The sequence below is a fragment of the Typha latifolia genome, chromosome 15 (assembly GCF_019914945.1).
Source record: "Typha latifolia isolate L0001 chromosome 15, TyphaL0001v2, whole genome shotgun sequence".
Classification (NCBI taxonomy): Eukaryota; Viridiplantae; Streptophyta; class Magnoliopsida; order Poales; family Typhaceae; genus Typha; species Typha latifolia.
In genome coordinates this window covers 6,220,483-6,291,247 of record NC_133100.1, presented here as the reverse complement: position 1 = coordinate 6,291,247, position 70,765 = coordinate 6,220,483, and the positions used below count along the sequence as shown (strand labels likewise).

The window sequence follows — 70,765 nt, the reverse complement described above, 5'->3', positions numbered from 1 at the left end:
TGGGCAATCTCCTAAGTTTCAGTAGATCTTCTAGCCGGAGTGTCTGGCAACGAGGGATCAGCTCCTTCAAGGATGGGAGTTCCTCCATGCCACAGTCGGAGAGCGTAAGACATTTGATGCATCGGAAGTGTGAGCCCCCCTTCATCCAAGTCGGGCATGTGGAACCCTGATAGCTGACCACAGTCAATTCTGCAATGTCTGCAGGTGGTTCAAAGCCCTCAAGAGCATCTTCCTTCTCATTAGAAGGGCACTCTAAGCCTAAGTAATCAAGATGCTTCATCTCCTTCAACTTGGCCTCCATGGCCATCTCTTGAGCTTTGATGTTCTCTAGCCACTTAATGGAAAGAACGCGAAGCTCCTTCATCCTACGTAGCTGTCCTATCTTATGGCTGACCTGCTTTTTCACTGATGTCCCTTCTTTGACAGTGATATCCAGCACCCGCAGATTAATCAGGTTACCCAAATCGTTGCATATGCTCGACAAGTGTTGGCCTTGTTGGGTGAAAGTGAAAGACAACACCTGGAGATGATAAAGAGTGGAAAAAGAGTTGGTCTTCTGTACTGGAGTTTCACCTAAGTTCAGAAACCGAAGATGCTTCAGACCACCTAACACTCCAAGAAACTTTGCTTCCTCCCGGAAAGACAGGGACAGGACACGCAGTTTTTTCAACTCCTTGAGAAGCTCTTCAAGAAGACCATTTGCACTTTTGCCCTCAAGATCCTCCATGAAGATGAGGGTGCGCAGGTTCTTTAATCTGCAGATGCTCTCTTTGTGCTCAGCTACCTCGTTTACCCGGATGGATAGATGATGGACCGTCGGTGGGATTTCTTTACAATCTTTCTCTACTCGGAAGCATTCGCCCTTGGAAACCCTTTCGGCGAAATCATGTAATGACTCATGCATGACATAATACATCCCATCTTTATCAACCTTAGACAGCCGGAAGTAAGACATCGATACCAGATCGTCCAGGTACGCCTTGCCTATATCCACCATGTCCACCGTTTGCTCACTTGAATTTAGAGGTTTTATAATGAAACCCTCTGCAATCCAAAGAGAAATAAGATAGGATTGTTTAAACTCAAAACCTTTAGGATATATGCTACAAAAAGAGAAGCAGCGCTGCAAATGCGCTGGTAACCGCTGGAAACTCTGCACCGGAGCTATTAATGTCTCATCCAACCAGTCATTCTCGGAAACTTCCCTCCAGTACTCCACTCCCTTTTGATGCAATTGCATACCCACTCTCTTGGCTGCTGCTGGATCTCTCTTCAGCTTCTGAGCAATTTTCTTGCCAATCTCTTCAAACTCCTTCCGGTCCCATGGACTACTATTTGATGATAAAGCAGGCAATGCATACCGCATGAAATGCTTTATGAACTCACCTTCTTCTAGTTCCTGCAATTTGTACAAGTTGCCTCCTATCGCACCAAAGGCTTGCGCTGCTTTAGTTTCTTGAGTTGTTATGAGAATCTTGCTTCCGCTCTTCCCCACCTCCAAACATCTGAACAGTAGCTCCCATTCATCAATGCGATCCTTGTCCCACCAGACGCCGTCCAAAACCAGCAGAAAGTTTCCGGCCTCCAACTTCTTCTGAAGCTTTGCTTGAAGCGAATTTAAATCACTGGGAGTGCCCATAGTGGCCATTGTAGTACAAGTAGTAGCATGTCTATGGCCATAGTGATCGAAACATTCAGTTGATGAAACGAATTCCAAGATCTTTTTCATAGCAGGGAAGGCGCGGAAAGGGTGCGATACATTGACCCACATTATCCGGCTGAAATGATCTCCAGCTTTCTCATGTTCACATACATACTGCGCAAGTGTGGTCTTCCCAATCCCAGCTCGACCAAATATGGCGACTACTGGAAGACTTGTAAGTGCAGTGCATCCTCCGTCGCTCACTGGCTTCCTCAACTTCTCTATTATGTTTCTTCGATCTGTGTCTCGACCTAGAACTGTGTTAAGGGGTACCATGCTGATGATGTTCTTATCTTTTGTAATGTGTACATCCAATAGCTCACGGATATTACCCTTCGCTTTGGTGGAAGCATCTTCTAATTTCGCCAAAATAGACTTTAGTTTTATCTTTTTTATCAAACTGAGTGATCCATTCTTTGGCGTTTCATCTTTTTCTGATACCTGAGGAAGGGTAGGAGGAAGCAAACCTAGTAATCAATAAAAATTAGATAAAAAAAACCCCTTAATTGAGCTGAAAATAATAGAGCATAAAAATAGGAATTGACAGATAATAAATAAAAAAAGAAACTTTGAGCAGAACCAGCGGTTTGTGAGATCCTCTCTCAAGTTGGCCTAGAGCCTCTATAGTATCAGTGGCATAGCATGGAGAGTGTGCATTTTTAGTCTCTTTTGCTTCTCGTTTGGTTGGTGCATAAGTCTTTCTTATATACAAATTATCTCACTTTTATTTATAAATAGCACCCAAACTCCATTTTCTTTCTAGAAACGTGCATAAGAGTGTATAATTTTAAGTTATATATGTTTTTCTATCTTTGAGTGAAGAAGTGAGAAAACTTTATCAATCAAACAGGGCTTTAATCCTTGTAAATCATGATTAATGCAATCTTTAACTCAATTCGAAAGTCTATATAGAAGCTTTCACTTTTCCCTCTCTTAATTCCCAACATGTAACTATTACTTCTCAAAGAAAGACTGTGGCAGGTATATACTAACTACTTATTTATTATCTATTCATCTCGTATTTATTTAGAAAAAAAGAAGAAAAGTATTGGGGAGTTCGTTTAGTGAAACAAAAAACCAGCGATTCTATAAAGTCGAAAACCATTTTGTTTTTTCTTGCAAATGATCAACTAATGGAGTCAACCTTACACTAAGCATTCCCTAAGTAAAGATTGAGTGCCATATATTAGAAAAAGGTAACATCCTAGTTTCTGGAAAAAAAAAACAAAACTGGAGAGCCTACGCTTCCCCTTTCTACTGTCTTATTTGTCTGTTGCACCTTTTTCTCACACCTTTATTTATGTGTTCCCACATATTAGTTAGATGTGTGAGTGTTTTTTTTTTGTTAGATGGCAAATTCATAGACATAAAACATATTAAATTCATGTGTATAATTTTAGAATTATTATACATGATCAAGGCACACATTACTTAGGTGTTTGGAATAAAGAATTCCAAGTTTTGGTTCAGAAATTCAATATTTCATCAAAAAGTATTCAAACGATTTGGAACAGAATGTCAAAAGCTATGTTACGAACAAGATCTAAACTGATTTAGATGTAAAAAAATTATGAAAATTTAGGTAGTGATAGCATCGGAGTTAGAGTTCTAATGGCTCTAGTTAAGAAAACAGTAGAGATAGGTCAGAATTAGGCAGAACGGTAAATATCCAATGTTGCGGTGGTCGTCGGAGGGTGACAGACGGCCAAGGGTGGTGGTGGACGGCCGTAGGGTAAGATGACTGCTGGAGGAAGGTAGTGGCTAGGGTTTGGAAGCTTTGGAGATTCTACGACTATGATGTACTCTTAGAAAAGTAAAGATAATCTAACGGCTACGATAAAATAGTAAATACGGTAATAAAAAAATAACCAAAATTAATTAATTATCAATGCTTGGATGCTTAACAAGGAGCTCAACCCTCTATATATAGAGGTATGTTACAACGAGTTCCATTAGGACTAGCTCTAAAGGCTAACACTTCTCGAATTACAATTTGCCTTAAAGACTTACATGACTTAATTGGACTTGCTTTAAAGACTTACTTGACTTAACTAGACTTATTTTAAGGGCTGTCATGACTTATTTTGACTTGCCTTAACAGCTTATATGACTAAACTAGAGTTGCCTAAAGACTTAAATCATGAAATAATTAAAAGATAAATAAATTTGATCAATCGAGCCCAATGTCTCTGACCCGGATCACATCAGACCATCAAGGAGTTGGAGCATCTTAATGAGAATATCAAGTAGCTAGAGCATCTAAAGAAGAAAAAAAAAATTCAAACTCCAAAAGCAATTGGAGATTTCTCACTCTTCTGTTAAATATTCAAAATATCTTGTTATGTGATAAAATTAGATTTTCAGATATAGATGTGTATGAACAGATGAATTTGAGATATGGTTTACATAGAAAGTCAAGTGTCTCAAGTTTGTTCTTCAAAATGCTAAAAGTGTATTTGATAAATTTAAGGGATAATTTTACTTAGATCCTATAAATTATGACTGTTTTTTATATACACTCATTAATTTTTTTTTATTATCCACATACACCCACTTGAATTAAGAAGAATATCCATATACATTCATTTGAAATATTAAAAAAAAGAACTATATGAATCTAAGCCAAAAAACCTTTTGGTTCAAGGGATGTACACTATAATTTTTTTTTCTTAAAGATGTATATAAAAAAGAGTAATAATTCAAGAGGCCTTAGTGAAATTATTCCTAAATATAATGTGAGTTTAAAAAATCTAAACCAACTACTTAGATCTCAAAAGAGAGGAAGGGAGAAAGAAAAGACTAGGATGTTATGGTAAAAGTTCAAATCTCTCTTTTCCAAAAGTGTAATATAATGTATATTTATCTTTTTTTTTGTCAAATCTTTTTGTGATGCAAGTACTTCTCATGTTCAACTTAAGAGGAAAATGTTAAAGAACATGTAGAGAAATAAAATATGAATATTGTGACATCTAATAATTCATCTTCCTATCTGCCATGAGATCAAGGGTCACGTGAAACCAAAGAATTTCACTAACAATGACATGCCCTTAAACCACTATTGGCATAATGCACCTAGACACAATTATTTTTATTAAAATTTTAGTGTTGGTAAATGTGTACAAAATATCATAAATATTTTTACACATATATATGAGCATATTTGCAAGTTTTGATAAGATTTAGTTTGAAGAGTTTTAAGATTTGAAGTATTTAAGTCAGCGCGTTCACTATGCATTCACAGGCTTTCAAATACACTCCCCGCAAGCGTTCACAAGTACAGAGGTAGTGATTTGGCTATTTGAATGCATCGTGTAGTTGTTCATAGACGTTCACACATATAGAGTTTCAGATTTGGCTGTTCGAACATGCTCGGGAAAATTAGTCACCATGTTCAAATGCACTCGGGCCATGTTCAAATGCCCCCAGGTAACTTGTAATTTTTAGAGTTACATGAGATCTGATTTGACTTAGATTTGACCTTAAATCTAAGATGTATTTAATTTATATATAAAAGGTATATAAAAGGGTTCAATCTAACAATAAAAAAAGTGGCATATAATCATATCGAGATAATCTTTTGTAGTCTATTAGAAATCACTTCTCTAGTTTAGATAGAATGTGCTGAATCGTTTTCATCTCAACACATCTATATCAGATATAGAAGAACTATGTCTCGAGAGTCGCTGAGACGGAATGATCAATCTCGAGGGTTAGTGATATTAGAAAACCTATCACGAGAATCAGTGTGTCATAGGGTCTAACCAATAAAGTTGATACAAATTGAGTTGTGAGAATCGACGGTTGATGTGTAAGCTTCTTGTTAATTGCTACAAGTTTTATTAATTCGTTTTGATCCAAGTTTGCATCTGTGATTTTTTAGTTGGTTTGGAGTTTTTCCATAGAAAAAGTTTTGTGTTTGTGATTGTTCTTTTTATATTTTATTTTTCGTATATTATTATATATAGCGTGTGATAGATCCTATCTTCTAAGTGTTCACATAAATTCAGTTTTTCAATTTTCATATTTTTCATAGCTACATCAAAAATGGTGGATTTGATTACCACTACTCTATTTTTCATACTATAAACTTGGTAATTATATAAAATAAACTAACAACCAACTTATTTCTTCGTATCATTGAGTAAATCCGAATTAAAGAACCCCTATTTTATATCGTATATTCAAATAAGAGGAGATAGAATTATTTTATGTACTCTTTATAAAAGTACTGACCAAGGCTTACTATTTATGGAGCAATTCAAAATTTCTTTCACTTCGACTCTTTTTGCCCTCTTAATTAATATATCATCTCATCAAGTGTTTAATATTATTAATTATACCCCCATGCTCTTGAAAAGAAATTTAAAACTCATGCTAATATGTTTTCATGCTCGATCGTTTGCAAATGCTTTACTCTTCTCAACCTCTGATCTGGTGTAGAGAAGGTAGCATGTCATAATCCAGGCTGATAGAATGATCTCAGAATTCAATTAGGCAAGTTTGACCTCTATTGCTAATGGAGCATAGCCAACTTTTAAAGAAATTGATTTAGTTTCAGGTAATATTGGAATACTTTGCTATGGAAATATCAATTCCCACAAATTATGGATACAAATATATATAATTTTACCACTATCCAGTGCGTTCTCACTTCTAGCTTGAGGCATATTTTTCTTTCGTGTTCTCTCACTTCTTTCTCTATTTTTTCCTAAAATTTTTTATCTAAATAGGAGAAAATATTTTCAGTAAGTTATAATTTACTCATCTATGGTTTTGTTCGACTTAAATATAAATTCTTATACTTTAACTTCAAGTTCTTAACTATGTTGTTGTGATCTAGGTAAAATTGCTACTATAAAATTTTTTTTAAACAAACTATCCGTACTATCATTATATCATATTATATTTCTATAGGAGTGACTAAGTTTTTTACATCACCGTTAACAATTAATTAACAGTTGCTTAAGTTTAAAGTATACAAAAGTAGGTTGATATTTACTCAAATATTTCTCTCATGTTACTTTCGCTCCTCTTCTCTCTTGTCTTCTGCTTCCATTCAGTTGGGGTATTACTTCATAGATGTTGAATTCTTCTGGACTGAATAAGGAAGCAAATGAAATCTGATGCTGGGACGAAATTACTTACTCTTATTTTCAGATAAACTAAGATAGGAAATAGACTATTACAACAGATAATATATATATATATATATATAAAGAGAGAGAGAGATAATTAACTTTACTGTAATTATGTTAAGAATACCAAACGTAGGTACGTACCTTCTTCTCCACCTGTTTCTGAATGCGTTTGTAGTCGACTTCGTCGAGTACGTCCTCTGCCTCGTAGATCGCTCTTTTGAGTTCTGAAAGCCACATCACAACCTTATCCTTTTGCTGGCTCTTCTCGGCTTTCTCTAACATCAACTCGAACAGTGGAAGGATGGTGGTTTCCAGATCTTTCAGCTTGTCCGCCACGTTGGTTCCAAAGTAGGAGAAGCCTTCGTTGATCACCTTAGCAAAAATGGGCGACAACACCCACCCTAAGCCTGCCAGTATTGCTACTTCGGCCATGGAGGAGGAGGACAAAGGATGAAGGAAGCAATTAACTGTGAGTTTGAGAAGAGAAGCAGCAAGGAATACTGTATATATAGTCCACTGTCCTTTGGGCTTCCATTGTAAGTTTTTCAAGTCGCCTGGATCGGTCTTTTTAAATTTGGAGAATTTTTTTTTTATATATACATCTTTCATGACTCCTCTAACTCTCTAAGGTCAAGATCAATGTAACAAATGATATTTTATGACTTGCTAAGGTTAGCGTGATTATCTCCAAAGATTCTCGGTTATCAGATTTCCAATCACGTTGTTCTTAATCTGTCCATTATTAGTTGTACAAGATAGACTAGGATTTTGTAATTATCATTGTGTATCTAGGTAGCTATTTATTTCCTAGATTAGTTGTTGGCTTGTTGCTTTCCTAGATTAATTATTATTAATCCTAAACTTTAGGATCTGAGCTTTTGTATATTGGTTTGTTTATGGCAGACTTTTGGAAGTAAAGAAAGACATTGAAGACTTTGCTCTCAAACCCATTGTTTTTCTACTAATTCCATTGATTTTCTACTACTTGCATTATCTAAGGTAAAGGGTGTTTGATTGCTACAAAATAGAGAAAAAAAGCATCCACTTCTAAAACCTTCTCTACCTTAATCACTCCTTACTTTTCTTTATTAAATTATTAAAGTTCTCTTTCTAACAATTGAACACACCCTAAATGTGAGAAGTACGATCTCTTCACCGAATTACAGTAACAAACTACTTATACACGACAAGATTTTAGAATTTTTTTTTTTTGGCATACCCTTTTAAAATATCTTATTTGTATATATACTCTAGTAAAGTTGATATTTATTTGTATACTTTTTAAACTAATAAAAGTTAAAACCCTTAATTTTTGCACAGAGACCCATGAGAGTTAACCAACAATTGAGTTTGATCCATGTAATAGTGGAAGGCAAAAATATCTTTTTCATACATTGCTCTCAAATAAGACCATCTTTTTTATTTCATCTACTAAATACTTTAGATTTTATCCATGCAAAACCAATAGGTTTGGAAGGCTATTCACACAAATACCAAAATTTTTTTTATGAGTATACAAGTAAATAAAGATCTTCCAGGAGACCCACAAAAAAGAAAAAGAAAAGAAGAAGAAGAAGAAGAAAACAACCCTAAATCCATTTAATTTTTGGGACAATTCTTACTGTATTATTAAAAAACATCAAATAATTATCTTACCCTTAACTTTTATCTTTTTTCTTTCTTTCAAAACAAGGGTAAATGGTTTATAAATTGCCTAAAATTACGTTATAGGCGCATGATATTTTGTAATAAAAAAATCAAATGGATAACTAATGAAAGATAATTTACATAATTAATGGGGTTTATAAGCCTGAAAAATAAATGAACTTGTCATTGTGAAAATAGTTCAGATCATTAGGTGTAATTATTTCTAATTTATTTACATGATTCCATCCTCAACTACTCCTAGAAGATTAGTCATATAAAATCTCTATCATATGGAGCTGGCTCTTGGATTATTCGTAGCTAATAATGAAAAAGACATATATATATTACCAAACTAAAAAAGATGGATCCAGGAGGCTTGAAAACAAGTGCTGAGATAGAAGTAGACTACCTGCACCCTAGTAGTTGAAAACGGGATGGATAATATTTTATCCAGATTCGATTTGAAATATTAAAGGGGGATAGAATAGTGATGCAAAGTCATTGTTGACGATGTATGCTGATGATGTAAAGATTGCTCGCAATTTTCACAAATTTTGAATGCCTAAATGATGTAAAGATTGCTCCTCCCCATCAACACTTCCCAAGTAAACCAGAGCTTTTGTTGAAGTTAATTATCAAACCAAAGATACTCTCAAAATTAAGCTATTATTATGAAGTAGGAGACCCAAATATCTAACATAAACTTCTCAATCTTCAAACCTTTGCTCCTCCCCATCAACACTTCCCAAGTGAACCAGAGCTTTTGTTGAAGTTAATTATCAAACCAAAGATACTCACAAAATTAAGCTATTATTATGAAGTAGGAGACCCAAATATCTAACATAAACTTCTCAATCTTCAAACCTTTGCTCCTCCCCATCAACACTTCCCAAGTGAACCAGAGCTTTTGTTGAAGTTAATTATCAAACCAAAGATACTCACAAAATTAACAATAAAATAGAAATTTAAGGGCAGGAGTTTTTTTTATCAAACCAATCTTATTTCCTTAAGATTTTTTTCAATCTTCCCAAGTACTATCTCCATACTGAAGGTTCACAAATCACAACACCCCTATTAATGAACTTCTCACTCAAGTCGGTAAAAAGACCATTATGTCTAGCTTTATCTAAGATAACATCCCACACTCTCCTCCTCTCTTATCTCTAATAATACTCTTGAGCACATTCCTCTCCTCTTTCCTCTCTCCTCTCTCCATCCTGAGCAAGTTCCTCTCCTCAGCAAACTGCGATGTCAATTCTGCACTCTTGGCGCACTCCACCATGGAGTGTAACCTAGAAGTATCATCATCTCGTTCTCATCAATCACACACTTGGGCTTTGTCATTCCTGATCAAGAACAAAATTTTGGGCTTTGCTCACCACCTCAGGCCTCAGATGGCTTGCCTTAGGCGAGCCCACGTTCCTCCTCCTCTTCAATCCTTAGCAGCTCTTCTGAGCCCTCCAAATCACCATTCTTGTCATCGATAATTGTAACACCCACACCTTTAAAATAATAAATTTAGCGCATGCACCATGCAAGTGCACTCTAACCGCAGCGCACACGCTTAGTGTGTGCGCTGACCCAATGCGAGAGGTGGGAGAGAAAGGTGTCGGAGTGGAGCCGGACTCCACTCCGCCCCCACTCTCCCCCTCGTCTCTATATAAATCCCAACACCCCCTCTTGCTCTCTTCTTTTTGCAGTCTCTCTTGCTGTTCTACCTTTTCCTCTCTTTTCTCTATTCCATGCCGCCAATGAACTCGACGAGGATCGCGTATCACTGGAGCGCTGGCGGCCAATTGGAAACCTCAATCTAATCCCCAAACTTATTATCGTGCGAGGAGGATTTCTAGATTCATGAAGAGCCGACTATTTAGGAGAGTGTGTCCGATTCCAGAGATATTTCAGGCGAGTTAGATCCTATGTTAGTCTATGAATAATATTATTGTTGTGCTGATAATTACATTATGTCATTACTGATTACTTTACATGCATTATTTGTTTACTTTATGCTTAGTTATGATATATGTTGTCCTGATGATAATAATATATATAAGTAATAGAAGATAAGGGCACCACATGCACGTATCATTGTTAATCTAGTCCCAACTAGGCAGTGCCCCTCTCACCCACTCAACCTGGGGTTGAAGGTAGAGTGTATTGTATAGTATTATTATATTAGCGATCTACACTTGGGGTCGTTAGCTGATGGAGCATTTAGGTGATTACACTGCCTTATTTGGAGACTAGCCTAGGATGATATTAGAAAGATGTTTGAGAGGTAGGGTTATATCTCTAGCGATACCCGAGAATGTGAGTCAGGAAGTCTATTGAGCTGTGAGCTCTTTTTCATTGTATGTGATGATTCTGCTTTGTGCGATGATTCGGCTACAAGTAATGATTCTGCTCTATTTACTATAGTGGTGATGATGTTGATGATGGGCCTATAACTGGGGGTCGTAGTCTGATGGCCACTAATAATCGATCATATGCAGCATCGCCAGACATATATAGGCGATAATACAACTAGATGATTAGTCCCCTCGTTATTATGTTTGCTTTGTGGAATATGACTTTATGGACTCGGTTGCTATGTGTATTTTTATACATTGAGTTATGATGATATTATACACTCATGTGTGTTATGAGTAAATGAAAGTTTATTAAAAATTACATTGTACACTTTTACCTTAATATGTTGATAATTATGGGTATGCATTTCTATTTATCGTGCAATATATTATTCATAGATTACTATTGGATTATACTTATTGGGCCGTATACTCACCGTCATTTTGGTGGAAATATTTTAGAGTTAATTATGAAGGATGCAGATATTGAGGAATAGCGGATTTATTTTTCTTATTAGGATTGCTTATTCTGTTATTTTTAGTTGGACTTTAGCCCTACGAGGGTTATTATGTTTTAAATTTGTGTATAGACTTGTATCCATGGAGGCTTGTTGATACTATGATAATTATAAATTTGGATTATTTGCTTGAATTAGTATGGTATTTTTAGACTTATCTTAGATACTTTATGAGATTATTATACTGAAAGGTCATGTGAAAGTCATGTGGATCTTTCCACGTGAGGAGCACGTAATTTTTAGAGATGTGTGTTTCAATAATGGCGGGGAGAGATAGATGACAAAAAGAGATATAGAAATAGCAGGAGAGTAAGATAGAAGAGGATTATTGATGCGGGTATTATGAAGATGGATTTGAAAAAAAAAGGACCAACTTTTGGAAACTGAGTTGTGTCTACAACTTTCAAAGTAAAAGAACCGAAGAATTGTGAAATTTGGAGGTTTTTATGTGTATGCAAAATTCTAATATTCGGTAGAAAAAAAAATGACTCTTGAACTATAGTTGTTTTTTCATGTATGTTTTCTATATTTTTGTTGACACTACTTCAATTAAGAAAAAGAAACTATATAGACCTCATAAATGAGAATACATGTAGAAAACCATAATAACTTAGAGTCTAACTGAAATTTAAAAAAAAAATTGATCTTAGTGTGAAAGAACACAGACAAAGAGGAGAAGCGAGATTGGTTCCCCAAACCAAATCATGTATCTATATTTTATAGGGATTTTTTTTATAAATCATACCTTATATTTTATCTATTTTATGATTCATACCTTATCTTTAAAAATTTTGTAACAGACCTATCATTTTCCCTATAATTCTCATTTAATACTATTTTGACTAACTAACATTGACCAAGTTACTAAAATATCGTCACAATTTTATCTCATTTTTTATATCCTTTCACAATCTTCCTTATCTACATCCTCCTCTGCTGTTGCCGCCGCCACCATCTTTCTAAGAGAAAAAATGATAAAGAAGACATGAATAATTTAGGTATTTATAAATTATTTTGTATCTGATAATGAAATATTTTTTTAATAGTATCATTAATTACTTCTAAGACCCCTTTCTATTGCTTATTTTCATATATATATATATATATATATATATATTTGATACATTAGTCCCTACAATTCTATAAAACCTTTTAATTGTCTTTCCGTCTATGCTATTTTAGGCGAGAAATTATATTACTCTTAATTTAAATAAAAGAAAGAGAAAGAAATTGAGGGTTAAAATTATTCTATGATGATTTTTACCTATGTTATCAGGTGTGAGAGATATCAAAATAGTCAAGGGGTTAAAGTGTCAAAAAAAGGGGGATCTATGTAAAAATGGCATAGCTTACGGTTCTAGTAGTAATTAACGCATTTTTATTTGACCTAATTCAAAAAAAAGAAAAAGAAAAAGAAAAAGAAATTTCGAACTTGAATCCAAAATTTTAGCTCGATCTCCCTTTGCCCTACGCCGCCTTTGCAAGCCTCCTGTATTAAGCGAAATTATATAAATCACATCCGATGTTTTACAATTTTATAATTTGATCTTTTTTTTTCTATAATTTTATATACTATCTTAACATTAATTTAACTAACTGACATTATCTACTAATCAAATTACCCTTAAAAGTTCTAATTTATCCTACTAAACCCTACCCTACTAAATCTAATTATATTCCCCAAATTAAATTCTACTCTAGCATCCTGCACTCCAATGCACCGGGCTCCATATATATTAAAATAATAATATAATATATATTATTATATTAGCTATTTTAAATTACTTAATAGGTCATTTTAGTGTTATTATTTTTTAATAAAAAATATATGGTTAGAAAACTCTCATTGAGATCTTTAAAATAAGACTAATATTTAATAGTTTCAGAAGTAATTTTAAATTACTAATTTTTTAATTAAACGCATCGAAATTACATTACATAAAATAAACATCGAAATAAGCATTACATGTCATTAACTAAAAATATCAAAATTGCATTAGCAAAAATTAACCAAACATAATAAAAATAATAGATGTTTAATATTCTCGTAAGTCATCTTCGTAAAAATAATAGATGTTTAATATTCTCGTAAGTCATCTTCGTAGCCACTGGTTCTGGTTCCGTAGCAACCGGTTCCGGTCTCGGTTTTATTTTTAATGTATTTTATGTTTGATGTATTTTATATCTAATATATTTTAATATTTAATATTTATATTGAGAATAATTTTAAATAATTATATTTTAGGACACATAATTTATTAGACTCATTTTTTATAAATATTAAAAAATTTAAAATTTAAATTACCTCAAAAATAATTTAATATTAGACTCATTTTAAAGGTCTCGATGCGACATTTCCAATGGTATTATTTTTTGTTAAAATCCGATTAGTAAAACTAATTATATATTTAGTTTAACTAACTAAATTATTTAATAAAAAATATAAATTAAATTAAAATTATTGAATGTAATAATTATTGAGCAATTTTGGTATTTCAAAAGGTTGAAATAACAAATAGAGCCGGGCTCCATTTTTATAGTGGGGCTTCAAATTTGGAGCCAGTTTTAGAGTCCCATTGAAGCTCAACTGGGCTCCCGATTGGAGTTGCTCTAAATCTAAGTCTTCTTCACCAAAATTAAAACCCCACTAAATCTAAATTCTATTCCCAAACTAAACCTCATTCCATTAAATCTAAATACTCCTTAAAACTAAACCTTACCCCTGGTAACATTAAAATATCATTCCCTAAACTAGATCCTCTCTTGTAAGGGAAAATTTAAGTATTTTATAAATTACTCAGTGTATTTTAACAATATTACTTTACTGAAAATTTAAATATTTTACAAATTACTCAGTGTATTTTAACAGTATTAATTACTTCACTGATACTCTTCTGTTTTGTTTTGATTAGGTTAAGTCAGGATATTATATGAAAATTAAAGAGGAAGAGTTAAAAAGAAAATAGGGAAAATATAGGGCCTGATTTGTAAACTTCTTTTAAAGAAATCCACACCGCCTCTGGAATATATCTATTAGAGAGAAGTCTAAGAGAAGAAGAGAAACGGAGAGATGGAGAATGGAAGCAACGAAATTCCGGAGGATGCGAACGAGCGTACGTATAGTTCTTATTATTATTTTTTTGTTTTTGTTTTGGTGAAACAAATCTTTTTTACCTTTTATTAGCATCTATGCGAGTAGAAATTTCGATTTTTTGGGAGAAATTTTCTTCCCTTATCTGATGATTCTTAGGGTTTGTTTGATCTCTTGGTGATCTACAGATTGTCCGGGGCCTCAGTCGGAGTCAGCGGGGAAGTCCGATTCTTGCGCCGGATGCCCTAATCAGCAGATATGCGCTACTGCTCCCAAAGGCCCGGACCCTGGTATGATATTTCTGAGTTCTGAAATTTTGTAGATTAGATGCTCAGTTCTATCTGAATCCTGTTAAAGGTGCGATTTTGATGGATTTTCTGTTTATATTGATACTGTTAACTGGGTGTTTTAACTTGTTTATTGGTTCAGTAAATGTGAGATTTCCTAAATTATTGAGAGATATTGGTGCTGTTTAGATATTGTCTTTTTGGCATATGAAGATCGTCCATAGGGTGGATTGGAAAAGAACTATATGGCTTTTATTGACTGGCAGTAACAAGTGTGTCCAGAACTTTATTTGTTTAATTTTGTAGGATTTAGGTCTTTTCCCACCATTATATTAGACTTGCATGGAGAAAATCAACCTCTAACTAGCTTGCAGTTAAGGTGTTTGTATCTGAATACCTTTTAAGAAAAAGATTCGAAGAGTCATGCTTCTCATATAGATAGCAGAAGTTGGTTGATTTAAGAGATTGTCATATAGATAACCTGGATAATATACTCAAGTTATCTTGTAGACCACAATAGTAAGGTGAATGAATCCCAAAATAAAATGCACAGATAGTGTCTTTTGTGCCAAGGATTGCCGTGCCACGACACTTGTCGATTATGCCACGAGAAAAAAAAAGGCTTTGTCATTGGCTAAAGGGAGAGAAAAGAAGAGAGTGAGAGGGAGACTACATACCATGCCACCCTCGTCGTTGCTGTCATTGTTGCCTTCGACACTTCTCTTGCCGCCCCTCTCATCTTTGCTTGACTAGAGGAGAGCATGCCCTAGATGTCAGGAGGGAGAAGACGACCCAAAATGGGTCGAATAAAAGATCGGGTTTGTGGATGTCTTCTTCCTCCCAACATCTAGCACACACGCTCACCTCATGCCACATGTCTATTGTGCTGGCACAACAATCCTTACTGTTATCATATACTAACCTACATACTTAGTTAAACAAGTGAGATACATTAAATAACATTTTATCAATGTAGTAAAGGGCGTCCATGGGTGGCAGGCGGTCACTCCACCACCCAACGTCTAGGCGGAAGGCGGGTGCCAAAACGGTCTAGTATTTTTATATAAAAAATAAAAAATAATTATATATGATATATATTTTATATAGTAATTTACAACCATAACAATAAAAGATCACAAATTAACTATATGTATATATAAATGTATGTGTGTATATATATTTTTTATCAAAGTATACATATATATATATATATATAACCACTTCTCTTTTCAAAGCATTGTGGGTTATTATTGGAATGATATGTTTTAGAAAGTCAGATTTTTCTTTCTCCCCAAGTACCTGAATATCCTTGGATTTCCTCCCTTCTATAAGCTAATTGTCTCTTTTGCATCACCATATCTTTTTTGTTTCTTTTCCTGTTTTGTGAAAATGGTTTTATTTTCTGTTCCTTCTAACTCTTCATGTTCTATTATTATTATTTCTGAATCATTATCTATGATCATATATTTTAGCAAAAGTATGAAAATAATAAAAAGTTATGATCAAAGCTTTAGATTAGATGATTAGTGTTGGATCAGTATATATAGAAGATGATAGTCATATAGTCATTTAGAGAAGATCAGTAAGTAGGTTTTGTCATGTCCATGTGCCATCTACAGTATTTTCTATGTTATACTTCCAACGATAGGCTTAGTCATGCTTGAAGCCATGAACAGTTCATACATGAAATTATGAACTCTTGTGTTCAAGGTTGCTTAGGTTCAGGGAAAGGAGGGAAAAGGAACAGTTGTTCTTCTGACTGAAGTGTTCTATTTTTGATAAATTCATAACTGGATCATGGTCAAATTTTGGAACTCCTAGATTCAAGTCCCATTAAGGACTAGGGAATAATTTTTTCTTATTCCCTTGGATCCTCACTTGGGATTATGAGCATTTGGATCCTTATCCTAGTGACTCAAATCCCTTTAACAAAGAGGAACTTATCTGTTACACATTTTATGGAACCTATTTTATTTGGCTCTTCTAATCATTTGTATGGCCTATTGGGCTGATTAATTTTATATGGCTCTTTTGGTCATTTGTGGCTTTGTGCTATGACGAACAAAGTTTCTTTTATTGAACTTTTTGTTCCTTCAAGTACTGGCAGTTCCTTTTCACAATTTTCTCATACCATGTTTTAGGGTACTGAATATAAGTAACCTATGGGTTTGGTGGATTCACTATTGGAAGAGTTTGAATGGAGTTTATGATAGGACAGTATGATAATCTTGAGCGATTTGATTGTACTTGTAGTCAAATTTTGGCTACACAAAAAATTACAGAACATTGCAAAATTTGAGATTCATACAAATAAACAAGTCTTCCTCCTAAGTTGCGAAACTATAAGTATGAGAGTTCTCAAATATATTAACAAATTAATGAACTTGGCAGGCACAGAGAAAGTATACCTTACTATGATCATAGTTATGTACTGTTCTCAGTTATTCATGTATTGATGCATAGATACACTAGATGTCTTACCTATTATGTCTACTAAGATAAACCTGTTACTCTTTTTCATCTATGTTCCAATAAATAAGACCTTGTTGCTTTAAATGGCACAGTATACAACGCTATGATCAAGCTATTGATGGAATTTTAAATTTTTGCTATCAGACTTGGTTGCTATAATGGAGCGAATGGCTACTGTTAAGCACAAGATACTGGTATTATCTGGGAAGGGTGGAGTTGGCAAGAGCACATTCTCTGCCCAGCTGTCCTTTTCTCTGGCTGAGATGGAACACCAGGTTGGCCTTCTTGACATTGATATATGTGGCCCGAGCATTCCCAAAATGCTGGGCCTTGAAGGACAGGATATCCATCAAAGCAATCTTGGTTGGTCTCCAATCTATGTTGAATCAAATTTAGGGGTCATGTCCATTGGTTTCATGCTACCCAACCCCGATGAGGCTGTGATATGGAGGGGACCCCGCAAGAATGGACTTATCAAACAGTTCTTAAAGGATGTGGATTGGGGAGAGCTTGACTATCTTGTGGTGGATGCCCCCCCTGGAACATCTGATGAACACATTTCAATTGTACAGTTCCTGCAAGCCACAGGAATTGACGGTGCAATTATCGTAACCACTCCACAGCAGGTGTCACTGATTGATGTACGTAAGGAGATAAGCTTTTGTAAGAAAGTTGGCATCCAGGTTTTGGGTGTTGTGGAGAACATGAGTGGCTTGAAGCAGTCACTTTCGGATCTCAGGTTTCTGAAATTTAGTGAGAATGGTGATGAGAGTGATGCTACAGAATGGGCACTGAATTATATTAGAGAAAAAGCTCCAGAGCTATTGTCCATTGTTACTTGTAGTGAGGTGTTTGATAGCAGTCAAGGTGGAGCTGAGAAGATGTGCAGAGAAATGGGTGTCCCTTTTCTCGGAAAGGTGCCGATGGATCCACAGCTTTGCAAAGCTGCAGAAGAAGGGAGATCGTGCTTCACTGACCAGAAATGCACTGTAAGTGCACTGGCATTAAAGAGCATCATACAGAAGCTGCTTGCCTCACATCTGTAGTTTGCCTTAGACTTTCTCATACACACTTGAAGGTTTGTGTCCGTATAACATGTTTCTCCAAGGTATCTTTGTTTTTGCCAGGCTTTCTTGTTTCTGTAGAAATCTTCGTCATGTAGTTTTGTAGCTTTTTGTTTGTTGTTATATGAAATTGTGATTGTTGAAATAATTGAGAGGCATGAAATTTTAATACACATTACAATTGAGATTATCTCCTTTGTTGGAGATATGGGATTTTAAATCTATGTTATATACATTTGATCTAGGTGCTCCTATGTCCGATGAACGCTGTGGTTGTTATACTTCTTATCTTCTATTTTTTATTAAAAAAGAGTCGTGTTATTGAACATGACATGCAATCTTTTTCATGATTAGGCTCAGATTATTAGTGTGGAACAGCAGGGTAAACGCATCAAATGCAGCTGCAGAACCGCTTATACTGCTTACAATTCATGCATCTGAAAACATTGTGCATATTTTTCCCCCCATAGATCTCCAATATCCTAAAAACGTAGAAGTATGGCAGTTAAAATAGACGAGCAGCTTGAGCTTGTCTCACAAAATTCATGCTAAGCCTGATCCAAAGTCGGCTCTCACCGGCTCGACTTGACTAGGTTTGCCTTATATATATATATATTTGTTATACTGTGTATAATATACAATTATTAGATTTTAATCTAAGGGCTTGTTTGTACCTCACCCACTCATCACCATAAATGCAGATTCCTAGAGAATCCACCACATTAAATTATATGCAATTGCAACTCAAGTACCACGTCGTCTCTATAGGCACTTGGCATCCCATACCAAATGGGATCCACCAAATTAAATCTCTCTCCTTTTTGGACCGGATGTCCCTATATTTGACCTTCCCTCTAATTAGCCCTCCTATGGGTTTATTTTAATTCCCAAATCCATTTCACAGTGTTATAATATTTCATCTTGGCTTGGGCCTTAGATAATTCAGCTCTCAGTAATGTGATCATCTGATTCCTATCCCTCTAATATGATTTCACAGAATCAAAGGAAGGAATGGGAGGAATGGAGTCGATGGAGGTCGCCAACTGCGGTGGTGTCTAGTCCTACAAAGCTTGGAATAGTGTGAGGTTAAGACTGTTATGAAAATTGGTATTAAATTACTACTTGGCCAGTGAAAGGCAATGTGCCTATTTCTTTTGTTTGAAGCTAGACATGTAATATAAATATGACTCGAGACGGTCATTAACTATCTCTCCCTCTTTCCGTCCCTCTTTTCGTCTGACTGTGGATGATAAGCTGTGTTGAAATGAATAATTCCTTTCAGAAGATGTGGAGGAAAACTAAGCCTCGATCACTCACAATAGTAGAGGGTAGACCATGCAGCTTGTAGATATAATTGAGGAAAAGTTCGGATACTTGAGGGGGTAGTGTAAGGGTGAGTGAGAGCCATAAAATGTGAGTACTTGCTCATTCTGTCCACTACAACAAAAATTACCTCTGTATCTTCTAATTTTGATAGTCATTCTATAAAATCTATAGAGATGAGATGAAGGAAATTACCTAATATATACTGTTGTGATGTTTAATGATTCCATGTGAAAGAATGTAACGATCCTGAGGATTATGGACAACCAATTTGGGTAATAATTTCATAGCAAGTAGCAAGAGTATCTCCTTAGTAGGAATTAGAGACATCCATTAACCAAGCAAGTGTGACACTCAGAAATGGCTGACGGTAAACTGCCCATATCTGGTAGTCTTGAAAGTGCATCAGTAGCTTTATTTAATCTTCCTTGCTTATAATGTAGGTCATGATCAAATCTCAACAGTTTTGATAACCATGTTTTTTTTTTGCAAAGCTATATATAATTTCTGTTCCAAAAATTATTTAATGCTATGATAGTTGTTATATATGATAAAATGGGTACCTTCCAAATATGATTTCTACCAAGTAATCACTGTTACTATAACTAATAGCTCCTTTTAATATGTAGAGTAAAAAAGAAATTGGGTACTTAAATCCTTAGGCAATCTTTTTTTGACTGCAAAAGAGCTGAGGTCAGCTTCGATTATTTTGCTGTCGCCACGTGTCCGCGTCGACAGCTAACAGGTTACATAATTCCGGTGGAGCGTTATTTAGACGCTCCACGTGGCAGTACGCCGAGGCCAAACTGGCCTTCGCTGCTGCCCAGTCTGCGACCGCATTGGCCTCTCTCCCAACATGGGTTAACCTGACCTCACCACACTCACTAGCTAAACGCGCGCATTCACTCGCGAGGTTTCGGACGCGCCATGGACTGCGCTCTGGTTGCTGCACGCAGCTGATGGCCTCGGTGCAGTCAGTCTCTACCTGTAGTCTGGATCCTCCCCCCGCCATCCTCAACGCCAGCCGGATAGCCCAGAGTTCGGATTGAAGCGCCGAGGCGCCCGGGCACGGCTCCCACCCTGCCTGAAGAAACTCTCCCTCCGCGGTACGGAAGATGGCCGCTGCTCCGCCTTGGTACGCACCAACTCGCAGGGCGCCGTCGGTGTTTGCTTTGATCCATCCCGGCTATATCAACTCCCACTCCTCTCGGCTATGTGGGATGACATGTATTATAGGGTAGTGAAAACCTTACTTGGTTTTCTTAGTTAGGTGCCTGCAAACATTCATAACTGGCCTATAAAGTACAGTCACTAAGTACAAGATATTTAAAACTCCATATGTATCTCATGATATAGGCCATTGTAATTAAGTTATTGTAGTCATATTTTGTGCCATAATATGTCTTTATATTGGGGGCAACTTTTTGGTGATGGCAATTAGAAAGAGCCTGATATTTATTATTCTTTCTAGCTCTACTTGTGGGGAAGCCCCATTGCCTACCTTTTTTGTAGCTTTGAGGATGTAAAAGGTTGTTCTTGTTCATTTTCTATTTTTCTATGAGAGGGAAGGTTGTAGGTGTGGGTGTAAAAGTACTCTTGTTCAGCAAGACCAACATAGGGGTTGATACCATGACTTCTTTGAGAGCTGAAAGACTGATTCAACTTATTTTTTTGACCAACTATTGAATGAGTTGTTTTTCAATATATTTGTAAATGGCTTTGCTAGCAATCTATAGTTCAAGATAATTTTTTTGGTAATAACCTGTACGGCCTAAAGATACTTTTAATTACTTCAAAGTGGTAGGAGTAAGCTAATCTAGCATGCACTGAATCTTTCAAGGGTCAGCAACAACTCCATTGTGAGAGATGATATACTCAACATATTCTATTTTGTCGACGACTATGATATATTTGGATATTTTGCACCAAAAAATGTCTCAGATGAGCATGTAGGTTAGAACATTATATTAAAATGTCATCGAAGAATAATAACACAAACCTTTTGAAAAAGAGTTGAAATAATGTGATCATGAGTGACTAGAAGTTAATTGGAGCGTTGCAAAGACTAAAACACATCATTTTGAACTCATAGTGGTTGAAATATTTAGAATGCTATTTTCTCGATGCCAGTTGGCTCTATTCTAAACCTACTTTTAAGTCCAAGTTTAAAAATACTTTGGCTCAACGCAGTTCATCGAGTAATTCTTCAACGACAGCAATGGATACTTGTCTTCAATGGTAATGTCATTTAACTTTAGTCTTTAGCTCCCATCCTTCTTTCTAACCAAAAGTATTGGTGAGGAATAAAGGCTATGGCTTGATTGGATGACACTGGTTTGCAACATTTCTTGAATTATACTCTCAACTATAGATTTTTAAATAATAGCCTCGAGCTAAAGGTGGATGTGATGATCATGGGACTTGAGGGAGGTAAGTGCTGTGATATTGAAAAACTATCAGAATACTATTATGTCAGCTCTCTAAATACTGGAGGTAAGATCAAAGGAGCTCAAATTATATAAACATTAACTATCCAATATGGGCACAAAGCCTCTTCTTAAATAACTTCTGAGAGGAAGAACCAAAGATGAGTTGACAGCATGGATTAGAAGCATTACTAGTAAAGATGATGGTTTTTCCATCCTTTTGGAAGGTGGAGAATAAGTTAGTCAAAGTCAAACAACAAATGATTATATTTTTTCCATCCAGTCCATCTCCATTACCATGTCAAAACCCCCAACGAGAGAACTCTTATATCTGCTAAAAAGTCATACCTTTGCATCTTCCAGTCAAATTAGAACACTAGAAGAACTTACCAACTTCTAACTATTTGCCATACTAACATCAATGAAATTATGAGTGCTTCCGCAGCCACCAAAATACAGTTTATTAGGTATCCATGAATTTTGATGGTGTTTGGTGAAGTATGACCAGCTAGAGCATGGAGAAAGATCTCCATAGTAGTTTCAGTGCAGAATTTTTATAACTATCATCATTTTCCTCTAAGTTGATCATGAATAATTATTGTTTGATACATTGGTAGCCTTCCTATATACTTCATCACAATCGTAGCACAACCCTTATTCCATTGGGCTTTCATGCCAATGTGAGTTGTGAATAGAAGAAAAAGAATAACATGCCTTGGCTGAGAGGTAGTGTTGTTTATGGCCACTCGAGATCTCTGTAGAGGAAAATGAGTAGTAGCTCCTTTAGTAGCCAGCTTAGGGCATATATCATCTTCCCATTTGAGTTTTATTGCCCAAATTTTTTAAAAATTTTCCGCTAATTCTAATAAAGCTTGCTCCATTTGTCCACTTGCCAAACAAAGTCATTTACCTTTCAATGTTAGTAATACTTTCTTTATCAAACCATTTGATGTTATTCATTGTGATATTTGAAGTGGTTATCTACATCCTTCCCTTTTTAGTTCTTATTATTTTCTCACCATTGTCAGATGGTTTTTTACGTTTTACTTAGATATTTTTTGATGCGATATAAAGATAAAACACAACTGCTTTTAAAGCATTTTTATAGTTATGTTTCTACTCAATTTAAAACTCACATTGAAACTATTCGAAGTGATAATGGCAGCGAATTTATCTCTCTTCGCTCTTTTTTTAAGATAACGATGTCATTTTTTAATATTCTTACATCTACACGTCACAACAAAATGAGGTTGTGGAACACAAACACCGTCACATTCTCCAAGTAGCAAGAGCATTAAAAATTCAAGCTAATCTACCTTTCCAAATTTGGGAAAAATGTGTTCTTACTGTTGTACACATCATTAATCGGCTACTTTCTCCAATTCTAGCCGACAAGACACCATTTGAGCCTCTTTACTCAAAACCTCATACTTTTTCCCATCTATAGGTTTTTGGTTGCTTGGCTTATGCCGCAAACGTCCGTACTTCTCATAAATTTGACTATCAAGCTACACCTTCCATTTTCATTGAATATCTGATAGGTCAAAAAGGTTACAAACTTTTTAATTTATTAACCAATTAAATTCTCGCAAGGAGAGAAGTCCATTTTAAAGAAAATAATTTTCCCTTATTTTCCAAATAATACCTATTCTCATTCTTTCCCTTAACCCAAATAGCAAACCCATTAGGGGAGATGATACAGGCCTAATAAACCCTATGACCATTCCTTTGAACCCAACATCAATTCTGAACGCAACTCACCCACCTCACTATCATTTGATCCTAACTCTCCTCTATTCTACTTTCTCCCTGCCATACTACCACCATTCGCTCTACCGAAACACCTGACCCACTACCATCAGCCAATATCCCTATCCGCCGCTCCACTCGCCCATCTCTTCAACCCTTGCGATTCAACAATTACATTTGCTCCACTGTCACACATCCTTACTCCGATCAAGTCACCTCCTGTCCAATTTCACATAAAAGGACAAGGTACCCACTGATTAGTTACATCTCTTATCATTGTTATACAACAGCACACAAATCGTTTCTTGCATCTATTAGTCATGACCGAGAGCGGGCCTCTTACAATGAAGCCATCACGAACCTTGCATGGCATGCTGCAATGATGCTTGAGTTAGATGCCCTTGCTGCCAAACGGCACATGGAGTCTTACCTCTCTTCTGGTCGGCAAGAAAACCATAGGCTATCAGTGGGTTTACAAGCTCAAACATCGCTCTGATGGCACAATAGAACGATATAAGGCGTGCCTGGTTGCCAAAGGTTTCACCCAAATGGACGGTATCGACAACTACGAGACTTTCTCTCCCATAGCAAAAGATTATTTCTATTCGATGTCTTCTTGCCTTAGCTATTGCTAGAGGCTGGCCACTTCATTAGCTTGATGTCCACAACGCCTTCCTCCACGGTGATCTGACTGAGGAAATTTATATCTCCACCACCGGGGCTTCGGAGATAATGGAGGAACATCTCTTCTGTTGCCTACAGAAATCACTCTACAGATTGAAGCAAGCCTCCCGCAGGTGGTTTTCAAAATTTTCTTCTATCATCACTTCCACTAGCTTTATACAATCACAAACCGACTACTCTCTCTTCACTAAAAAGAAAGACAAGTCCTTTACCATTCTCCTAATTTATATTGATAGCATTATGATCATTGAAAACAATCCAAACAGTATTGTTGCCATCAAAAAGGATTTGCATAACAATTTTAATCTTAAATATCTTGGTGAGTTGAAATATTTTTTAGAAATAGAAATCTCTAACTCTAGGAATGGAATTTTTATGTCACGAAGAAAATATGCATTAGAAATAATTAAAGATGCAGGGTACTATGTGTTCCTTGGATCCTCACTAATATCATGGAAATCAAAATGGTAGAAAATTGTATCATTGTATTTAGTCAAAGCAAAATACCATGTAATGATTGGAGCCTGCTGCAAGCTAAAATGGCTTCAGTGTCTATTAGGAGACTTAAGCCTTATTCACTATAGACATACTTCCTTATATTGTGACAACAAGGCCACTTTGCATATAACAGCCAACCTGGTCTTTTACGAATGCACAAGGCATATAAAAATGGATTGTCACTACATTCGAAACAAAATTCAAGATGGTTCAATAATTAGTAAGTATATTGGCTCAACACATCAATTGACAGATCTATCAACTAAACCTTTGGGAAAGGAAACATTTGTGCCTATGGTTTGCAAGTTGGGAGTGCAAGATATCTACTCTCCAACTTGAGGGAGAGTGTTAGAAAGAAATATCATGATTAGATTTTATTACTTTGTTACTGTTGTAATTGATTTGGTTAATCTGTTATTATCCTATTGTTATTTACCTTCCTTGTAGATAGCAACTCTATTCTAATGTGTTGGGTAGATGAGCTTAATTATAGGGGAGATTGTTATAATCTTCTCTTATGTACTCGATTCATCTTAATAAATATACCGCAATCTTCTCATTCTATTTAATTTCTCCCTTTTTACAGTCTCATGGTCTCGTGGGTGAGACGGTCTCTAATTCCACCAGAAAGAAGAAAACAAAAAGACAGAATGTGACTACAAGAACGAATCAAAAAATAAACTTGGAAGAAGGAGAGCCGGTGAGCTGACAGGGAACGGCTCGTTTACCGTTCAGGCTAGAATAAGAGCTGAGCCGAGCCTGAACAAAAATCCAAGCTTGGATTTAGATCCTACTAGCTGAAGTAATCAGGAATTGGTATTTACTAATCCTGATGGTGGAAACTATGCCTGGAATTATCGTGGTTCTGGTTCTGGTGGTCTCCCACTTCCCTCTCAGAAAGAGAAATTAAAAGGCTACAATCCTGATTATGTCCAACTGCCTCTTTTCAATGTCTCAACTGGATTTAGAGCATTATATAACTAAGCTTGCCCACTTCATGAAATACTGAGCGAATTTTGCAAGAAAAGACACGACAGTGCATGATTTGACCCAATGTAGCCGACCGCAAATAGTTCTGATCCAGATGATTCCTGAAACTGTTACAATCCCCACTAGTTTCTGGTTTCCAACTCTGTCTGTATATGCTCCGTGAACAACCATTGTAAAAATCTTGTTCTTTTTTTAACAAAAAAAGAAAAAGAAAGAAAAATAGGAGTGGCAGATAGAGACAATGCATAATCTCATTTGGCTACAAATCTAAGAACAGATAGAAAGATTAACATAGGGAGTGAGGTGAGCAGCTAATACTGAAAAAAAAAAGACTACATGGTTAAAGTTAAGAGTAACAAGAGAAAGACTGATATAGAAGATAAAAGGAGGGAAGCTAAATAGCAGGAGGAGCACAGACAATGCAGGCCAAGAGGAGCATCACAGAGGAGGTGGCATCCTCTTCCTCACTGAAGCAGCTCCTCTTAAACTTGCAGGCCTTGTTGCATTGAAGCTTCAACAACTCTTGCTTTGGATCTTTTCCCCCAACATCACTCTCATGCTTCTTCTTCTTCATAGACTCCTGCCTCCTAAGCCTGGACTGCCCTTGCTGGTAGACCATGTCTTGTTTTAGGTAGCAAACTCTTGGAATCCAAAGTTTATAGATAGGAAGGAGTTAGTTGCTTGTCACAGGAATCAGAACATCTCATGGGCCTTTTTATAGAGGACAGAAGGAGGAGGATGGCATCATGTTATTTATATGACTAAATGCATTCTCTGGCTTTATTGTGACACCTATCACCACAATTCCACAAGTAGAATGGTTGGTCTAAGCAAAGGAAGTAGGGCATCCCAATCTGACCAGATTGATTAAAACACTTGGTTTTTGTTTAAATTGCAATTAAGTAGCTTGCGGGTTCACTTTAGAACATAATTTCTAAACAATTTAGTTGCTATCATTTGTTTCTTGATTGCTTGCTTGTTTGTTTATAGTTGAATTGAACTGCATGGGCAAAAGAGGCATTATCATGCTTTGTCTATATTAGATAGTCAGTTGATATAAAAATTTAAGTTATTAATTAACAAACCAACAATATTTATCAAATACTTTAATATGCTCCCTCACATATAGCCCTTAATACTGCTCGAGGATAGATAATAGATAACAAAACGTATAGGCCACAATACTACGCTAGAATAAATACCAAAGAAATAGATCGGACAACTTTAGTAGAGTTGGTAAGTACTTTCCCTACGACCAAGGTGGTCATAGATTCAACTCCAACCCCAAATAATATTTTGGAGAAATTATTTGGTAGTTGGTGATTTGGTGGTTTGGCTCAATTTGATTAATGGCTCGGTAGTGTGATTAGCTTAGAGAAATAGCTTGGCAACGTAACGGCTTGGAGCAGGTCTCGACGACGTTTGGTACAGAGCAATTATTTGGTGACGCATATGGCTTGAAGCCTAAACTAAGCAGCTTAAAAGCTCGGCGAGCCCTAAATGCTTCTGTATCTAAAGAAGATTAGCCATTTGTCCAACCTATATCTAACCTTCAAGCTCGTGAGCGATCAAATATATATATATATATATATATATATATATATATATAAGAAATAGATGAAGAAGGTGAGCTTGAGGAGAAGTGAATCTATGATTTCTAAAAAAGTGACTCTAACATCATATTAGATTACAACTTGATTTAAAATTTAAAGTTATTAGGTAATAAACCAATAATATATATATTATGTCTTTTTAACTGTCTAAATTTTTTTAGACCTAGAATCTTGAGCTTAAACCACTCAAGTGAAATACTTAAGTTCCTTGTGCAGAGATGCTAGACATAAATCATAGCCTTAATTTTATAACACTTCAACATTACCATACTGCTAACTAATATGAGTAAACTGTGAGAGAACATGATTGGCAATATATATGTGGCTGACCCTGAGGCAAACCCATGTGGCTTTTCTTGATTGAAACTTGTATTCTATCATTCTTGTATAAATTTAATAGCTTTTTAAAACTCTCACAGCAATCTTCTTATGGATTCTGGTAGTTAAACTGATCCCATTGCAGTTGTCTCCAGTAGCAGGGTTTTAGGGATAAGTACCAACCTCTCCTTGTCCTTCAGCAGGAGCACCTTCATGTGCTTTGCCATGTGAGTATGTGTCCTTTGTGGGCCTGATCTCATCTCTTCCACATTCTTAGATCCAGTGGAATCCCTTTTTGTTCTTCAAGAGTAACTACCCTCATGTTGTTGCTGTGAAGATGTGTTAATTTGCTAGTAACATATAGCAATATAGCTCATGAAAAAGGTCAACTTATGAAACAGGATGACTTTTTGAAATAATAAAAAAGTTTGAATTCTCATTTGATATTTCAGTGTTATATTTAGTTAGAACTTAAGAACTTTCACACTTTCTTGATGAATTACCTAATCTTGCTGTTAAGTGTTAAAGAGAGTTTTAGCTGTACATAAATTTGTTGAAGAGGTTGGCGTTCTATTTAACCTTGAATACAAATCCATCTGAGTGAAAACCATCGAAAAATCTGACCTCAAATCATCATATTTCATTACATTACTGGATTGAAATGCATCCAAATCCACTAAAAATCTGTTGAAATCTCAGAACTCCCATGGTTCCGAACAGCGGATTTGAAGAAAATAGAATCCCAAAAACAATTGAATTCTAAGAAATTGGGGTTTGTGAGAGTGCATATCGCAGGAAATGATCTCTTGGTTTTTCTTATGAAAGGAACACTCATCCAGCAAGAGTTTGACCTCCCACCCGACAGTGACTGTTTGAATGATTTTCTTAGCAATTGAGAGGAACAGCTATAGTGAGCACATGATACTGTAGTCCTCAGCATCAAGGTCCATATCATGGAAATTTAAATGTTGGATTATGGGTGAACATGGCCAAGATGGTGATGGGAGGGATCTGACCCATTTCCTCTCCCTGTCTTAAGACATTGATCCAATGCAGAACAACAGCCAAATCATATGAATGATTGAAGGTAGAGTTTGGAGTTTTGTGCTTCAATAACAACATTGCAGGCTTGCAGCTGCCAACCAGTGTCAGTAACAGTTGCTCACCATAGTTGTTGACCTATGAATTGAAATGATATAGCAGGATGGACAAATGTGAATTTTCATACCAAGCAAAATGTGAGTGATGAAACGTTTGGAGAATTAGACCTCCACTGTAGCATAGGTCGATAGTTAGGTACTACCAACCTATGACAAAAATTATAAATTTAATTTCCTCCATAAATATTGAGGTTTATATAATAATTTTTCATTGGAGCACTATATAAATGCAGTTTAGACTCGCCAACCTATATATTAAAGGAAGGTGGGCCACTTATCTTACCTATGATTAGCGTACAATCTTATAATCTATCAAAAAAATTAAAAAGTTTAGAGAATTAGCATTGTAGAAAAGAATGATCTACATCACAAAGAGGGCACAAAGGATTGACCTGTACTTCTTTCCAAAGTTACAGACGCCTATAAAGTTGGGCAAAGTCAAATTTTGAACGTGTTCATTTGATTCCACCGACTTTAAGCAAATCATACATCGACTTGGTGGAATAGGAATTAGATACATTGGATCTCCAGGTGATAGTATCTTTCTCCTGAGGACGAGTTGGAAGTCTTGCAACTCAAGAGAATAACCCATCAAATTGGTCATTAATTTCTGCACTCCTGGACCATCTGAGGATATAGTGAATGATCAAGATTATATACATATGAAAATACGAAAGATAGTATACATATGAAAAAAGAAAAGAGGATAGTATACATATTTGTTGCACATCTGTATCTGTATGCCTATGAGCCAACAGCATACCAACATATCTGTAATTAAGCAAACAGAAGGGAGAAAAGACAACAAATTCTTTCTGGATACAGTGGACAAAGTAAAAGTAACTCCCACAGTTGCAACTAAAGGAATACAAAATAATGAAAAGAATAAAAGCAAAAGAAATTTGAGTGCATACCCATAAAGGAGCCTGATCGATGTTTAACCGATTGCAGACCACAGACTAATGGACTTCTAATAATTACAGAAAGCTCACCATCCCCTCAAAATTGTCACTGGGTATCACAATCTCAGATAACAAACGTCTAGAATTTATAGTACATGTTGGCTTTACACATAACTTCAAAGAGCGATCAAAACAACATCGATCGCACTCTCCAGACTTTCCACAAAGCAGCAAATAGTCGGTAGCAAAATGATAAACCAAGCCTTCCAGTATTCCGTTTTTCTATTTTTATTGTCAGACTATGATCCAGCTGCACTTCCCCAGGATCAAGTCATCAACCACAAGCTTCGGCACTTCACAACCAAATTAGCAAAGGTTGATTACATAATATATAGATCAGAGCAGTCCTGCCCTATCGAGAATTTTCTGCCCTAGCAAAGCTACAATCAGCTTGCCACACCAAATCAACCCACATTTGAAGCACAGTGCTGTCCTATCGAGAATTTTCTGGTGGTGCAATAGTAGTTTTACTTACTATGCCCTTACTAAAGTAGTCAGCAATGACAGAAAACCCATCCTTTGAACTCTTCAACAATTGGAAGAAGAGATCCTGGTCTCTGGCATTCTGCTCCAAGCTTCGTTTCTTCTCTATGATAGATCTGTATTCAGGTGCACACTCTGGGCATTCTTTCTCATTGTCTCCAAGGCATCTGAGGTGAAAAGAGTGCATGCACATAAAATGGACTGCAGGAAGATCAAGGGTGAAAGTGCAAGCAGTGCACTTGCTAAGTTGAAAGATCTTGGCATTAGTCTTGAGGTCCTCTATCTCTTTCTTCATCACATTTGTCTCTTCCTGGATAACAAAAACTTTAGCATATTAGACCAAGTTTGCAATCAAGTTCAGTTGATTTTTCTTTCAATTCCTACTATCATTTTATTAACTTGTAGATCTCTCTAATAGTACAATTATTCAAAAGTGGTTACAGCTTGAGCATTGACGTAGAGCTTGAAGTAGGACAACAGTAATAAACAACCTAATTCCAGCAAAAGTAGGAAACTATAAATATTATAGCCAAATTTACCCATATACAGATTTTCTTGAAGTCCTAAGTTTTGAAGTATAACTAGGTCGTAATGCATAGTCAAATTACTCCAAATTGAGTAATGGCAAATACTAGTGAAAATTTGAAGGTCTGGTCAATCCGCAAAGGTCTGATAGTTCCCTTTCTGTTCATATTTCCTACCATGGCAATAAGATGTCAAGACACTGATCAGACACTGATCATGCAAGTAGACAAAGCCAAACTTGAATCTGATCAATCTATGGTTGATGTTTTGTAATATATTCTTAACGATCATGATAAAGGACAAGATATCTTATCCAACTCAGAATTGGGCAATGGCAGAACCAATTTTAGTCTGCTTCTCTCTTGTCTAATTATTAACAATCTAGAGTACAAAGTATCAAAGACCTCCAGAACTTGGCCACCTTTAAAGTTCAAATTATCATTGTATTAAGGCTCATATTACATACTTCAGGTTCCAAATTCAGTATGTTATTTCAAATTGGATAAAATTCATAATGTCTCCTGCAACTAGGAACTTCTCTTTTCCATCAATAACCATATTCATGTGCTTAAACTAGCTTGTTGCACAACTGTTCCTGATTTTAGCTTCATTAGTACGCCTTTAGAGGAAAATAGGTTGCTATAAAATCTTTTGTCCAATAGTTTTCCCATTTACTAGGATAGTTTTCAGGTATATAAACATCATCAGATGAAGCTCTATGAACATTTAAATATTTCATATACAAGTGCATTTCAGAACAGCGAAAACTCATTATACAATATCAGAACACACATAGAGAAGAAAAGACGGGAACTTAAATTAGCTTGTAATCCTTTAAAAAAATCAATATTTACATGAAGCATACTCTTAGGACTCCATATGTGCGCTATATGTGACTACTGCATCTGATGCATCTTAGTTGATAAGAAAGGCTGTAGGTTTCACAGCCGCAGAACAATATGTGAAAATAATAATCAGAAGTGAATTATAGTATAAAACTGGAAATCTTTGGTAGACAGAAAATCTAGTCAAAACTAATACAGAGACTATACTTGTGCTCACAAGAATCGAACTTAGTTCATTGTCTTAACTGTTAAGCCAGTGCTCTCTACAAACTAGTCAAACCTTTTCCTACCATTTAGGACCATGTGACTACTTCATATATTGCAGTTGACTAAATGACATTATTTGTTTTTTTTTTCTCTTCCTTTTATTTGGCTGTTGTAGGAAGGCGTTAATCTAACCTCTGTAGCAAAAGGTCGAAAGAAGCTTTTTGAGCATTGGAATTTTGATTACCACAAGAAAGGTCACTTTCCTGAACAAATAGTATATTCAGTATGTAGATTACTGCAGCAAAAGGTCTCTCTCTCTCTCTCAGCCCCCTCTCTACTCTCTCTTCCTCTCCCTCTGTATTTCTTCCTCTCTTTTGCTCTCTTCTCTTTATCTCTTTGACTCTCTGTTATTGCAGTAACCTTTTTGCTGCAGTAACAGAGGGAGAGGGAGAGAGCAAGAGGACTAGGAGAGAATGGTTGCTACAGTAACAAAGAGAGATAAAGAGAGGATGAGAGAGAGAGAGGAGCGGGAAAGTATGAGAGAGGAAGAAATACAAAGGGAGAGACTAGAAAGGGAGAGAGAGTAGAGAGGAGGATGAGAGAGATAAGATATTTTATTTGTGTCAGATGTAGAGAGTCAGTGGGAGAGAGAAGGGGAGTTTTTTTATCCATGTGAGAGGAACAAGAGGGAGAGTGAAAACGAGAGGGAGAGATATTATGTGAGTATTCTTTTTGAAACTTAAGACTATATATGACAATTTTTATTTGTCTATTTTTTAAGTTTATAATTTTTCCTGTATTTTAAAATTTTTACGTAATTAAAAAAGTGTCACACCAAAAAAACCGGTACAATAGACTAAAATAACCGATATGATTGTATAACCTATACGATCGATAATATCGTTTTTCCGAGCGACCAATCCTGATCCTAATATTTGGAACCTTGCTTTTAAACTTGACATAACAAAACCAATTTCGAGTTCATCCTGATTTAATGCTTACATGTTACTTCCATGTTACTTCAATATTAGATAGTTCAACAATTATCAAGCAATAAATGCTACATCATATTTTATATTGAACCAAAATAGAGTACTTTGATTTAGATTTTTTAGAATTTCAAAAAGTAAAGTCCACCTATCAAATAGCAAAAGATATTCCTAAAATATCTCATTATTATAGTTGAACTTCTAGGTACGACGACGGAATGAAGGTAAAATTCATTAGCTTTACTAGATTGACAAGGACAATGATGGCAATAACTTTCCAAGTTCCTCCTTTTATCTTTATTAGATCCAATATTTGCAATGGACTCAGAAAAATATAGGCAAATTATACTTTGCCCTCATGTGGTTTGGCCCAATTGCAAAACATCCGTGTAATTTCCCTGAAAAATACTGCAATCAGACTATTTTCTATCCTAAAATATTGCTTATGTTCATACCATGCTTATCAAAAGTTATCATTTGTTCTTACTTTAGCAATTAGATTACTAAATACATCCTAGAGTAACTATATTAATTTGTGGTTCATTGGTAAAGAAGCAGTCAATGAAGGATTAAAAGAAGTAAATTTATGACAGGTATATTCTTGTGATACTAACCTGGTCTTTCTCAATAGATCTGCGGTCATCTTCGATTAGCTTTGATTCTTGTTCAAGCTTTCGAGCAATGTAATCCTTAACAACAGAGAGTGTCAGGCATGGGTTCTTAGATAATGTCTGCAGTACAACAATAGGAGGCAAGATATCATCCCTCTCAACATAAGTCAATACTTCCTTTACTTCTTTCGAACAATCTTCTCCTAGCTCACCAAAGTACTTCAACAGATCACCCCACAGAGATGGATCACCACCTTGGGATGAGTCTCCTAGCTTTTTGCAGCAGGCAATCAGACCTTCATGGTCATGGGCCTGCATGTAGCAAGCTATCACTTCTTTATAGAGTTTCATTTTCTCATACAGAAACAACAGACCATCTTTGAATGCATTCATTTCGCAAAGAATAACTGCAAGATCAACATCATACAAAGGATGTTCCATTTCTGATGTCCATGAGCTCTTGAGCAAGCCAAGCCCTTTCTGCTGTCTTTCTACCCGGTCCTTCTCCTTCTTGGCATCTTTCTTATGCAAAGATGACTTCTCTTTATTCTCATTATACCCAATGGCTACTCCTTTAGAGTTTCTTGCTTTAACATCATGATTTTCAAAATCATTTTCTTGTGAGACTGATGGAAAGCTCAAGTCGTTAGATAGGTAAAGCTCCAAAAGTGTATTGTGAATTTCTATCTGAGCAGGTGAATCCTTGATCTTGCTGATATACTTTTCTAAAAAATCCATAAGACATTGTGGGCTATGTACAAATATATTGACAAAGTCCATGGGTGTCGGAAGCATAAGTAGGTACATGCCGTTTGAAGCTCTCTTACTTGTTGATTCACCGCCATCAGTGCAGAGCTTCAGCAGTATTTCAACAGTTTCAACTGGCATATGTTCTACAAGAATCTTACCATACTCTTTCACAGTCACACCAGCTTGATTGGATTCAAGACTTGATATGTATTGCAAGGCCTCATAGTATCTTCCAAGATCCTCAAGTAAAATCTTCAAGTACCATTCATGCCTCCCAGCTTTTCTAGCCACAAACATGGCATATTCATGATATCCAGCAGCTCGGCATACTTTTATAGCAGTCTCCACATCAAACTTAAGTTCGCCCACGCCATCTTCATCTTTGATAAACTTGTTTAGCTTTTCTACATCTTTCAATTTGGTATAGCAATTCAGAAGAAGAGTTGTATGGTCTTTAGAGCCTAATCCCTGATCATGTAAGTTTTCTAGATAATTAGTGAGGTTGTAGATACGTTGTGCATCCAAAAACTTCTGGATGACATATGATGGTTCAAGATGACCAATGGTGTTAATATATTGGGACATAGCCTCATCATATTTTTGAGTCTTATACAAGTGATCACCATATTTTCGCAACACTTCAGCAGTAGCAGCAGGATCAGCTTGCTGACTTTGCACAAGGTTAATTGCTACCGTATATGAATTTTTCTTGAACAACATATCCAGCTTACTTTCCATATCTTTCTCTCCTATGCAAAGAACCCTTTTGTCACTCATTATGAGAATAATATAGCCCCACTCACATAGCAAGTGAGAAACTTCACCAACAGCCATGCTATGGGCAATCAACCGATTCTTCAGATCATAGACATTGAAAGTGTTTTTGCTGCTCCTTTGATCTTCAATAACAGAGAGTAAATATCCACGAAACCAGCCAAGAAATTTCTTCTCACCATCAAAAGCCCAACAAGGACCTCGACCATCGACTTCATAAAAGTACACAGCTTCAGGCCGTCCAATAACCAGATCCTGATTAGTAAACAGAACCATGTACTCAATATCCAACTAGAGATTTCAACACCATGATGACATATATCTATAGATAAACAGATACATATAAGAACATACATGCATACTATAAGATTTTATTTGCATACCAGGCGGTCACTCATTGTGACAGCATTGGTCTCACAACCAATCTGATCAAGGGTGTGTCTCTTTGGTGGTTGATCATGCAAGCTGAACATAGTTACAGAACTGGGAGTTACTGCAAAGAGGTGAAGAGCTCTCCCCTCAACTCGGAAACCAAGACCAGTAATAGAGGAACTAATACCATCAACAGTCTCAATCTGTAGCTTGAAGCGTGTAATTCGTTCGCGTGCAATATCACCTTTAATGCAGTAAATAGAACCAGAGTCTAAGCCAATAGCTACCAGCAAAATTGGAGGGGCTTCCTCAAGAACTAAAAAGGACGTAATCTGTAGGAATCAATAATTTGACTTATTAGACAGATAGAAAGTGTCAGCACCACAAAAATAGCAAAAAACATTTAAGAACACAAAACCCAGTGCATGAAGCTCATGCCTGTGGTCTGGGAAGGAGATGTATGTTGTCTTATTCTCATTTTTGAAAAATGTTGTTTCAGGATTTGAATTCATAATATCTTGGATGCAAGACCCAAGCCTTACCATAACCAAGTAATGCCCTCACATCTAAGGACATGAAGCTATAAAGAGACAAGAAAGGCTGGTATAAGGGTGGCCTATAAGTAAGTGATTTGATGATACCTTTGCTTCAGGATATTGATTAGTGAATATCCGCAATATTTGGGTACAAAAAGGAGTTGTTGTGCTTGAACTCTCTTCTTGCACCTTATCAAGGTCAAAAACCTTTAAACACATAGAAGATGTTTGAGAAGATATCTGCTCATCATCTCCGACAGTCATGAGGAAATTTCTTTGCTGCAAAAAAAAGATGGGACAAATTACAATATGCTCAAGAATAATGGCAAATTGAGCAGCATATTTGGCTATTACTTAGCGTGTAAAGAGATGAGCTCGGCTCAGCTCAAAATAAATTATTGTTGAACCGGGCTCCTTGAGCTCAAATCAAGCCAAAAAACACTGGCTCGAGCTCAGATAAGGATTTACTTAAGCTAGCTTAAGCTCTGTTCATCAGCTCAAAGAATTGCAATGCAATCATGCAATACTAAGATAAAATGCAACAACAAGCAAGTAGAAGGATTCGGTTCAACTTGCAATATAATGAAATGTAGCTTACCAGTTGTGCCAGCATCAACATCTGTCAAAGATGTGTAAATATATATATATATATATAGAGAGAGAGAGAGAGAGAGAGAGAGAGACAAGACCAGCTCGAGCTTGGCTCATTTATTAAACGAGCAATGAATCTTGGATTGAGCTCGGCTGATTTTCTGCATGAACTGAACTCCAGTTGAAATTTAGTCGAGCCAAACTTGAGCAACTTGCAAGCAGACAAGCTTAGCACTCTACTTTCACGGTATCTTGCTAACTTTAGCAAAATGGCAATACTAGCAACTTTTATTATTTCAGCCATGGATCGAAGAGTCAATCCCAACCTGGTTCAGCTGATTTTGGTCAACCAGGTCAGATCCATAACGGATCCGACACGGAGACATCAATATGATGTCTCCAATCTCCCATCATCTTCTTCCTCTCCCTCTCTCTTCTCTCTCTCTCTTGGGTATGTGAAAGTAGTAAAAGTTGATTGACTCCAGATAGAATATAGAACTACATAAATGTATACACGTTACTAGTATTTGAGTCTCTTGTCAAAATATTATGACTTGTAGATAGTGATGACAATAAGTTTCTTAAAATGAGGCTATAGATATAGCAAAAGAGTCAATAAAAAAATGTGGGCAAAAATTATAAAAAATAGTGAAAGTTAATTTACAAATTTATGATGATTATGATAACAATGACGATAGAAATTTACAAGAAACAGCTCGATATTCATTAAAGTTTTAAGCTTGTACTTTTTTTTAATTTTTAGGTTCATATGTGATTAATTATTATTATTTTTTGTCATTTTTTCTAAATTTTTAGAAAATTTTCTGCATTGTTAAATAATATTTAAATTTTACGTAATTAAAAAATTAAAAAGTCTCATCCAATCCGAATGGCTAATATGACCAATACATATCATTTTTTCAGGAGGCCGATTCCAATGCAGAGTTTTTAACCTTGGTTTTAGCCAAAGTTCGCCGAATCGGAATCGACGGGTTTTGGTTAAACCGGACCATATCCATTATGGATCTGACCTAGGGACATCAATTATTGATGTCCCCAAAACTCTCTTTTTCTTTCTTTCACTCTTGTCTTCTCCTCTCTCTCACTCTTTCTTTCTCTTTTTTTCTCTCTTTACCATATAACCATTATTTCTAAAGAGAGATCTAGCTCCGATGAACTCCGACAATACAGATCTAACTCTAACAAACTCCAGTATATAATTTTTTAAATTTATTTCTTTATTTTTTTAGTTTTTTAATTTATTTCACTCTCTCTCTTTCTTCTTATCCTTCACTGCACCATAATTTTTCACTTTTTTTTGCTTTCTTTCACTCTCTCTCTAATCTCTTCTTTTTCGTGAAAGTCTTTTTTCTTTTTGTTTTCTTCTCTCTAATTTCTTATTCCTTTTTGTCTCTCCTTTTTCACTTACTGTTTTTTTTTCATGTAATAACTTTCCAAAATCCAAATTGTTCTTTGCTGAATTATTTAATTTGCTAAAATTATGATTAAATATTTGCTGAATTATTGAATTAGATGAAATTGAGATTAAATATTTGCTGAAATTGTGATTAAATATAGCCTAAATTATTTAATTTGCTGAAATTGAGATTAAATATCTATCGAATTCTATTTTTAATTTGATCTCTATTAAGTGTTTACATTAAAATTAAAATGCCACCAAGAGAAAAGTCACAAAATATCAACATTGGCTGGCAACATTGCATCCCTTTTAGGCTAAAAGACAAAAAGCGTATCAAATGCAACTGGTGTAGAAAAAAAAAAAAGAGTAACGGTGTCAGCCATCTTAAAGAACATTTAGCTGTAAGATAAGAAATTATAGTAGTTTGCATTCAAATTAGTTTGGAAGTCAAAAGAGAAATGTCGGCCCATCTAATAGACAAAAATAAAAAACAAATTGCACAAAAAAGATAGTCAGTGATTCACCTAGAATTGATGCATTGACTATGAAAACATTAATGATGATGATAGCAGTGAATAGAGGGGATGATGATGAGGACAGACAGATAAAGAGGACAATGAAAGAAAGTAAAAATACACAAAGAGGGATAGATGAGAAGTAGCAATGATGGTAGTGTTCAAAAATATAGATCAATTTATATGCAAAAAGAAAGGGAATATAGGGGCCAGTAGTTCTAGGACTCTTGATATTACGGGCTTTACGACAGAGTATAAAAATATTTGACCGATAGATACATATCTTTAGAGAAAAATGAGCCATACCCAAACTACCATCAAGACTCCTCTCGAAGAGATAAAAAATGCAAAGAAATATATTAGTAGGCTATCTTTAAATTTTTCTTCTACAATTATATTCTTTTCAGTATAGCTGCACGTCGGGGACATATTGAGCAGACACGTTGTGGGTAACAGGTGCGGATTTCAAAAAAAATTTCTCCAATCCCAATAACCTAGTAAACTAAAAGTCTAAATCCTAAACCCAAAATCCCAAATCAAGCATACCATGATCCATCTCTTTATTTATTGTAATTGCGACCCTCTCGATGACATGCGAAGCCCCCTCAATAGTGACATGCTCTCAACAATGCTCCTCTCTCGACGACGTGCAGTTATGATCTTCCCTAATTGAGTTGAGACATTTTTCCCTTATATCTCTTCTCTCTCTAACCGATTTGAGAAGAAGCATAGGGTTTTTTTATTAGAGAGAAAAGCTTAGGTTACTTAAAGATATTTGTTTTTTCATTATTTATACAATTGATTGCACTGACTATTAGTTAGTGACTTATTGATTTTTGTTTTATTTTTATTTAAATAGTAATTTCATATTTATAGTAATCGAGTTAATGACTTGTTAAATTTTATTTTATTCTTATTTATACAATGATTGCATTGAGTTAGTGACTTGTTAAATTTTATTTTATTTTTATTTATACAATGATTGTAGTGAGTTAGTGACTTGTTAATTTTATTTTATTTATTTAAACAGTAATTGACATAAGTCAGTGAGTAACATTTATTCATTTTGTTTTATTTTATTTTAACAGTAATTGTCATGAGCCAGTTTGTAACTTGTTAATTTTATTTCTTTTTTTAAAACAGTAATTGCTATGAGCCAATGAGGGGCGATTTGTAGTAAAAAAAAACCTTCAGTTTTCTAATTGGCAAAAATAGGCTCCCTATTATCAAATTGCAATTTCAAGTATTTTTTTACTGATATAGACTAATTTACCCTTTCTCTAACCTAACCCAATAGTTTAATTTTGATGCGTATATTGTCAAAAATAAGAGCGTACTTTTTGCATGAACAATGCATGTAAATTATATAAGGGATGCGTGACGTTTTTTTTTTTTAAATCTCAACGCGTACATCGTTTTAAACAATAATTGCCATGAGACAATGAAAGGTGATTTATAGTAAAAAAACCCTTCAGTTTTTCAATTGACAGAAATAAGCCTCCCCATTATTGAATTGTAATTTCAGACTTTTTTTACTGATTTAGACTAATTTACTCTTTCTCTAACTCAACCCAACAGTTTAATCTCGATGTTCATATTGTTAAAAATTACAGTATATATTTTGTATAAGTAATGCGTATAAATTACATACGTGATGCGTGACGTTTTTTTTAAATCTCAATATGCACATTGTTGAAAATTACAACGTACATTTTGCATAAGCGATGGGCATATATTACATATGTAATGTGATGTTTTTTTTTAAATCGCGATGCACATATTATTATAAATTAAAGTATATATTTTGCATAGGCGATGCATATAAATTACATAGGTGATGCGTGCCGTTTTTTTTTAAATCTCAATGTGCATATTGTTGAAAATTAGAACGTACATTTTATATAGGCAATGCGTATGAATTACATATGTAATGTGTAACATTTTTTTTTAAATCTCAATACTCATATTGTTAAAAATAGAACGTATATTTTGCATAGGCAATATGCATAAGTTACATAGGTGATGCGTGACATTTTTTTTAAGGACACGGCAGTCTTTTTTAGATTTATTAGGGCTAAATTAGTAAAAAAATCTGATATTATAATTTAATAATGAGGGTCTATTTCTGTCAATTAGAAAACCAAAGGATTTTTTGCTACAAGTCGCCCGCCAATGAGTGACATTTATTATTTTTATTTTATTTTTAATTTTATAGTGATTGCAGAGACAAAAAAAAAATTAATATTAAAATTTTAGAAATTCTAACAATGTGAATGACAATAGTACTATGTAACTAATCAGTAATCAGTAATAACTTCATTGTAAAACTATGTAACTAAGTTACAAAAATTGGGAGAAGGCAAGGGTTTAAATTTTTCAAAGATATTACTATCAGTAAGGCTATAAGAGATTATACTATAGGATAAAAAGTACTTTGGATTAGACTAACTCGACATAGAATTAGGATTTGCCCGAAAGTGAATAATGAACATATGATAGAAATGAAAATAGTAGTGGAGACTGAGTTGAGAATAAAAAAATGTAATGCCTAAGCAAGTTCTTTTGCCAAAAGGTATCCAAGCTACATCTTCTAGTAGTTTTGTATATATCTGGGATTTATTATAATAGGAATATCAAGAGAATTTAGATCCAAAAAAAAAAAAAGAACAATGATAGCTATTGAAAAGGCATTCAACTCCAATGCACACAACCAATTGCATTGTGAGATTGCAAGGATTGTTCTACTCAGCTGAATTGTTTTTTTATTTGGCAATGAACTCTTATTATGTTTGGACCTTTTTATTTGCAGCAAATAATTCACTGTCACGTTATGTGCCTCCTAGCTACAACCTGAAACATACTCTCCTTCAACAAGAGAGAACAAATATTTAGCAGTCGTTACAACCTATCAAGAGTACATGGGGGATAACAAGGGGTTAGTTTTATGTGTTACAGATGGACTGATACGCAGAAGAGGCCTCTCATAAACTTTTTGGTTGTAATTGACAGTGACCCTCTCTTCTTAAATACTAAAGTCATTGATGACGTGGGGCATCAAATTGTAGTTGAAGTGATAACTGACAAATCACTTGTTTGCAAGGCAGCAAGAAGATACTTAAAAGCCAATTTCCTAATATTTTTTAGACTCTATGTGTAGTTCATACTCTTAACATTGCCTTAAAAAAATATGTGCAGCAAAGAATACTAAGGTGAATGAAATTATTTTTGATTCAAGATAATCAAATAAGACCTTCAAGTAGTGATGATCAATAACAAATAGAGTTGCTATAGAGAGAATGATGTGGGCAAAGCACAATTTGTCAAAGACTTTCACAAAGCCTATTTATAAAATATTGAGATTTGAAGACACTAACACACCTTATTTGCATTTGATATATGACATGTGGGGTACAATGATAGAAAATATCAAGCCAATCATTTATAGGCATAAAAGAAATATGGAAGACGAGGAGTCCCCCTTTTATTCAGTAGTGTATAAAATCCTAGTCAGTAGTATAAATAACATATTATTAGAACGCATGCACATCAGAATTCTCATACTATATATATGTGCTGAGATAGGGATTCTATCTTAGACTGATTGAAACCGGGTCAGATCGGATCGCTTCATGAGGACATTAGGCTCGACGAATTGAGTCTATTTATCTTATGTAAGTCTTTAAGGCAAGTCTAGTTATATCATATAAGCCCTTAAGGCAAGTCTAGTTATATCATGTAAGTTCTTAAGGCAAGTCTAGTTCAATCATATAAGCCACTACGGCAAGTTCAATTAAGTCACGTAAACTTCTAAGGCAAGTCCTAGTTCGAGTCGTATAAGTCTTTAGGGCTAAGTCCGAATAAGACTCTATATATAGAAAGGCTGGGCTTCTTTGTTTATTCATCCAAGTATCCAATGAAGAGTTAAAAATTATGTTTTAGTTGTAGATTATCTTAGGAGTAAAAGTAATTAATTGTAGTCATTTATTTTCTTAGAGATAGATCTAACTTAAAACATTAATTCTAACTCCAACTCATAACCATCGGCACCTCCAACAGCCACCCTACCTTATGGCCATCTACCATCACCCTTGGTCGTCTGTCACCTTCCAACGACCGCCACAACGTCGAATATTTACCGTTTTGCCTCATTTTAACATTGCTTCACTCTTTTATTTATATATTTTCATCCTAACCTCTAATTTAGGTGAAACTAGAGCCATTAGAATTCTAACTCATGAGGCTATTATCACGTAAATTTTTATAATTTTCTTACGTCCAGGTCAGTTCAGATCTGGTTCGTAACATAGACACTTCAGGAAAGACATTTGTCCTCTGGCGCAAAGATAGATGAGCATTAATTAGAGAGACAAAGGAAAATGAAGCTTTATACTGAATGATGGTGTTAACTATTAATCTGCAACTACAATCTCAATCAAGATATATAAGGAAAGATCATTACCCAATCATCTACATTCAGCATCCACTTGTTCTAATTCCACAACCATGGTCCAACTTTTAGGGGAAAAGTATACAACATATTTTTTTTGGATTCCACAAAAAGATTGTGACTACAAATTCAACTGACTTCAAATAACATCAAGCATAAAATAGAACAAGTTCAAGTGACTTCAAATAACATCAAGCATGAAATAGAACAGCAAAATCTAAATAAAAAGATGAAGATTCAATAATTCTTGTACTTTAGGACCTAATGGATATGTCCAACATGTTTATAAAATTGCATGCTAGTGAAGGTGCAAATGGGAAGATTGTAGTTATCATAATCAATCAAGGACTTGCTCGAGTTTCAACTTGTAATGAGCAAAATCAACTTGTAATGAGTCAAAGATCAATTAAATAGAATTAGTGTACACCATCCACTGGTGAATTCAATCGAGAAAAATGAGGCATACAAAATTGTAATAGTTGTAGAAGTAATAAAAAGAAGACTAGTAGTCCTTAGGTCATATAGAAATAAAGGACTGACATGTGGGGCATTTGAGAACCACAAAAAATAAACAGAAAACTTACCAAGCTTGACTAAACATAGTGTCTTACAACCAGATATATGTTAGGGGTACCCTTCCATTCACTATAGTTTATAGATCATGATACTCTACAAATTGCATTTATACTGAAATGGTAGGTTAAGGATCCACATCTTGCAACATGCATCACTGCATTTTAAATATCTACTTACCTTGGATTGGTGAATTATAAGCTTCTGCTATTAGTATAGCTTTCTATATTTTTCTTTTTTTCCTTCTTTTTCCATATTTATGTGTGCACTACTTCCGTCTATTCAATATTCTCATTCTAACAACATATCAACAGAATTATAGCTATTAAACTCTTGTAGATTAACTAAGTTGGGGACTAGCCAGAAGTTGGATTCAAGGATCATCTTTCATCAATAGAAGTGGAATTGAAGTCAGAAAACTTTCCTCAAATCACCATCTAATAAGAAGATTCAGAGTGTGAATCCAACAAATGAGCAAGATAATCTTATGAAGATAACAAGCGTGACCTTTTTTGACACATCCGCTAAACTTGCACAAAAGTTCTCGTATTTATGTGTGTGAAGCCAAAAGTAACCCACTAAATGCATTAATGCTTATCATAACTCTTAATGGAGGAGGTTCCTTTAAAACAGTTTTAAAATGGTTAGTGTAGAATGATATGTTCTCTAAGCATAAGTATGAAAGAATAGACTAACAAGATCATAATGTGCCACTTAGTTAAGTCTGGGCATAGCATCTAAGGATATATGTACTTCGTACAACAAGACATAATGCACTTCTAAGGTTATGGAAGAGCGCAGATGTGTATAAAAGGATGGCGGTGTCATATATGTGCTTATCCCTGTACCCTGGTGTAACAAGGTATTCTATTACAGGTATTAATAAAGTGTAGCAATGGAAATTTTCTAAGAAAATATGGAGATATCACTCTTCAAGGTCCTAGGTTCCTGGTTCATGACAGCTGAAATTACCTATTCTTCACACAATAATTGAAGAGTTGTCTCCCACAGGAGCATTCTTATACTTATTGAATAATATGAATACCCTAAGAAAAACAATCCTTTGTCTAATTCAAATTGGATACCTAATTATTTCCCAAACAAGGTCCGGTCACCATTTGCTTTTAATGTAGAGTTTACTAAAACCATTCTTTCCCGTAGTTTTATCTCCACATAATTCAATCCCAAGCAACATTTTATGATCTTCTCATAGATTAATCCTGAACCTTAAATTTACCAATCAAACAATCCAAATCTTCTATGAGGCGTACCTTGAGCTGCTGGATGAAGAGAACATTTGAGGCGTGGGCTTGGAATCCATAGGAGAGCTTAAAACTGCGATCGAGGAGTCCGACGGTGCCGTCGTCGCATCCGACGGCGATCCGGCCCCTGCCGGAGGAGCAGCACTGGATCTTGCCGGTGATCTCAGCGGGGATGGAGGCCTTCCCGCCGGATTTCTCCTCGAAGAAGTCGAATTTCCCCCAAAGGATCATCTCGTTCCCCCTCCTCTCACCGATCGGGAAATCCTAACCCTGCAAAATCGAATTCCTCCTCCTCTTGTACCATTGAAGCCAAAGAGGAGGATGCCATGGACGGCCGTGATCGATTTTTACGATTTGCACGTTTATTGTCGTACGTCTAGTGCGGTGACAGGTGGATCGTCAATTGAAGCGGGTCTTCTTTCTTCGGTGGATCCGAAGTTGTTTTACTAGTGTTAACTAGACGACTATGTTAAGATGAGAGGGTTATATTTTGCAAATACTCACCTTCCTTTTTCAAATTTGCGGAGGAGTCATATTGTAAGCATATTTTATTATTTTAACTAAAATACTCTTTTTCTTTCTCTCTTTTCGAACCTTGTAAATAAACAAGATTTTCAACTATCACAATCCAATTTACTGGAAATTATTTTATGGTAGTCAATCATTCCTTAGAAATAAGCCAGGGTATCTTTACTTGGGCCAATTCTTCATTAAAAATAATAATTAAACCTGAGTCCTAACCTTTTTAGTCAGAGAGAAAAGCCCATATTATTCTAACCAATTAAAAAATTTGAATCTACGAAAACCAAACTTTTAAGTTGACCTGTGAAAAACTAAGTAAAAAGTAAAAATATCAAAAGCTGAAAATGAATAGTAAAAATAAATATGGCTAAACAAGACACATTTTTTAAATGGCACAAAAATATATAGATCCGCCCAAAATCGATCAATCTTATTTCACTAAATAGAATAAGACTTACGTATAATCCTCATAATACTCCAACGTCATAATATTTAAGCAACCTCTTAAATATGAACCGCGTGATAAACTTTTCTTGTGAAAAAGAATCATCTCTCTTTGATAGGCACCTAAGCGACGAGTGAATTCGTGCAAAAGCACAGGCATTAATGTGTTTGATATCAATAAACATTTAGCTCCTTCTGATGTTACTAGATCATCTTTAATTATAGCTCAAGCAATCAAACAAAAACTTTTACATTCTTCTCTCTATTTCTCTCAACAAAGCTCTCTAAGTCTTTCTCAAAATTCTCACACTCATACAACTCCTTTGGAGATGTTTTATATATATATACACACACACACACACAAGTGATTAATAGGCTGGGTTGCAAATAAAGGCTAAAGCTCAATTGGCCTAAAAAGCTCGACCGGACCTACATAATGATCAACTTTATGCTCAAATGTAATGTACAAGTGTTTTCGAATTCAAATACCATCAATATTATTTTAACTCGTCCTTATATTGGGTTTAAGCTTATTGACTTATGAGGATGAATTGTGTACTTCAATTTTGGGTCAAGGCCCAAATATTTGTCATAGCCCAATAGTGGCTTCAAAAGAGTTCAATTCATATAATTTGAATTCAAATGGATAATAGTTACGAGAAATTTCAAATATAACAAAATATATTATTTTTCTTAACGTATACGTCGTAATTATTTTTCACACATTATTCTACTAAGCTTTTTACTTGGAATAATATTTATTTTAGATTCAAATGAAAGCTCTTCAACAAAAGTTATGAAAATATCTCTTTCATTTCTCTAAAAAAAAATATGGTCAAATAAAGGGTGCTCATAGGCAGAGCTAGTTTTAGGTCGAAAAATTGCTGCCCAACTTCAAGCCTGAGGCCTGAGCATTAATTTAGTTTCCTCTTATAGGGCATGTATGTATGTTAAAATCCTAGACCCAAATCCTAAACTTTAGTTTGGTGAGATGTTTCCATGGTCCATGTCATGAAAGGGCAATAAAGCCCCCATAACACGGGGAAAAGAAAGTTCCAAGGGGTCCTCTATTTAGAATGCTTCATACTTTATTAACAAATAAAGTCACATTTATGACATCAATCGGATATGATTAAGTGGGCTCATCTAAAATTTTATCTCTCCAATAAAATTTTCTTTCAAGTTTACTTTTTTTGTAATAACTCATTCTCGCCATGTTACTCTCATAAGTGTTTTCTCCTCCCCATGAGCTTCGCGTGGAGATTAGGTGCCTAACAACATATCATCGAGAATGAAGAGACCCAAAAATAAAACGAAAGTAGAAAGGGGCCTATAAGACACAGCAAATTCATCTAAATACATTAGAAATAGCGAAACCCTTATAAAATTATATGCTAAAAGTAAGATATAACAAGAGGACAATACACATCTCTTATACAAATAGTATATAAAAGTATGAAAGGAAAGAGGCCTGTCACCCTACAAGGTAAATTGCTGGCAAGCATTCAACTAGGGTATTAATCAATTTGTATCATATATCAATACGGAATGAGTTTAATGATCAAGAAGTGGCACTATTGCTAGTTAAATATCATGGATAACAATACACCTAGTATGGAAAATGAATGTGTAACTATACAACTAATCATCATAATATAAAATAAAAATGCATGTCATGTATTTGGCTAGCATAGTTTGACCAGACTATCGCTAACCCTATCCACTACTTATACATGACATGCCTTCCAAAGGCCCTCAGCTACCAACACCATGATCGACAACCATAACTACCCCTAAGAGAGGATAGACGCCTACCCCTTACTTGGAGAGCAACATGATCGGTCATCCTCCACTGCATACTAGATATTTCAATCGTAAGCCCATCAAATAAGTCAATATTGCACATCGATATAACTATCTGAGTTCTTGGCTCCATATCAACGCACCACCGTTTAAAAACTCATGAGCAATTGCTCACAAACGCCCTCACCCTATGTCATTGGGTACTGCTAAATCTGCATCATTCTAACATTTTCTCTCTAATTTAAATAACCTAAAAAGTTGACTCTTGTCAATCTATAGTAAATCATCCATTGCCTAGTGAAATGACTGCTAAATAATAAAGTATTATCAATGCGTAGAAGTCATTCCCTTTATGATTATGCTTGTGTGCTAGTGGCATAATAAGATAAAATATGACTAGCAAAATATAATCGTAAAAGGGGTTATCATATCTAAACATGTTGATGAATGCACATAACAATCAAAATAATAGCAGTTATGTCAGGCAGCATGTTAAACAAATATGTGCCACTATAGTAAACATACTAGCATGTTATAGATGCTTATGTTATCATACATCACATCGAGCGATAATAACAAAGGTTGATATACCACTTGCTTGGATTCACTAAAGTTCCATGGCAATAAGCAATGTCACTCTAATCATAACCTATTCTAGAGCGAGCGTTGGTCTTAGGGAGCTCTGCGATAGAGTTACTAGGTCAACACCTATTTCGATGTTTAAAAGGGTAGTGAAAGAGGAAACAAATAAGAAAAGGGAAAAAAATGGAAGAAAATGCCTACAAAAAGCATGGACTCTGCTAACGAAAAATCAGGCTCTCGTCATGCCCAACCCAATTTTAAAAAAGGGGTTAGGCTAGGCCCAGCACCATTCGAAACCAAAGGGCTCGGTCTAGTCTGGGCCAAGCCAAGCCCGGGCACTCTCGAGCTGGCACCATTTGGCCTGACCAGGCGCACTCGAGCTGGCTCCAACCAGCCTGCCCCAACATGCCCGGGTTGGCTCCTTAGGGTTCTTCCACCTGCCCGCTTGACACCACCCCATGAGGGGGGGGGGGCCTCGTCGATGACCAATTGAGGCCGGACCACCATAGACTAAATGAGAAAGAGGAAGGAGTAACGCGCCCGGAGAGCCACACCAACCACCAGATATTGAAATGAGAGAGTGAGGGAGGAAGACTCATCAATGATGATGGGTTCACCATCTCCAGCCATGACATGACAATGGCAACCGCGGTGATTGTCGAATGGTGAGAAGAAGGGAAATGGTGTAATAAGAAGAAGAGATGCGGAGATAGTGAACTGAGAGAGGATGGGAAGAAATAAATAAGGGAGAACGGGGCGACGACTCATTGCCTAAGGCCCGACCACTGCACATGCCGTCGGTGGCATGTGTTAGGGGGCTAGGCCTGCCCCTCCCTCATCCCTCACCTCAGCCTAATAAAGGAGGCGAGAGGTAGAGGTGTAAACGAGCCCAGCCTGAGCAAGTCAGCTCTCGCTCAAGCTTGGCTCAAAATTAATTTTGAGCCTTACAATTGGGCTCATGCTCGATTTAACTCAACTTGAGCTGAGCCCGAGCCGAGCTTGAGCCTAAAATGAGCCTATGATCAAGCCAAGCCAGATCGAGCTGGACCGAGCCAGATCAAGCCCAAGCCAAGCCATAAGAAGAAGAAGAAGATTGAGGCATGCGGGACGACGCTGGGGAACTATCGAAGAGCTGCGTGGCAGAGGTGCTGATCCACCTCGGTCCGCCAAAGATTTGTCGGCACCGTAGTGGCTTGCCATTGTTGAAGAAGGAGGAGGCGGCACAGCGGTGGGTTGGCGAAGGAGGATAAGGTGGCACCGTGGTGGCAATTTGGCGAAGGAGGACGAGCCTTCGGAGGACGAGGTGGCACCGCGACGCTGTTTGCTGTCTCTCCACACTACTTAGATCACTGGAAACAGATGTCGTGGCCCTTCACTCCCTGGTGGTGGACACATCCTCAAGCTCCCACCACATTTAGAGGATAGACGGTGCTTGGCAGCAACCAGTCGCTCCACTGATGATGGCAACTGCCGTGATTCCTTGAGGAAGAAGGAATCCAGTATGTAATTATGTGTAGACCGGCAAGAGCCATCAACTCCGACTCACGATTTTGCCACTCCATTGACCTCGACGTCCGACTGCCGCCATCGCCGGCATTCAGCGGATCCTTGGCAAGTGGGTGGTGCGCCAGGCTGAAGAGGAGGAAGAGGAAATGAGGAGAGAGTGTTAGGTTTGTTAGAGAGTTTTTTTATTGGACATAGGGTTTGGATTAGATAGGGATAGGATAATAATAGCCATTAGATCTTTGATCTAATGATTATAAATATATTTATATATAATATTATATTTAAGCGAGTCGATCAAGTTGAGCCTAAGTGAGTAAGCTTTAGCTCAAGCTCGGCTCGACTCAAGCCAAATCGAGCCGAGCCCAAGCAGCTTGTTTATTTTGACGCCCCTAGTGAGGGAGGGCACATGTAGACCAAATCACATGCCCCGCCTCCCACTCTCTCTTTTTTTGGGTGTTACATTTTCTACTATTATGAGATAGGCCTGTGTCGAAGTGTTTGGAATCAATGAGTTTAAATAAATAAAAAATTAATTATGTTTGGCAGTTATTAAATACTTGCATTTTCTTTTTCATAAATGTTTCATGCAATATCACAATTATTGCACTTATTGAATGCATACAATTTCTGTTTCGTACTTTGTATTTAATGTTCGCATAGAGGCAAAAGTGACATAATAGCAAAAGAAAGGCAGATTGCATTAAAAACACAACCATACTTCTCTCTTTTCACCGCCCAAGGTAAAGTTGGAATAAAAAATAAAACAAAAAGTCGACATGAGAAAACTAAAATACGTCTGACTCAAAAAAAAAAAAAGGATTTTGGAGAAATCACCTTGACATATATATATATATATATATATATATATATATATACAAATCTATATACATTATTCGATTCCAATGTCGGTCGTTATTACTCAGGCGTAGCAGCGTGTGTGGTCAAGCAAACACGGGACACGAAGCTCCCCCACTACCTCGAAGGCTTCCGGGGGGCGTCATCAAGGTGTTACTTGCGGGACCGTCGACGCGGCCGGGCCCGCCTTCTGGTTGGGTTGTGGGACCACCACCTGTTCAACCCACCCACCGTTGTCCTAGAAATAATCTGAGTTTCTAAACCCAACTACCATTCTATCAATCACCCTCCTTCCAACTCATCTCGCCTCTATATGTACAATTCTACATACATCATAGCAAAAGCAGGCATTAGAAAATCGTATATTAGGAAAGTTTATTAAAAACACCCCTACGTTTTGCTTTAATTATTATTCACATTTTATTATATAGATGTTGTTTATCATTGGATACTGAGACTTTTGCTTTGAAAATCCTAGATATTTTTTAAGTTACACTTTCTCCCCCATTTTATATTTTCATTATAAATTCTCCTTATTTTATTATTTTTTTACCGATTCGCCCTCGCCTTACTTTTTAAAAGTTTTTGATAATTCTACTTTTTATTTCATAAAATAAAAAATAATAATAAAACATATTCTTCATTTATATGCAAAATATAGAGTATTTTAGAGAGAAAACTCTTCCTTATTGATTAGAAGAAGCTCGTGTGAGGAAAGAGTTCGTGATTATATTTTGAGCTTTTCGCCCTCCTACCCATCCTCCTCCCTATCATTTTTTTTTTAAATAAAATTATTGTGTAATTTTTAAAATCTTGGTTCATCTTTTTACTACGATAGCATAGGATTATTCCAATATCAACTATGATCGACATTATTTTATATGCGTTATCTCTAATGAGTATCTTCAAATTCGACCATTTCGAAGTGTAAAATTTAAATTTATCAATTTGAATAATAAAATTATCTTTTATTCCCTATTTGTCATATCTTTCTCGTAAAAACTCCACTCAATGTTATTTTATATGCGTTGAAAGCTTATTTATTTCTCTACAATTTCATTTCTAATGAGTATGTTCAAATTCTATCATTTTGGTGACTTAAAAGTCACTTATTTTGGTACCTATGTAATTTCATCCCTAAGTAACGTAATTAATTTTTATTCACTGTTTTACTCATATATTTTTTTCATATGAACTCTCATCAATATTATTTTATATTTATTGAAAAGCTTATTCATTATTTAACAACTTTATATCTCGTGAGTATCTTAAAATTCGACAATTTCAGAGGTTTATAATTTAACTTTGCTAATTTAAATAATAAAATTATATTTCATTCACTCTTTTTGTCATATCTTTTTTATAAGTACTTTGATCACCGTTATTTTATATGCTTTGATGAAAGCTTATTCAGTCATCTACAATTTCATTTCTAACAAGTATTTTTTAAATTTAGTAATAAAGTTGTAAATGAATGAATAAGCTCTCCAACACATATAAAATAACGTTGATCAAAATTCTTATGAGAAAGATATGATAAAAAGAATGAGTGAAAGATAATTTTATTATTCAAATTGATAAATTTATAATTTAAAATTCTAAAATAGTCTAATTTGAAAATACTCATGGGAAATGATATATAAATACGCTTTCTAAGGCATATGAAATAATGTAGATTGGAGTTCATACGAAAAGGATATGAACATAACATAAAAGTTAATAATGTTACTCACTAATGAAATTATGTAGGTTTCTATGAAATTACATAGGTACCAACATAATTTTAAGCCTCCGAAATGGTCGAAATTAAAGATGCTTATTAAAGGTTATAGAGGAGTGACTAAGGTTTTCAACTCATATAAAGTAATGTCCATGAGAGTTCTTATGAGAAAGATTTAATAAAGAGAGTGAATAAAAAATAATTTTATTATTCAAATTAACAAATTTAAAATTTAAACATCCTAATTGAATTTGAAGATATTCATGAGATATGAAATTGTAGAAGATCAAATAAGCTTTTCAATATATATAAAATAATATCGATCGAAGTTTTATAAAAAAATATAAGTGAAATAGTGAATTTAAGTTAATTATATATGTATTTGTGAAATTACATAGGTACCAACTTAAATAATTTTAAGCCAAATGCTCAAATTAAAAAGTAGTCATTAAAAATGAAATTGTAAATGATTAAATACAATTTCTAAAACAAAAAATGATTTTATTATTGAAATTGATAAATTTTAAATTTAAACCTTTAAAATTATTGAATTTGAAAATACCTCGTAAAATATGAAATTATAGAAAATTAAATAAACTTTCCAATATATATAAATAATGTCAATCAGAGTTCATATTGAAAAGATCCTAGTGCTATATAATAGGGAGATGAACATAGACTTCAAAAATTGCATTGCAATTTTTTTTTTTCAATTATAGGGAGGAAGGGTTAAGAGAGTAAAAGAGATAAAGAATGGTCACAACTCTTTCCTCATAACCTTTTTAATAAAGAAGAGTTTTCTTTGTAAAATATTTTTATTTTGTGTACGAATGAGTAACGTATCTTTGTCATTTCTCTGTACTTTATTAAATAAAAAATAGAGTTATTAAAAACTTTTAAAAGGTAATGCAAAGGTAAATCAGTTAAAAATAGTAAAATAAGAAAAAATTGCAATAGAGACATAATAAGGAGAAGTGCAACCAGAAATATATCACTGAGTTTTTAAAAGAAAAGTCTCTATCTTTTCTTAAGTGTGCAATTTAAAAGCAATATCTCACTACTATAGGAAATCAATAGCGACCTTTTGCTAGGTTTTCTTTGTTCTCGTCCCTGTTCCCTCCCTGCGGCAAATTTGAGGCTTGTTTCCTCTTCTCTCTTTTTCTCTTCTTTTCTCCTCTCTAGCTTGATCGAGAGATGCTACCGGAGTCCAATGAGAGTTAAGTTGCTTGAGCAATTGACTCTCTTACTCATTATAAATCTCTTTCTTGTTTCTCCTCCTCACCCTTTTCGTGCTCGATCGCCCATCTTAGTCGGTTGCAAGCGTAGCTAGTGCTAGAGAGGGTACATGAGCTATCCACATCTTTCTTCCCCTCCATGGAGGGAGGTAGAAGGTTGCATGAGCTCTTTGCCGCTTTTCTGTCGAATTCGATTGCCACTTTGAGTTAGCTTTGAGTGAATAGAGAATTTAGAGATTTTTATTGTCGTCTCCCATCACTTTGGCAATGATCGAGACCTCGCCTTTTCTCACGTCGGTCTTCAATTTTAGAGACTCGGAGTTTATCTTTACTTTCCTTGTACTTTATCATGAGTGTTGTTCTGTTATTATTTTCTCTCTTCTGAAGGATGAAGGCTGGTGAGTGTAATTATTGGGGCTAGATATTTGCTAATATTTAGTGCTCGTTTAAGCTTGATATCATGTTTTAATATTGCAATATATATATTACCTAAGTTGTTAGACTTGTTTAAAGGATTATTGTCCTCTTGTTTTTATTAGTTGTTAGGTATCATGATTGTATTTCTAAATTATTAGGGTTTGATAACTCTTTCTATATTGTTGTGTTATTGGCAAGCTCAAGACTTCTCTCAATATTTTCTCTGAGACTTTGTCACTCTCTAAAATTATTAATGAAATATTGCCAACTTACTTTGCTAGTAGGTGAGACAATAAAAATAACTCTTCAGAAAATTTACAAAAAAGCCCCTTCATTATGACCTTTTTGTGGTGCAAACCCTACCTTATCTCTTTTCCCAAAAGAACCCTTTCGTTTACTGAAAATATTTTTAAAAACTCTGAGTTTAACTTAAACTCACATTAGCCTATAAGAACAAAATTATTGTATTTATTTAAACTAATATTTTTAAAATTCTAAAATTTACCCTCACCATCTTATTATGTTGAAAGAGTATTAATTAAGGTGACGAGGATAATTTTAAAATTTTAAAATATTAATTTAAATAAAATAGAATATCAGGCTAATGTGAGAGAATATTTTTGTTAAGAAATACATAATTATAAACTTTCCCCATATTGGATCTTAAGCATTTATAAGAACACTACCACTACAAAAGGGGGGGTTTTTAATCAAACTAGCCCTCTTTTTTTTTCTTCTTTCCAAAATATATTACATTTCAAACTTAATATAAAAAAAGAGTATGTTTTCACTATGATTGTCGTTATAAGAACGTTATATATATATATATATATATATATATATATATAATACTAAATTTATTAGCGTTTTATTTAAAAAAATTAGATGAAATATTGATAGATTCAATTAATTTTGTCCTAATTTTTTACCTATTTAAATTTTTTAGATAAAATGCTGACAAATTTAATTACATCTGTATTAGTTTTTTTAATTATCAAATGTAAAAAACTAATTAAATCAGCGACTTATATATTAAAAGTTACGCGAAACAAATTTTTTAATATTAAGTTTAATATATAATATATTTTAAATTTAGAAGACGTCTAATTTGATCAACCTATTTTATAAATAAAGCCCTCTCTTTTTATTATTTACAAGTGATCCCCTCTATTTGCTAAAAAAGTGCCGAGTCACATCTTACTTTTTGATTGATAGATATAATTTAATAAAATAGCCCGAAAAAGAAAATTAAAATATAAAAATTTAATTAAAATAGATTAAATAAAGCCTCTTATCGCATCCATTAAACGAATTAATAGATCCAAAACTTCTATACCAAATACCATACTTAGGGAAGTGACATAAAAGTAATTTAGATAATATAAAAGTATCTTTTGAATCGGACAAATTATTCTGCCAGATGCGAGTTAAATTTCACCTAATTCAGGGTGTTATCCAGTATTTTAGTAAATAGAAGGTTTTATTTGTAAATAACAAAAAGATTCCTCTAATAATGATAATTTGAAAGTTTTTCAGTGGTAATTATATTAAAATCCTTTACTTGTAAAACAAATTAATAAATAAAACATTCAGAAAGGTCTCAGATAGAAAAAGCTGGCACCCTTGCATGCCAACAAAAGCCACTCTCCTCTTCACCCCCTTTCCCCCCTTCACTCACTCTCTCTCTATCTCTCTCTGTCCTTCCTTCCTTCCAATGGCCCCATCCTCCAACGCATCTCCGTCTCTTTCCCCCCTTCTCACTCCACCGCCTAGATCTCCATCTTCCCCACTCTAAACCTAACTCCAGGAAATGCCGACCGTCGGCTTAAAGCTCTACAGCCTCTTCTTCAAGCTCCTCCTCCGCCACCGCCTCCAATCCCTCTCCTCCTCGTCCTCCTCCGACGATCCCTTCGGCGTCGCTTCCCGCCCCGACGAGTCCACCGCCGCTGCCAACCCTTCCTTCTCCACCGACGGCGTCGCCACCAAGGACATCCACATCGACCCTCTCACCTCCCTCTCTATCCGCATCTTCCTGCCCAACCCCTCCCTCCTCTCCTCCTCTCCTCCTCCCCTCCCTCCCCTCCCTCTCCGCCGCAATAGCTTCCCTTCCAACCACCAACACCCTGCTCCCCCCTCCCCCTCCCCCTCCCCCTCCCGCCGCAACAGCTTCGCGGCGAATCTCGACTCGGCCGCCTCATACCGCGGGTACCTCCCCGCCGCCGGAGTTCGGAGGGCGAGGCTGCCGGTCGTGATCCAGTTCCACGGAGGGGCGTTCGTTGCCGGGAGCTGCGACTCGGTGGCGAATGACCTGTTCTGCCGGAGGATCGCGAAGATGTGCGAGGTGATCGTGGTGGCTGTGGGGTACCGGCTTGCGCCGGAGAGCCGGTATCCGGCAGCGTTCGAAGACGGGGTGAAGGTGGTGAATTGGATCGCGAAGCAGGCGAATCTGGCGGAGTGTAGGAAGTCGATGGGGAAAGGAGGAGGGGGTGCGGCTGCGGAGAATGGCCACAGGCGGATTGTTGATACCTTCGGGGCGTCGATGGTTGAGCCATGGCTCGCAGCCCATGCCGATCCTTCCAGGTTCTTTACTTGTGTCTTCTTCATCTATCAATTCTTGGTTTCGACCTTTGCATTGCTTCAAAAGAGTGATGAACACTGCTATCGGTAATGTTCTAAGAGCTAATTTAGCCATCAGATAAGAAACCACAGCTCTTTCAAATGGGTGTTACACGGTACTAGACATGTTTTCAAGGATAGGAAAGTTTTTGTATGTTGAGAGTATGAAATAGAGTGAAGAAGCACTTGATTTCCAATAGAAGAAATTCCCTGTAGGATGCTATATTTGATTATGAGCTGGGGAATAGTATGTTGGGTACAAAATTCTTCTAGCTTGAGGGTAGTTGGAGAAAGAACACTTAGATATGCCCTATCATTGTCTTTGATTGATGAGTGGTGAATCTTGAGAAGTAACTCACTGTTAAATTGTAGGATAGCATTGGAGAATTGTGATATATCATATGAGCTACTCTTATTTGCTCATAGTAGATTATGAGAAGTAACTCACTGTTGGCTGTTAGTGCAATATGAGATTCAGATCTAAGAGGAGCTATTTTGGAGAAGATGATTTGATTCTAGTTTCCTTTATGATGAGTTTTGTGTGAGCTCTCTGATGATGCATTTGATTTGGAAGTTTCTTTAAATTAAACACGTTAGAACTATTAACTGATTGCTAGGTTTCTTTCTACTGCATGTATTTTGATAGGTGCTCTTTACTTGTTTTGGCATCAATGCACTTGTGCTCTTTTCCATGAATTTGATCATCTCATGGGGCAACTCACTCTGTGATTGCTCTTTTATTCATTTGCATACATAATTTCAGACCTTTATGTTTTGCTTTATCTTCTTTTTTTTCCTTATATACTATGCTTTTGCTATTAATAATATTTTGACTCTTCACAGAGCATTTCCTTATGTGATAATTGTTCTTTTGATACCTATTGATGCTTTCAAAGCTTTAATGTAATGTTGGAATTATTCCGTAACTTGCATCATCCTTCATGCCTTTATCCAACTATGTGGGATCAGTTCTGGCATGTCTTAGATGCTTTTCATTATAGTGCACTCCTTCTATGATTGTTTCTTCGTCATTTAGTGTTACTTTTTTTTTAATAATACTTTCCGTGAATGTTCTTGCATGGATAAATTACAAATGACCCTTATGTGGTAATGCTTAAAATTAAACTATCTCTCTAAATTTTCAACTGTATCACTTTGCCTCTTGTGGTTAACACTAATGTGAAAAACTGGATAGTTGTTAATGGAGCCGACAAATTACTGTAATACCCCTATGATAGTAATTATCTCATTGTTTGAGCAGCTATAAATCTACTTCTAATGTTTTTAAGATGATTGAGACATTTTATTTCATAATCATGTATTTGAAGGTAGTTACATAGTAATAGAGAGATGATAATGAAAATTGTAATAGAAGGAGAAGGGATAGAAGAGAGAAAAATGTATTTTGTTGTAAGTTTGAAGAATGGATATGGTGAGTAAATTTAATAGAAGAAGGGAAATTTTGACATTTTGATGTCCATTTTGGCAAGAAAAATCTCCCGTAGATTTCTTTTTAAAATTTATAGTACTTAGTTTGCTACGTTTGGATTGAAAACTTAATGATTTCACATTAATCTAAACTATAGGAGGGCAAAATAATACAAATAAAATTTTAGAGGGGATGGTTTGATTATAGGCATAATCATAGGCGGGTAATTTGTAATTTAACCTTCTTCTATATTATGTTGACAAGGATTGACTTATTACGGAAAGCCTTTTTGCTAATGCGATTTCAAGATGGGCACATGGCACATGCTTACTAGCATAGATCAACATGGGTTGGCTCACCATTCATGAGCACACATACATTGACTCAAGTGTTCGACAAACATTTATCAAGGTTTGGAAACTCGGGATTTGGATCGGCTGCCAAAAAGAACGATGCATATTGACTGTATTGGATTAGACTATTTTTAATTATATAAAATTCTAAATACTATTTTAAAATATAGGAACATTTCTAAAAATTTAGTAAGAATGTCGAAACATAAAAAAATAATAATCACTCGCATATGAAGTTTAAAAATTAAAAAAAGTACTAAACATACTCAAAGCTTTGATAAATACCGAGCTAGTTTTCGTTAAAAATTTGGTCGCAATCAAGACGGAGAGAGAGAGAGAGAGAGAAGAAACTAAAAAGAAAAAAAAGAAAAAAAGATGCAGTGAAGAAAAAGAGAAGAGAGTGAGAGAGAGAAATAAATAAAATAAAATAAAATAATAAATCACATACCCAAGGTTGTCAGGGTTTGCCAGAACTGAATCTCTAATCGGAGAAGCAATGGCTTTGGTAGGGAGAAAAGGAGAGAAAAATTGAAAGGAGAGAGGAAGGCAATAGGAATGGGAACATCACTTATTGATCTAACCAGGTTGACCCAAATTAGCCGATCCCACGTGATCCCAATCTATTGACTGGGATCGAGCCTGGAATGGGATCAGCCAACCTTTTGGTCCATGGATTTATTGACACAAATTGATGCCCTTATACAGGGTTTTAGAAATATCCTGCATTCCAGCTAATGTATTGGTATCCATAAGGTACTTTCACAATATGTGCAAATCTGCAAACTTGCAAAGGCCTGCATGCTTGTTATGCAAACTCCAGGGCAATCACCATCCTAGTTGTGTGGGCATTTCACCTAGCCACCTAGGCCATAAAGAGTTCATCACTTTTCATTTTAATCACATATTTCCTTTATATTAAATAAAAGACCTTTTATCTGGTCAACTTCTGAATTTTTCATTCCCATTGCCAACAGTTAGTTTGTGCTGTATTTTTGTGTGATAACCATAACCATAGAGGTTTGCAGTTCCTTTTTTTTTCCTTTCATTTAGTTCACCTCAATAAGGTCCAATGTTTTGAAAGGCGGCCGCGGATGGCAGGCGGTCACCCCACCGCCTAGCGCCTAGGCGGAAGGTGGGCGACAAGGCGGGTGACAAGGCGGTCTAGCATTTTTAATATAAAAAATTATAAATAAATAAATAAACATATATAATATACATAATCACAAATTCACAACCATAATAACATAAATACATAAATAGCAACAAGTTCTAAACCATAATAACATAATCACAATTCACAATTACTGAATTAATTTCTGAATCAAATAATTGATAATCTTAATTAACAGAATTAAAGAAAAAATAGAAGAAATGAGGAACTAAGTAATAAGAAATAGAGAAAAACTGAAAAACATATTATCACTTATCAGATAGTTACTAAATTAATTTATGAATTAAGTAATTAACAATCATTAACAGATTAGTAGATTACTAATTAACATTCAAGTATTCAATAGATTAGTAGAAACAGAGAAAAACTAATTAACTAGAGGAATTAACTAGAGGAATTAAGTAATAAGAAACACTGAAACAGAGAAAAACTAAAAAATATATTATCAGATAATTACTAAATTAATTTCTGAATTAAGTAATTAACCATCATTAACTGATGAAGTGATTAACTAATTAACGAACATATTATCATTATTATCAGATAATCACTAAGTAACTAATAGATTAAGATTTACCTACTTTAGACAGAATTGAAAATTAAAAAAAAAATTAACTACTTCGGTGTGAGACAGTGAAACTGTGAGAGAGGAGTGAGAGAGAGAGAGAGAGAAGGAGAGAGTGAGAGAGAGTGAGATTGTGTGTGCGAGAGAGAGTGAGATTGTGTGTGCGAGAGAGAGAGAGGGGCCCATACCTCTGCAGCGAGAGCAGGCGCAGCGAGAGCGGACGCAGCGAGAGCGGGCGCAGTGAGAGAGAGGGCGCAGCGAGAGCGGACGCGGTGAGAGAGAGGGCGCAGCGAGAGAGAGATTAGGGATTTAGGGATTTAGGGATTTTAGTGAGAGAGAGAGAGGGCGCAGCGAGCAGCGAGAGAGAGAAGAAATATTAATGGTTAATGGTATTGGTTAAGTTTTTTTAGTGGATATTGGATAATCCGATCCACTATAGAAAAACCCGATAAGGCGGGTTTGGTGGGCCGAAGCGCCAACCCGCCTTATTGGGCCGCGCGGCCTGCTAGTGCCTTTTGGCGCTCAGGCGGCCCGCCAATGCGGCAAACCGCCTTCTACGAGCGCCAGGCAGAGTGGCGGGGCGGCCGGTGCGCCGCCCCGCCATGGTGGCTGCCTTTTCCGCTTTTCAATACATTGATAAGGTCTACTTTGCATGTTGGACGCTTGGAGCTCAACCATTTAGAGGCTCTTCATAGTCCTGCTGTTCCATACTTCTACTATCTCATGTTCTATAGTGTCGTTAATAACTCCATATCAACGCACACTTCCATCCTTTAATCTTGTTGATGCTATTTAATTGTAATCATGTACTCATATGTTACTCCACCTTCTTGTTCTTATGGCATCATTCGACATACATTTAGATGTTAGAGATTCACTGGAGTGTGCAGCCTATCCACCAGAAGAATACATACAGTTGGAGTTAGAAAAGAAAAGATGAAGTAATTTATCATATATTAGAAATGTAATATCATGGACCATACTTGGATATTCCACTTCCATTGATATTCAAAAACTCTAATCTGCTTAACTTGTCTCTTGGTGCACAAATGGACAATTCATGGGGTTTTACTTCTTTCTTATCACACCTTGCAAATAATCTACTATACTATTTGCAACTTAAGAACCACATGGCTCTTGGACTCATGTACAGGCAATTGTGGTGGTGTAACTGAAAACCGACGGATTGGTCTAGGACTTGACACCATGACATAATCATGTAGAAGAACTAGCATGATACAGAATTAAATAATCAAGTTTTATAAGCCTGTTTTCTGCTTGCTATTCTGAATATCTGTTTGGACAGTGAAACATAACATAAATGAAAAAGCTTAAATTGTTCTTAATGATTACTATTCTCAAGGGCTTTATTGTTATGATTTTGAAGAGATTTGTAGTGCCTGTCCATGCTTTTCTAGAATCCACATTTCAGTTTGCAGCTTCAATCCAAGGGAAAGGCAGCAGAGCATCACATTAAGTTACAACTTGGAATTACTTATCTTTAAAATGGATATATGGTTAACTGACTCTCTATAGTTGATTTTAGAAGATTTAGTTTTGGTTTTGCATCCTGATATAGTACTTGAACCAAAGATGATGTGATTTTGGACAAAGAAAAAGAAGGGAAGGAAGACAAAGAAATAACAAATTATGGAGAGAAAAATGTGGTATAAGAGAGAAATATCTGCAGAAACTTTGTCCTTTATATTCATGTAGGTTTCTGCATCAGGTAAGAAAAGTTAAAAGAAGTAAAGGTGATATGTTTTTTGACCAGTAAAAAGGTAAAGATTATATCCATCTTCTTACTAAACAGAATGCTAGAAATTTAGGAGAGTACTAATTACATTTTAAAGGGTACTAGTATGCTATAATTTTTCAATGGACACCACAACATTCATGCTTCTTAGGATTTTTCTGTTTTCAATCTCAGTGTCAAACAAAGACCTCTAAAGGGCCATAGTTACCTAATGCATTCAACATTCATGCTACTTAGGATTTTTCTGTTTTCAACCTCAGTGTCAAACAAAGACCTCTAAAGGGCCATAGTTAAGGTTGAAATTCTGAATTGTCCTTTTCATAATGGAAACAAAATGTTGGTCAAACTAGGCACGCAATGTTGTTTTTTTTCTAGTCCCAACCACATATTACTTGGTATCTTAGGGCTCGTTTGGTTTGTGTTCAGAGAAGGTTTCTAAATTGGTTCAGGGATCCATAACTTGGTTTAGTAGTTAAACATCCTTTTATCCTTTTTATACCTAACCAAGTTTACTCTTCAAAAAATTAAGACTAAGAAATAAGAACTAACTAATCAAGTTCGGAGCTTAGCCTCAAACTAAACAAGACCATAATATTTTACAAACATTTTACCACTTCATAACGTCATCAAATGTTATTAGCAACACCATATTATGCAAACTACTGTGAACTCATTTCTTCTCTCTCGATATGCAAGATTAGTTATCTATTCAGTTTCTTGTGATATGGTAAACCTTACTAGATAATCCTAATCCTCACCCATAATTTTATAACTAATCCCCATCATGGCCGATTGGATTTGCTATATATATATTGGTTATAATTCATCACCTTCTATGTATACAAACCCATTTCTTGATCTGTGGCCAGTTATCCAACGAGAACATGACCCAACAGTGAAAATTGAGCTCAAAATTTTCCAAGTGTGAATGACTTCTCCATTCTATTCAAAAATGCGATCCATGCAGCGCCTTTTCTTAGCCTCCTATTATTACAGTTGAATTGTTAGTTTCACTCCTATTGGTTTCATACAAGACTTAGCTGTCACAGACTCAACTGTCCAAAATGTGAAAACAAGCATGTAAAGAATGTTTTCCTCCTGTTAATCAAACTTCATGTAGTTCTTCATCCCATTGTTTTGGCAATCAAGAATTATGACATGGTTTATTCAATATCCCCCTAGTTCTTACCTTTTTTCACAATTGGCAGTAAAAGGATCATTATTGGGAATTTGTTCGTCTTGGGTTATAATCTTCAAATATCTTTGAACCAAAGTAGGAGATTGAGAAACTAGGTTGTTTAATGCGAGGCATGTGTTGTTATCCTTCTATTCAGCGATTAATGTTTTCAGGACTTCCTAGTTTTTTTTGTGCTTATAAATGAAAATTTCTCAAAAGTAATAAGCCAGTGTTACTGTTTCAAAATCTTGACATACAATTTGAATTTAAATATTTCCATGAAATGTACAACTATTTTGGGCAGCATGCTGTGAATTGCTGGCATGTCATATGCCAACTAGTGCTAACCTGCATAGACTGGCACAACAATCTTTCTTGCAGATGCACATAAAGTTGTATTAAGTATGCTAGCATTGTGTTTTATGTATTAACACAGAATGTGGAAAAAAGGGCAAAGATTGATTAAGGAAATAACATAACTTTTACTTTAACCACATGCTAGTTTTGTTCTCTACTATAACTGGGATAGAAGTGGAAGAACAACAAACCGTTAATATTGAAAAGCAGGGAGATGATAGTTGTGTTATCTCCCTTCAGCAAAGTCTCTCCAAATGTAGCCGTATCCAAGGTCCAACTAAAACAATATTCATTTCGAACACCTTGTGTAGAGCAACCTTTAGATAGCTTATTACTGTGTCAATGTTTGATTAATAAAATGCGCTTTGTCTTCCTTGTACTTCAGTTTTCCATCTTCCACTTATGATCAATAATAAACAATTTCTTCCTGCAGAATAAGAAAATGATACAGTTTTCTGTGTTTTAACCTGTAGTTTTTGTTTCATTTGTTGGATCTCTACAACAATTTACTGATAGTTCGATCTACCATGATGAAACAGGTGTGTTCTCCTTGGTGTAAGCTGTGGAGCAAACATTGCAGATTTTGTGGCACGGAAGGCAGTTGAGGCTGGAAATTTGTTAGATCCTGTCAAGGTGGTCGCACAGGTCCTTATGTACCCGTTCTTCATGGGCAGTGCGCCAACTCGATCTGAAATAAAGCTAGCAAACTCTTACTTCTATGACAAGACGATGTGCCTGCTCGCCTGGAAACTATTCCTACCTGAGGAAGAGTTCAGCTTAGACCATCCAGCGGCGAACCCTCTCGTACCTGGAAAGGGGCCTCCATTGAAGTGCATGCCTCCAACCTTAACAGTGGTCGCTGAGCACGACTGGATGAAGGACCGAGCAATTGCCTACTCTGAAGCTCTCCGGAAGGTCAATGTCGATGCTCCAGTTCTTGAGTACAAGGATGCAGTTCACGAATTTGCAACTCTTGACATCCTCCTCAAGACACCACAAGCTCTGGCCTGCACTGAAGATATTGCAATCTGGGTCAAGAAGTATATTTCTACTCGGGGCCATGAGCTGTCGTATTAGATCCAGCATCATAATCTGCAGGACATTGAAATTATATTCAATCTGGGAGGAGAGTTCATTATCTTCCCGACTTCCCAAGTTACGGAATGTGAAGGCATCCCCCTCTCGAATGGGGTGTACCTTCAACGACTGCCGCAGCTAATGATGAATCAGTGGCAGGAAATTAAGAGATCTAAAGAGAGAGATCTTGAAAATGAGCGAGAGAGAATTAATGCATTTGTTGGTGCGACTTAGGTGGTGGTATTTTTTGTCAGTCAAGTTCATGGGCATAGTAGTGCAATTTAGACGGTTACATCATCATCTTGGTCTTGTATAATATATCAAACTAGCAGGTGAATAATTTATGCTTTTTCCTGAATTACTCTCCATGAGTAGTTAGTTTGGCTCAGCTAAGTTATACTGCTATGAAGTTGAAAGTAGAAGCCCAGATTCATATGCTAACTATATAAATATCTCCATAAATGTAGGCATCAAAGTAACCAATCAAACAGTAATACAAAGGAAGCAGGAGAACCAGATCTCCACCCGTATGAATGAAACAACAAGGCACACAACAAAGACATCAGAGTAAAGCCTCCCTTCTCCAGCCTAGTAGAAGACTGAGACGGCAAGCGCAACTGCAGCAAAGGCAGCTGAGACAACCGAAGGAAGCTCGCGGATGGAGTTACTGCCATCGTCACCGCCGGTCGGTGGCGGCACAGGGGCATCGGCTCCCATTGCTGACACGCTCATCAGAGCTACGATGAGGAACACGGCAGAGACAACGGCGAGAGACGAGGGTTTGATTGCAGCCATCACTATAACTAAGATCAAGAGAGAGAGAGAGAGAGAGAGAGAGAGAGAGAGATCTTGTTTCAATTGTCTGTGTGAGAACAATGCACTGCTCTCTATTTCCATTTATAACATTGCATGGGAGGAGAGCTGGTCGTTGCTTAATGTATTCAAGAAAGTTGAGCTGTCCGGTTCCAAACACACAGCCCACCAAACGACGAATCGAAGCTTGCCAAGTAAGCAACCGGCAAGACAGCTGTCTCGTTCCGATTGGCACTGTTCATCATATAGTACATACTACCAAATTAGGGCAGCCGCCCGTTGCCCGTTGCCATATAGATTATGATAATCAAGTCAAGGTAGACCTAACGAAAGGCCGGGAAAAGAAGCTTCTACGATTGAGCTACAGACGGAAGCCGTGAGATGAAGTCTCCATTTCAACTAATCTTTTCTTTTCTTTTGAGAGATAAAATAAAATAAAAGAAGAAGATGAGATTAAAAAAACAAAGAACTTTGTCTGGCAATTCATCAACCACCTTATAAGCTTGCACGGCAGTTCGCTGGGTCCACACAGACACACACACCTAACCTTTGAAGAAGAAGAATGAATGTCTTTTGAAATATCATACGCTAATATAAATATAAATAAATATCATATTGTTATCATAACTTAATTGGAAGTTATAGAAGATAGAAGTAATTTTTTGCTCTCTTTTTTCTTACGAAAATTTATATATAATACCTTATTTTATAACGTAATTGTAGTTTCCACCCTACATTTTTACTACTTATAAATCGAGCCATCTGATTTAGTAAATATGTATAGAAAATATCTTGGATTAGATTTGAATTTACACCGTCAAAATATTTTGTTAAGTAAAAATATTTTATATTTAAAATAACTAAAATGCTCTTATTTTTAAAATAACTAAAATATCCTTAGTACGACTTGGTTAAGAAAATTTTCATAATTTTTACCCTGCGGTTAGATCAGTAGAGGTGTTATATGCAAATTTCATTATTTATTTATTTATTAATTGAGAGCGAGAGCTCCTATGCTAATCATAATACTTTTTAGGACTCTTTTGCATCTATACCCTTTAAAAATCACTTATTTACTTGTACACCCCTTTTTAAATTGAAATTAAAAAATAATTGGATTTCTCCTATAAAAATCACTCGTAGAAAAAGTTTCTTTAAAAATAAATACTCCAAATAAATGACGAAGACTTGCATGGGTCTTTTGATAAGAATGAATTAGATGCAAGAAAAACCTTTTAATAATCCTAATTGTCTGATTACGAAGATCATGACAATTAATACTTTCCATCATCGTTTACTACTGCATAACGAAAGCAATTGATCACCATGATGTAGAGTAGTAGACATAATTAAAGATCCAAGTGATCATTATCATGTACTGCTAAATTAATAGTTTATTATGGATTTATAAGTCTTTTAAGTGGGTAGACTTTTTTTCAACTTTATATCTAATGGAAATGGAGTTTTCAATCTTCTCAACTAAATATATGCAGACTACTTGGACTAAGAAGCCATTAAATTGTAATCTTTGCTTCAATCCCACTCAAAAGAATTGCTAGAAAAAAAAAAAGCAAAAGAAAAGAAAAGAAAAAAAAAAAATCTTAGTTCACATTCAAATATGCATAAGAAAGTTTGAGGAAGCTTCTCTTTTGTCATACCAAATCCTCAACTTATACAAATTAGGTTAGAAAATTAATTAGGAGAGAAATATGAGGAGGAATGATCAAATAAGCTACTAATATTATTATTGTTAGTCACTCAAATTGGAAGACATACACATATACACGGAAGGTAGTTAATGAAAGGCAATGTGAAGATGACATTTTATCCTTTGAATTCTTCTTCACGCGGCTCTTGGAAATTACCCCCAAATGAGTTTGGATAAGAATCAAAATTATCCCTTTAAATTTCTAACAAAATGTCACCAAATAATATCGTGTTTCAAGACCACCACTGTATCCCGATGGTCGAATCCTATCGGCCGATAACAAAGGTGAGGGGTTCACTTCCCTAGTAGATATCGAGATTTTGGTTTTCTCATCGCGGTGGTATATACGCACATATTGAGTCTCATTATTTTGATAGGGCTCACATAGCTATCTAATATATATATATATATAGCAAGTCGAGTCTCTTTGTTTAGTTTATAACTAGCTTATAAGCTAATGATATTTTATATTTTATATGTTAGCTAAGAATACCTTTGAAATAATATTTTATATTTTATTTTTAGTGTCATTCACACCTTATTATATATATGTATTATTTTACTCCTGAAATTTATTTTTTGTTATATTGAAAAACACCTTGAGTTAAATTTAGCTTAATACCTGTTGATGACTAAAGAGGACAATTATATTGTAATAGAGTTGAGTAGAGTAGATTTGAATGTGCAAAAGTACTATGCCAAGCCTTCCATAAAACTGAGCCATCAAAACTCTTTGTATGCGTGTGTGAGGGAACTTAGACCTTTTCATATTCCAACTATGCAATGCACCTCTATAGAAGTGTTAAAATGTTCTTCAAAGGTTTGACTTGAAGTTTATATGATATCCAACTACTACGAGTTGGACCGAAAAAAATAAAAAATAAGAAGAAAAAAATAAAATAAATAAAATTTAACAAAAGTTTTTGATACATTTCAAATTATTTATGAAAATCAAATTTTATTTAATAAAATACAGAGAAATGATCAAACATGTTCCTCATTCATACATAAATAAAAATTATTTTGAAAGGAAGAACTCTTTCTTATTATGTGAGACTTAGTGCGAGGGAAAAGCTCCGAGGGATAAAAATTATTTGTTGAGCTCTTCATTCTCGTCCTCATCCCTCGTTTGTATCATTTTAAAAACTTTTTCGCAGTGCAATTATTGAAGTCTTTGTTTATCTCCCTACTATGATAGTATCAGGATTTTTCCAATATGAACTCTGATTAACATTATTTTACATGTATTAGAAAATTTATTTAATTCTCTAAAATTTAATCTCTAATGAGTATTTTTAAATTCGACCATTTATATAATAAAATTACTTTTTTCTCTCTTTTGTTCATATCTTTCTCATAATAATCCTATAAACTTATTTAATTTTCTATGACTTCGTATCTAATAAGTATCTTCAAATTTCACTATTTAAATAATAAAATTAAAAAAAAATTCACCATTTTATTTATATTTTTGAAAATACTCAATAGAGATAAAATTTTAGAGCGTTAAATAAACTTTTCGACGCATATAAAATAATATCATTCGAAATTCTTATGAAAAAATATGATGACATGGGTGAATGAAATATAATTTTATTACTTAGATTAACAGATTAAAAATGTTAAACCTCTGAAATAGTTGAATTAAAAATACTTGTGATAAATAAAGTTACAGATGACTGAATAAGCATTCCAACACATAAAATAATATCGATCAAAAGTCATAAAAAAAGACATATTTAAATTTTAAACCTTTGAAATAGTTGAATTGAAGATACTTGTGACATATAAAGTTACAAAGGATTGAATAAACATTCCACTGCATATAAAATATGTCGGTCAAAGTTGTTGCAAGAAAGATATTATTCAAATTGATAAATTTAAATATTAAACATCTGAAATGATTGGATTTGAAAATAGCCATTAGAGAAAAATTCTAGAAAATTTGTATATAGCACCATATAACATAGAAGTTTTTGTGAGAAATATATGACAAAAATAGTGATTGAAATATAATTTTATTATTTAAATTGATAAATTTAAATTCTAGAAAATTTGTATATAGCACCATATCTTTTAAAGAAATTGTGGTTTTACACCCTATATGTTTACTATTTATAAATTGAACTCTATAATTTAATGAATATGTGGAGAAAATACTCTGCTGTTAGATATATTAGTTAAACTTAATCAAACCTCTAAGTTAAGTTAACTATACTAAAAGAATTATGAAAATACTATCAACTAATTCACATTAAGGGCATTTTAGTTATTTAAGAAATAAGGGCATTTTAGTTATTTTAGGAAAAAATATCTCTATTTAATAAAATAATCTCACACTATTAGTTCATAATAAAATAAATAAGTTTTTCAATGCATATAAAAAATATCGATTGAAGTTCATATTGAAAAGTTCCACAAAAACTAGGCACGACTCTTTACTCACACCTAGTCTCACATAAAAGGAAGAGTTTTTTTAATCTAAAATACTCTATATTTTGCGTATGAATAAGAAATATGTCTTATAAGTACAAAATTATTAGAAACTTTTAAAAGATAATGGCGAGAACAAATTGATCAACAAATAGTGAAAATAGGTAGAATTTGTAATAGAAATATAAATAGGAAGGAAGTGCAATCCCAAACATATCTAAATTTTTGAGACAAAAGTATAATAGATTAATATGAAACTATTATATTTTTCCATCAAAATTAACATTAAAACTATAGAAATATTAAAAGAAGAGATTTTTCCTACATGAATGGACATCCAGAGGTACAAAATTTACTCACATATTTTATTCTTTAAGTTTAAAATAAAATTGTATTTTCTTATTAGCTTAAAGATTGGAAGTCTCTAATCTTAATTCTCTCTGAATCAATATGCATCTCCCTTTAAATATATGATCATAGTTGCTCACCTAATGAGACTATTAATATCATAAGAATATAATTATAGTTATTTGATGGCTATATTAACGGCTAATTAGTTTTCATATTAATCTAGACCGCATAGAGACAAAGTGATACAAATAAAAGTTTTGAAAGATAATTTAATTTTAACCAAAAGGGTGTAATTTGTAATTTATCTGCTTTTAATTTGTCCAATCCTTGTGTTATTGTGTACTAAGAGTTTAAGACAGACTTAAAGTTAAATAATATACTCACTCAATATGCATAAATATTTTTTAGAATAACTATGTCTTTTTTCACATACCTTTGTGGCACATAGACTCTTTGAATTATTAAAATTATTTCACCTCTCCGATGCCGTAGACAAAAGATGGAAAGACCAAAATATCCCTTTGAAAAGAAAATGAGTATTTTCGTAAACTAAATTTTCTCTTTTTAGTTTTTTCTAAAATTTAGAAGCAAATTTATCGTGCAGCTGCTGCTCACATGACTTGCGCGTAATAATTTATGGATGAAAAAGTGAATGAAAACTTAATTGAAGGGATGCTTGAGATATTTTTAATAATTCAGAGAATCAATCTGTCACAAAAAAAATTCAAAAGATTTATATAGAAAATAATAATAATTTAGAAAGTGTAAGTAAAACTAACCCATATCTATTTATCAAATATTACTTATATAATTGCTTCTATCCCTTATATTTGTAGCATTCTTATCTTTTAAATTTTAATTGCCTTTATCCCATGGGATAAAAAAAAAAACTAATTTTCTATGTGGAATTTCTCCTGTAATTATTTATAGATAGGAGAAGGATTGCCGCCTCTAATCTAACTAGGGTTTTGATTAAACCCCATTG

At 35.1% G+C, this 70,765-nt stretch overlaps 4 protein-coding genes and 1 long non-coding RNA gene across 8 annotated transcripts in view; 2 read left to right on the top strand and 3 right to left on the bottom strand.

The window, feature by feature from the left end:
* LOC140802422 (putative disease resistance RPP13-like protein 1) overlaps positions 1-7,399 on the bottom strand; it is an 8,907-nt gene extending 1,508 nt beyond the window's left edge. For both annotated transcript variants that reach the window (XM_073157943.1, XM_073157945.1), the window contains exons 1-2: positions 6,982-7,399; positions 1-2,143 (exon numbers count right to left, since the gene is read on the bottom strand). The exon at positions 1-2,143 is cut by the window's left edge and continues 867 nt beyond it. In XM_073157943.1, coding sequence (XP_073014044.1) covers positions 1-2,143; positions 6,982-7,272 — 2,434 coding nt within the window. In that variant the 5' untranslated portion in view covers positions 7,273-7,399. The remainder of the gene's footprint in view (positions 2,144-6,981) is intronic.
* Positions 7,400-14,317: 6,918 nt separating this feature from the next.
* On the top strand, positions 14,318-19,474 carry LOC140801942 (cytosolic Fe-S cluster assembly factor NBP35). 3 transcript variants are annotated; one of them, XR_012111555.1, is made up of 4 exons: positions 14,336-14,466; positions 14,633-14,734; positions 17,348-18,311; positions 19,265-19,474. XR_012111555.1 is itself a non-coding variant. In XM_073157338.1 (4 exons), exons 1-3 carry the CDS (start codon positions 14,424-14,426, stop codon positions 18,247-18,249), a joined length of 1,047 nt encoding a protein of 348 aa, XP_073013439.1. In that variant the 5' UTR covers positions 14,336-14,423; the 3' UTR covers positions 18,250-18,281; positions 19,265-19,474. The 3 variants fall into 3 exon arrangements, 2 of the variants coding, with proteins under 2 accessions (XP_073013438.1, XP_073013439.1); XM_073157338.1 differs by having other exon boundaries at positions 17,348-18,281; XM_073157337.1 differs by lacking the exon at positions 19,265-19,474 and having other exon boundaries at positions 14,318-14,466; positions 17,348-18,511.
* A 10,346-nt stretch (positions 19,475-29,820) lies between these two features.
* LOC140802160 (vacuolar protein-sorting-associated protein 11 homolog) lies at positions 29,821-45,275 on the bottom strand. The gene is made up of 5 exons (XM_073157604.1): positions 44,900-45,275; positions 36,188-36,361; positions 35,558-35,878; positions 33,654-35,429; positions 29,821-30,783 (listed from the first exon to the last, which is right to left on the bottom strand). The coding sequence occupies exons 1-5, from the start codon at positions 45,119-45,121 to the stop codon at positions 30,424-30,426; spliced, it is 2,853 nt and encodes a 950-aa protein (XP_073013705.1). The 5' UTR covers positions 45,122-45,275; the 3' UTR covers positions 29,821-30,423.
* Positions 45,276-55,510: 10,235 nt separating this feature from the next.
* On the top strand, positions 55,511-65,445 carry LOC140801804 (probable carboxylesterase 16). Its single transcript, XM_073157096.1, has 3 exons — positions 55,511-56,554; positions 63,938-64,807; positions 64,943-65,445. The coding sequence occupies exons 1-2, from the start codon at positions 55,785-55,787 to the stop codon at positions 64,473-64,475; spliced, it is 1,308 nt and encodes a 435-aa protein (XP_073013197.1). The 5' UTR covers positions 55,511-55,784; the 3' UTR covers positions 64,476-64,807; positions 64,943-65,445.
* On the bottom strand, positions 63,769-64,301 carry LOC140801805 (uncharacterized). Its single transcript, XR_012111513.1, has 2 exons — positions 64,159-64,301; positions 63,769-64,086 (listed from the first exon to the last, which is right to left on the bottom strand). It is a non-coding gene; the product is annotated as an uncharacterized lncRNA (long non-coding RNA).
* Positions 65,446-70,765: the final 5,320 nt, after the last annotated feature.

What these genes read in the sequence shown, in the direction of transcription:
- LOC140801804 (XM_073157096.1), top strand. Translation starts at nt 55,785, where the DNA reads ATGCCGACCGTCGGCTTAAAGCTCTACAGCCTCTTCTTCAAGCTCCTC. An exon ending in GCCCATGCCGATCCTTCCAG is followed by an intron (nt 56,555 to 63,937) that starts GTTCTTTACTTG and finishes ATGATGAAACAG; the next exon opens with GTGTGTTCTCCTTGGTGTAA.
- LOC140802160 (XM_073157604.1), bottom strand. Translation starts at nt 45,121, where the DNA reads ATGATCCTTTGGGGGAAATTCGACTTCTTCGAGGAGAAATCCGGCGGG. An exon ending in TCTTCATCCAGCAGCTCAAG is followed by an intron (nt 36,362 to 44,899) that starts GTACGCCTCATA and finishes TTTTTTTTGCAG; the next exon opens with CAAAGAAATTTCCTCATGAC. An exon ending in TCACAATGAGTGACCGCCTG is followed by an intron (nt 35,430 to 35,557) that starts GTATGCAAATAA and finishes TTTACTAATCAG; the next exon opens with GATCTGGTTATTGGACGGCC.
- LOC140801942 (XM_073157338.1), top strand. Translation starts at nt 14,424, where the DNA reads ATGGAGAATGGAAGCAACGAAATTCCGGAGGATGCGAACGAGC. An exon ending in TCCGGAGGATGCGAACGAGC is followed by an intron (nt 14,467 to 14,632) that starts GTACGTATAGTT and finishes GGTGATCTACAG; the next exon opens with ATTGTCCGGGGCCTCAGTCG. An exon ending in TCCCAAAGGCCCGGACCCTG is followed by an intron (nt 14,735 to 17,347) that starts GTATGATATTTC and finishes TTTTGCTATCAG; the next exon opens with ACTTGGTTGCTATAATGGAG.